This window comes from Podarcis pityusensis, assembly GCF_964106645.2.
Source record: "Podarcis pityusensis genome assembly, chromosome: 13".
Taxonomy (NCBI): Eukaryota; Metazoa; Chordata; class Lepidosauria; order Squamata; family Lacertidae; genus Podarcis; species Podarcis pityusensis.
Genome location: NC_138038.1, coordinates 51,389,395 through 51,459,728, shown reverse-complemented (window position 1 = coordinate 51,459,728; position 70,334 = coordinate 51,389,395). Strand labels below are relative to the sequence as shown.

Here is a 70,334-nt window from a genome sequence, read left to right as displayed (position 1 = left end):
TAAAAACCTTTGGGGAGAGGGGAGCATAACCTGTCTGTGCACTGCGTCAGTTAGATGCCTGCCTCTTGCGCTGCTATTAAAAGCCCAGGAACTCCCCCAAGGGGGAAAAGGTGGCAAGCAAAAGCCTTATGATGACATAAAGGTAAAGGGTAAAGGGACCCCTGACCATTAAGTCCAGTCGCAGACGACTCTGGGGTTGTGGCGCTAATCTCGCTTTACTGGCCGAGGGAGCTGGCGTCCAGCTTCTGGGTCATGTGGCCAGCATGACTAAGCCGCTTCTGGCGAACCAGAGCAGTGCACAGAAATGCCGTTTACCTTCCCGCCGGAGCGGTACCTATTTATCTACTTGCACTTTGATGTGCTTTTGAACTGCTAGGTTGACAGGAGCAGGGACTGAGCAACGGGAGCTCACCCCGTCGCGGGGATTCGAACCACCGACCTTCTGATCGGCAAGTCCTAGGCTCTGTGGTTTAGATCACAGCGCCACCCGCGTCCCTAATGATAGGGGTTTATAAATTTGGTCCACTTTGTAGGGCTATCTGTAAGGATTGCTGAGCGACGGTGCAAAGGCAGGCTGCTATTATTATTGTATTTATTTATTTCGTAAAACGATGGCGCCGCTTGACCGTGGAGAAATAGCCGCGAAGCTCTTTGGGAAAAGGATAAAGCGATAACAGAAGAATGATCGCAATCTTTTAAGACTTTCGAAAAGTTGCAACAGACTAAAACTCTAAACACCTGGGTGGGCTTGTATAGGACTTGATTGTGAAAAAACAACAACACAACAGCAACCTCATAGTCGTTTGCAAAAAGAACAAAACATTGCTATAAGGTTATAGCAGAACAGAAAGTCGGCGGTTCGAATCCTCGTGACGGGGTGAGCTCCCGTTGCTCGGTCCCTGCTCCTGCCAACCTAGCAGTTCAAAAGCACACCAGTGCTAGTAGATAAATAGGTACTGCTCCAGCGGGAAGGTAAACGGCGTTTACGTGTGCTCTGGTTTCTGTCATGGTGTTCCGTTGCGTCAGAAGCGGTTTAGTTATGCTGGCCGCATGACCCAGAAAGCTGTCTGTGGACAAACGCTGGCTCCCTCGGCCTGAAAGCAAGATGAGCGTCGCAACCCCATAATCGCCTTTGACTGGACTTGACCGTCCCGGGGTCCTTTCCTTTTTTTTTAACTTCTACAACCACAGAAGACAGTGTTACCATCCAACAATTTGACCTAACCCCCCCCCCTCCAAGGCACATTCCTCCGTTGTCTCCCAACCAAGTAAAAGCATTCAATGAGTTAAAACCAGTAAGCTAAAAATGCTAAAAATCAACTTTCTAAGTATCTAGGTAAAAAGGTAAAGGGACCCCTGACCATAAGGTCCAGTCATGGCTGACTCTGGGGTTGCGGTGCTCATCTCGCTTTATTGGCCGAGGGAGCTGGTGTACAGCTTCCGGGTCATGTGGCCAGCAGGACTAAGCCGCTTCTGGCGAACCAGAGCAGTGCACAGAAATGCCGTTTACCTTCCCGCTGGAGTGGTACCTACTTATCTACTTGCACTTTGACGTGCTTTCGAACTGCTAGGTGGGCAGGAGCAGGGACTGAGCAACGGGAGCTCACCCCGTCGCAGGGATTCGAACCGCCGACCTTCTGATCGGCAAGTCCTAGGCTCTGTGGTTTAACCCACAGTGCCATCTGGGTAGGTTTGTGCAAATGAAAATGTTCTTGACAGGCTCTGAAAAGGGTATGGTGAAGGCGCCTTTCAAGGGGCAGGGAGTTCCAAAGTCCTGCCGCGCTGGGAGTTTGAGTTCTTACGAACACAGCAGTGGTGCAATAATTAACTGTGAAGGGTGAATATTCTTGCTGTTGCAACTACTACGTTCGCATTGGAAAGGGAAATGATAAGAGGGACGTGATGGGGAAGACGGGAAGAGGCCTTAAGTTGCGTCAGGCCCTCTAGCAGTTCTCCAGAATGTTAGATTAGGGGACATGGCCAGCAGTTATTCTGTTGGTGAGCTATGACCCTACTGTTATAAGGGGAAGAAACCGCTCCCTTTCCCTTATGGGGTATTCCGGAGCCCGTATAGAGTCCTTAAGTGGGTTCCCTATCGGTAGGAGAAAATAGCAGAGGCCAACCAGAGTATATCGAGAAGCAAAGCGGCTAGTAAGCCTGATCTTTATTCAAGGAACTGTTGCAACAGGGTCCCTACTCACCACACGCAGGAAGGAGGAGAACCCTAAACAGTGGTGTGCATGTCCTTATATAGACACTTGAAATTGCCCACCCTGTAGCCCAAGACCACCCCCCAAAACATCATGCATACATCACAGAAGGAGGCAGTCTACAGCAGAAATCCTGTCTGCCAGAATACCTGATAATGGTCACTGATTGCATTACCTAGGCAGTCTGGCCGTTGTTTTGTGATGGTTAATACTTTGGTTCCTGAGTCCAGGTCACAAGCTCACCCTATTCATACACAAATGTGCCCTTCAGACAGGGTTTGCAAGCAAAAAGACAATGGGAAGGCTTTCCCCATTTGCCTCCCTTACTGCAAAGGATTATTTGAGGTCACTTTGGGAGAGTCCAAATGGCTCCAGGATTGCTCCCCTGTACTATTTCAGACTAATAATAATAATAATAAAATTTATTTATACCCCGCCCTCCCCAGCCAAGACCGGGCTCAGGGTGGCTGACACCAGATATTAAAAACAATTGACTGAAATACAACTTAATAACTTGATTCCAAGCCAAAGGCCATGTGGAACAACTCTGTCTTACAGGGCCTGTGGAAAGAAATCAGATCCTGCAGGGCCCTGGTCTCATGAGGCAGAGCGTTCCACCAGGCCGGGGCCAGTGTTGAAAAGGCCCTGGCTCTGGTTGAGGCTAATCTGACTTCCTATGGGCCCGGGACCTCTAGGGTGTTGCTATTTATGGACCTTAAGGTCCTCCGTGGGGCATACCGGGAAAGGCGGTCCCGTAGGTACAAGGTTCGTATATTTAGATATGTGTGCATTTATGAATATTTACTCTATATCTGAGACTTTAAAATTCTTATAATACTTCCTTCGGGCGCACGGCGCACTCTCCCAGCTTTTACAGACACCTGTGTGCAGGAACACAGTGCGGGTCACAGCTGGCTAGACGGGTGGGCAAGCTGGGTCTCCCCCTTCCTGTTTCTTGCTCTCGGCCCCACAGAGCGAGGAGAGGAAGGCTGGAGAGGAAGTTGGAGGGGAAGTGAAAGCGATATTTAAATAAAACAGCGGAGTATGCAAAGCCAGCTCCTTTATCCAGAGCCCCCTCCTGAGGATACGTGGCCATAGCTGTCAGCTTTTCCCTTTTCTTGCGAGGAATCCTATTCGGAATAAGGGAATTTCCCTTTAAAAAAGGGAAACGTTGACAGCTCTGTACATGGCTAAGCAGAGAGAGGGCCTTCCTGGCTACAGGGCCCTGGACGTTGTGTAGAGATTTTCGCCTGATGCCAAATTTGGTGTATTTTTGGCCCCAGCTACGATAGCATGGCAGTGTTCGCACTTTGGAACTCCCTGCTGTTTGAAATCAAGCGCTCTGTTCGGCGCCTGCTAAAAACATTCTCATCTAGACAAGCTTGCCCAGATGCTTAGAAGGCGGAGGTGATTTTAGTCTGTTTTAGCATTATGGCTTTTGTGTCCTTCAAAGCATGGTTGCAATCTTTTCGTAAACTGCTTCGACGTATGTGGTTATTTTTCCTTACAATCAAGCGGTGTGTACATTTTGCCCTGTATACCTGAAAGAGCGGGTGGCGGTGTGGGTTAAACCACAGAGCCTAGGACTTGCCGATCAGAAGGTCGGCGGTTCGAATCCCCGTAATGACGGGGTGAGCTCCCGTTGCTCGGTCCCTGCTCCTGCCAACCTAGCAGTTCAAAAGCACGTCAAAGTGCAAGTAGATAAAGAGGTACCACCCCAGCGGGAAGGTAAACGGCGTTTCCGTGCGCTGCTCTGGTTCCCCAGAAGCAGCTTAGTCATGCCGGCCACATGACCCGGAAGCTGTACGCTGGCTCCCTCGGCCAATAAAGTGAGATGAGTGCCGTAACCCCAGAGTCGGCCATGACTGGACCTAATGGTCAGGGGTCCCTTTACCTTTACCTTTTACCTGAAAGAGCACCTCTGCCTCCATCGTTCAGCCTGGACACTGAGGTCCAGCTCCGAGGGCCTTCTGGCGGTTCCCTCCCTGCGAGAAGGCAGCTTACATGGGAACCAGGCAGTGGGCCTTCTTGGTGGTGGCGCCCTCCCGTCAGATATCAAGGAGATAAACAGACCTTCTGTAGACATTTGAAGGCAGCCTTGTACGGAGAAGATTTTAATTTTTGATGCTTTATTGTGTTTTTAAAGTTTGCTAGAAGCTGCCCGGAATGGCTGTGGAAACCCAGTCAGATGGGCGGCATATAAATAGTAAAAATGTTTATTATTATTATTATTATTATTATTATTATTATTACCTGCCAGGAAAGCAGTCTGTCCTGCATTTGGCTCCCCTCCGACAGTCCAACAGTGGTGAGTTTTGGTCTCTTTCTTCCATGGAGCTGTGTGGCTTCATCATTCAGTCTTCCAACTGTTGTTAAGATCTGTGTGGAATGTGTGTCTTCCAGTTGTTCTGCCCCTGTGTACTGTTCTAAACAAAATCAATCTGCCCTTTTTCCCTTATGGGGTATCCAAGAGCCCGTATAGAGTCCTTACGTGGGTTCCCTATTGGTAGGAGAAAATAACAGAGGCCAGCCAGAGAATATTGAGAAGCAAAGCAGCTAGTAAGCCTGATCTTTATTGTTCTGTTGCAACAGGGTGCCCCCTTCACACGCAGGAAAGTAGGAGGACCTCGAACAATGATGCGCAAGGCCTTATATAGACATTTTAAATTGCCCGCCCTGGAGCTCCAGACCACCCCTCCATACATCATACGTACATCAGGTGCGCAGCCTGGGAGTCATTTTGGACTCACAGCTGTCCATGGAGGCGCAGGTTAACTCTGTGTCCAGGGCAGCTGTCTACCAGCTCCACCTGGTACGCAGGCTGAGACCCTACCTGCCCGCGAACTGTCTTGCCAGAGTGGTGCATGCTCTAGTTATCTCCCGCTTGGACTACTGCAACGTGCTCTACGTGGGGCTACCTTTGAAGGTGACCCGGAAACTGCAATTAATCCAGAATGCGGCAGCTAGACTGGTGACTGGGAGTGGCCGCCGGGACCACATAACACCAGTTCTGAGAGATCTGCATTGGCTCCCAGTACGTTTCCGAGCACGATTCAAAGTGTTGGTGCTGACCTTTAAAGCCCTAAACGGCCTCAGTCCTGTATACCTGAAGGAGCGTCTCCACCCCCGTCATCCAGCCCGGACACTGAGTCCAGCGCTGAGGACCTTCTGGCGGTTCCCTCATTGCGAGAAGTGAGGCTACAGGGAACCAGACAGAGGGCATTCTCGGTAGTGGCGCCCACCCTGTGGAACGCCCTCCCATCAGATGTCAAAGAGATAAATAATTACCTGACATTCAGAAGACATCTTAAGGTAGCCCTGTTCAGGGAAGTTTTTAATATGTAACGCTGTACTGTTTTTAACACTGATTGGGAGCCGCCCAGAGTGGCTGGGGAAACTCAGCCAGATGGGCAGGGTATAAATAATAAATTATTATTATTATTATTATTATTATTATTATTATTATTATCACAGAAAAGGCGGTCTACAGCAGAAATCTGAGTGCGTTGTTTATCTCGTCTGACAGATTACCTATTAATGCTCACTTGATTGGATGCCCTGGGGAGCCTGGCCAGTCTTTTGTAATGATAAATACTTAGTTCCTGAGCCAGGTCACAGGCTCACCCTATTCAAACACAGACAGACATACCCTTAAGACAGGATTTGTGAAGGAAAAGGCAATGGGGAGGCTTTTCCAGTTTGACCTTGCAGAGAAAACATTTGGTCAGTTTGGGAATCAAAAATGGTTTCAGGTTGGTCTTCCTGTGCTATGTACGTGCTTGGTTGGTACATTTATGAACATTTATTATATATCTAAGACTTTAAAATTCTTATCACAGTATAAAACTGTGCAGTCCTCTCCAATTCCTTCCTCTCTCGTTTTCTTTTAACGACACGAGACTGCAGAAATCCGCCATCATTAACTTTTAAAATCCCCCGAAAATGCATTCTCTATCGCCATCACCCTCACAGTTCAAAAACACTGATCCGTTGTTTATAATTATTTCCTGGCTCAGCTGCTGCAATTCTCCTTCCAGGTTTCTTATTTGTTGCAATCGTGATCGTTTTGTGCTTGTGCTCTGTTCCGCTTCCAAGACTCTTTGAGCCTGCAAAAGATTTGGGGTGGACTGGCTGCTTCATTTACGACCAACACATGCTGAAATTCCTTTAACTTTTCATGCCGTTTTTGTTTGAGCATCGTGCAAGAGTTGCTCTCTAAACGGCACTCACGTGGTATCCCAGAACAATTAATAAATTTGAATAATGGATGGATGGTCCTGCATAAATTCACCACAGATGCATGGAGAAACTGCAGAAGATAGCAGTGGCAAGAGATGAAGTTCTAGGTGGAACAGACAAAATAAAAACTGTCAAATCATTGGGTTTGGGCAGCAATAAAAGACCTCAAACGCTGATCTTCTAACAAAAAATATGTAATGTCTCCCTCAGATTAGCCTGCATACCCAAGGGCTGGAAGTAGCTAATATAACACCAAATAATAATAATAATAATAATAATAATAATAGATAATTTATTTATACCCTGCCCATCTGGCTGGGTTTCCCCAGCCACTCTGGGCAGATTCCAACAAAATATTAAAATACAATAGTCCTTCAGATATAAAAGCTTCCCTAAAAAAAGAGGGGCAAATTACAGGCGTGTTAGCGTAACATGGTGGAAAGTATTGTTAAATATCTTACCGATCAGCTGCTTCCTTTCAACACTCCCTTCCCTCTTGTTTGCCTTAGTGTCTGTTCCTTAGCTGGAGCAGTTTTTTGCTCCTCCTTTTCTTCCAATTTCTCTCCTTGTTGCTTTAGTCTTCCTGTCTCCTCTCCTTGCAAGTTCGCTGTCTTTACCTCCCCCCTCCCAGGCAGTCTCCTTTTTTGCTAGCATCCCTTATCTCGCTCCGGATCGCTTGCTGATCAGCGGCTTCCTTTCAACACCCCCTTCCCTCTTTCTAAAAAAAAAAAGCATGATCTGCTTTTTGCACCTGGGCAATTCGGCTCCAGGGACCACACATTCGCTCCATAAGACACACAGACATTTCCCCTTACTTTTTAGGAAGAAAAAAGTGTATCTTATGGAGCGAAAAATACGGTATTTTGTGTGGAGGGGGAAGCTTTCCCAATAGTCCTTTTCACTTGCAAAACCCTTCAGATCCTGTGTAAATAGATGAATGGGGTAGGTCTGTCGAGAAATACTTATTTACCTTTTCAAAAGAATGGCCAGGATAAAGCAATCGGCACGCATGATCAAGTATCTCTCAAATTTATTGTTGTAGACAGTGTCTTTTCTGTGACTCTAGTATGATGCTTCTTCTGTTATCTTTGGCTAAGGGGTTGGGGCAATTTCTGAAGCTTTTAAAGGTGGTTACACAGCTTTTGTTCTGTGTTAAGTTGTGGGCGAACATATCAGACGACAGAGCGATTCTTCAAACAGCTCTTGTTTATTCAAAGGCCAGAACAGAACAACGTAACTGTAGCAACTTTCTAAAACTATCCAATCACTGAACGTCACTTTCGATCCTTCATTTGCATACAAACTATCCAATCACTGAACGTCACTTTCGATCCTTCCTTTCCATAACTATCTACAGTATCCCCCTGCTGGCCCAGGGTAAGAACTTCAGTACATAACATTCTGGGTCCTCACCTCCTTGCAAAGAGGGGGGGACTCTGTTGCAACAGAAAACAAAAATATGCCTCATATTTTACTAGTTCCTGCCTCCAGCTATTCTTCTCTGATTACAGGGGATCTCCTTGATGGAGAGATGGGCTATAAAAACCAACCCCATTCCCCCCGCCACCTAATTTCAGAGGATGGGGCAAGGGAACGACCAGACAGGGGTAATGCCCCACTTGGAAAAGAAGGGGTGGCGCGCTTGTGTTAACTCAAAGATTTAGTTTATGGGGACAGCTTTACCCTTTGAATGTCTGCCTGGCTTGGGAATCGACCCAGGAGTCGTGCGTAAAGGAAAACAAAAGGTTGGCAACTCATTTGGGGGGGGGGGATGGACTGCCACGGGTGAGTTTTAAATGGGACGGCAGTGTAATAATCTTTTTCCTGTCGCCCGCATTTTAGAAGATGGATTTGCCACAGAAATATGGTGGGAGCCTTTCCTCCAGCAAGGCCGAGCCCTGGAGCTCAGCGGACGGGATGTGGTGGTGAGGCACATGGGGCTTTACTTCGTTTACAGCCAGGTAAGAGGGCAGGGCAGGATCCTGACCCTAGTTTGCCAGTGGTGGGGGCCACCCGGATTAGGTAGGGCTGGGAAGGAGGAGGCCTCATCACAACGCACAAATGCACCCTCTTCTACTGGGCTGTGGTACGTAGCTCAGTGACCGAACCATCATTTCAGGCCCCAGTGGCATTTCATAGAATCGTAGACTTGCAACATTGGAAAGGACCACGAGGGTTATCCAGTCCAACCCCCTGCCATGCAGGAATATTTTGCCCAATGTGGGATTCAAACCCACGACCTTGAGATTCAGAGTCTCAAACTCTAAGGACTGAGCTATCTACTGACTGAGCTGCAACCCTGGAGAGTCGCTGCCATCCAGTCAGTTTAGACCAGGAGCAGGGTTCGGATCCCTGCATAGCCATGAAACTTCCTGGGTGGTCTTGGGCCAGTTGCCAATTCTTTGTTGTTGTTGAGTCGTTTAGTCGTGTCCGCCTCTTCGTGACCCCCTGGACCAGAGCACGCCAGGCTCTCCTGTCTTCCACTGCCTCCCGCAGTTTGGTCAAACTCATGCTAGTAGCTTCGAGAACACTGTCCCACCATCTCATCCTCTGTCGTCCCCTTCTCCTTGTGCCCTCCATCTTTCCCAACATCTGGGTCTTTTCCAGGGAGTCTTCTCTTCTCATGAGGTGGCCAAAGTCTTGGAGCCTCAGCTTCAGGATCTGTCCTTCCAGTGAGCACTCAGGGCTGATTTCCTTCAGAATGGAGAGGTTTGATCTTCTTGCAGTCCATGGGACTCTCCAGAGTCTCCTCCAGCACCAGAATTCAAAAGCACCCATTCTTCGGCGATCAGCCTTCTTGGTGGTCCAGCTCTCACTTTCGTACATCACTACTGGGAAAACCATGGCTTTAACTATACGGACCTTTGTTGCCAGAGCTTTCCAAACTTTTCATGCTAGTGGCACACTTTTTAGACATGCATCATTTTGCAACATCGTAATTCAGTTTCACTAGCAAACCAGAGGTTAGACCAGGGGTCTGCAACCCACGGCTCCGGAGCCGCATGTGGCTCTTTTACACCTTTGCCACGGCTCCGGGGCAGATACTAGCGAGGGGAGGAGGCGCATTGTGCGCCCCGACACTCCCCACTGTGGCGGGCGCTGTACTGGCTGTGACGTCACATGGGGGCGGTGCGTGCGTTAGTCACGCACCGTCCCGACGTCACCTTCCCGCCCGCCCGCTACATTGTAAGGGGCATGTGCGCTGGTCACTGCATTGAAAGGAGGCATGTACGCTGGTCACTCTTTTGAAGGGGAGTGAAGAGCACACACCCAAAAAAAAGGTAACTTGTTAATTTAACGTTTATTTCTATGAGGAGGAGTAATTCTGAGGGGTCAAACAAAAAATAATATAAAAAAGTGACAAAAAAGTTATTTTTATAATGACGAGTTTTGTGGCTCCGAGTTTTTTTTTCTTCGGAAACGGGTCCAAGTGGCTCTTTTTGTCTTAAAGGTTGCAGACTCCTGGGTTAGACGAACCCCTTTCCAGCCCCGGGAGGAACGCAGGGAAAGTTGGTGCGACAGGTCCACACCCTGCAGCCGACACAATCGCGTGTTGTGACACACAGATTTGGAAAGCACTGTGTTAGCCCAACCTTCCTCGCAAGGTTGTTGTGAGGGGGAACTGGGGGGGGGAGGGAGAACCAGATACCCCACCTTGGAAGATAAAGGTGTTCTATAAATGAAATCAATAAGGAAATCGATAAAATTTGTCTTCTTCTTCTTCTTTGGCGATCACTCGTAGCCGAGTAAGATTGTCTTCCATAAACACGGTTTTCACAATGACATGATTTTCACCACTCGACAGCTTCAAGAAAAATGCAGAGAGCAAAACCAACCCCTGTGTATGGCGTTAATTGACCTGACGAAGGCTTTCGACACTGTATATCGTAATGCCCTTCTGTCCTTCTGAAAATTGGATAAAAATTGTACACATGTGTTGGGAAGACATTTTTAAAAAAATCATTTTTATTGATTTTCCAGTAAAAACAGCCAATCAACATATCCACATCATAATCCAATTAAAAACAAGAAACTAAAATTTAAAAAGACCAATTTGTAATTATTAATTTTTCTGGGCTCCTGATAGTCTGGACCTCTGAAGCATATCTCCAAATCTTAAGTCCTGCCTCTTCTCGTTGTTTTAGTATTTTCCGCCTTCTGGTCTTAACGCTTTAAAGTTCTCCTTCGCTGGCTATGCGATTCTCAATCGTGTCAAAAATCATATGTCGTTTGAAATTTAAAGTTTATTTACAGAAACATTGTAAAATTAAGGAATGTTAGAAGGATGTTGGAATGAAGTAATGTGGTTTTAGCAGAGATGTCGTAAAGGATTAAGAAAAAAAAACAGATTGTTAAATGGTGAAAAGAGGGAAAGTAAAGTTACATTATATTAAGATAAAATAGAGGACAAAAACTGGAAAAGATGGAAAGGACTTGCTGAAATAGCTAATTGAACTAGAATACAAAAAAGGGAGGTGTGAGGAGGTCAAGGAAATAAGTAAATGAAAGATAAGTTATGGGAAGATTCATTGTTTTTTTTTTTCTTTCTTTTTTCTTTTTTATTTTTTCTTTCTTTTTTTATTGTGATGAGATGTTCTGTTCTTGCTTAGGATGCTGTTTTTTTTTATTTTTGTAACTTTTCAAATCTTAATAAATATTACTTAAAGGCAAAAAAATAAAAATCATATGTCCTTTCATCCACCGAACACAGCTTTATTTGTAAATATATGTGTGTTGGGAAGAAATTTGGCCCAGCCTTTTAAGGCTGACGGCACCACACAGACACTGCGGGAAATATTTGTGTGTGGGGAGAGCGATGTTGGGCACCCTTCAGGAAGTGTCCGGATTACACCCCGCTGCCTTTTGCCCTTCTTCGCCGCTGGGCCAGAGAAACTGACCCCCACACCCCTTTTCTTCCCCCTAGGTGCTGTTCCATGACCCCACCTTTACTATGGGGCAGGTGCTGTGGCGGCAAGCTCCCGGGAAGCCCGGCCAAATCCTGTTCCGCTGCGTCCAGAGCATGCCCCCAAACCCAGAAAAGGCCTTCAACAGCTGCTATAGTGGAGGTGAGAGGAGAATCAGACCTGGCTGGCGGGAGGGAGAGATGCTATCCAGGACTCCTGGGTTCCCTTGAAAGGGGAGCGGGATTTGGGTTGGGGTGTTGGCGTCAAATGGTCTTGGGTTGCCACCTCTCTCCTGGGCAGAAATCCCCCCCCCCGGCATTTTCTGGGGCTTCACCTGTTGAACCACGGCAAGTCAGTCAGCTGTCAAAGACTGGGGACAGGGGGGCAACCTTTGTGTATTCCACAGGGCTTTATGGTACTCAAGAACATTGTTATAGGGGAAAAACTGCTCCCTTTCATTTATGGGGTATTTCGGAGCCCTCCTATTGGTAGGAGGAAATAACAGAGGCCAACCAGAGTACCGTATTTTTCGCTCTATAAGACGCACCAGACCACAAGACGCACCTAGTTTTTGGAGGAGGAAAACAAGAAAAAAATATTCTGAATCTCAGAAGCCAGAACAGCAAGATGGATCGCTACGCAGTGAAAGCAGCAATCCCTCTTGCTGTTCTGGCTTCTGATATAGCTGCGCAGCCTGCATTCACTCCATAAGACGCACACACATTTCCCCTTACTTTTTAGGAGGGAAAAAGTTAGTCTTACAGAGCAAAAAATACGGTATATTGGGAAGCAAAGTGGCTAGTAAGCCTGATCTTTTTTAACTGTTGCAAAGGGGTCCCCACTCACCACACGAAGGAGGGAGGAGGGACCCCGAACAATGGTGTGTAAGCACTTATATAGACTCTAGAAATTGCCCACCCTGTAGCCCAAGACCACCCCACAAAACATCATATATGCATCACAGAAGGAGGCGGTCTTCAGCAGAAATCCTGTCTGACAGGGTACCTGATAATGGGCCCTGATTGCTTTACCTGGGCAGCCTGGCCATTCTTTTGTGACGGTTAAAACTTTAGCTCCTGAATCCAGGTCACAGGCTCACCCTATTCATACACAAATATGCCCTTAAGACAGGATTTGTGAGCCAAAAAGACAATGGGAAGGCTTTCCCCATTTGCCTCCCTTACTGCAGAGGAATATTTGAGGTCGTTGGGAGAGTCAAAATGGCTTCAGGATTGCTCTCTGATACTATTTCAGACACATGGTTTATATACTTATGTATGTGTTTGCCTCGTACATTTATGAACATTTAATTTATATTTGAGACCTTAAAGGGGAGTGGGATTTGGTGAGGGCACATGGGGTGTTGGCGTTGAACGGTTTCAAGTTGCCCCCTCTCTCCTGGGCAGAAACCCCACCCGGCATCTTCTTGCTGGGCCGGAGCTTCACCTGTTGAACCTTGGCAAGTTAGCTGTCAAAGGCCAGACAGGGGATGGGGTGGGGGGTGGGATGCAGGGCCAACCTTTGTATATTCCACGGGAATTAATGACACTCAATAACACCTACTGCCCGCGGACTGCCTCGCCAGAGTGGCGCATGCTCTGGTTATCTCCCGCTTGGACTACTGCCATGCGCTCTACGTGGGGCTACCTTTGAAGGTGACCCGGAAACTACAACTAATCCAGAATGCGGCGGCTAGACTGCTGACTGGGAGCGGCTGCCGAGACCACATAACACCGGTCTTTAAAGACCTACATTGGCTCCCAGTACGTTTCTAAGCACAATTCAAAGTGTTGGTGCTGACATTTAAAGCCCTTAAGCGGCCCAGTTGACCTGAAGGAGCGTCACCACCCCCATCGTTCTGCCCGGACATTGAGGTCCAGCTCCGAGGGCCTTCTGGCGGTTCCCTCGCTGTGAGAAGCAAAGCTGCAGGGAACCAGGCAGAGGGCCTTCTTGGTGGTGGCCCCCACCCTGTGGAACGCCCTCCCATCAGATGTCAAAGAGATAAACAACTACCTGACATTTAGAAGACATCTGAAGGCAGCCCTGTTCAGGGAAGTTTTTAATGTGTGACATTTTAATGTATTTGTAATTTTTGTTGGAAGCCGCCCAGAGTGGCTGGGGAAACCCAGCCAGATGGGCGGGGTACAAATAATAAATTATTATTATTATTATTATTATTATTATCATCATCATCATTATCATCACTGAAACTGAAATACTCCAAAGCCCCTATTCCTACCAATCCTGCAAGACAATTTGCTAGCGTCAAATTCAGCAGGATGAGGCCCTGTCAGGATGAGGCCGCTGCCAGGGGAACGAGAGGCCTTAGAGAGGAAAGGGTTTCCGCCCCGCTGTGTCTCTGCCTGACCCTTCTCTTCCTCCTCCTCTTAGGGGTTTTCCACCTGCAACCTGGAGACCGGCTGAACCTCCGCATCCCTCGTTTCAACGCATCCTTTGACCTGACCGCCCACGGGACCTTCCTGGGGTTTCTCCGTCTATAGTGGTCTTTTCGGGGGGCCCCACCGTGAGAGACTTCGGGGCCAGAGTGTCAGTCAGCCAGAGTCAAAGACTTCTCCGTTCTGCTCCGAACTTTGAGGGTCTGATGGGGGAGACGCTCTGGGGACCAGGGGGATGAGCTGGTATTTGTCGTAGGAAGCGAGGTAAAGAGCTTAGGTCAAGCTGAGCTGCTTGATTACGTCTCTGACCCTCCTTTTTCCAAGATGGCAGAGCCTTTCCTGGCCCGCAGTGAGAGCACACAAGGCCCCCGGGATTATAAGAGCAACAGCATGTTCTTTCGTGGCCGGGAAGGGTTTGCCATCCAGTTGTCCGCCAAGGACAAAAATGGATTTTCCCAAGCTCTTATGGTCGCTACTTCGAGCTTGGGAGGATAAAATACCCAGTACAGTGGTACCTCGGGTTACATACGCTTCAAGTTACATACGCTTCAGGTTACAGACTCTGCTTACCCAGAAATAGTACCTCGGGTTAAGAACTTTGCTTCAGGATGAGAACAGAAATCGTGCTCTGGTGGCGCGGCGGCAGCAGGAGGCCCCATTAGCTAAAGTGGTGCTTCAGGTTATGAACAGTTTCAGGTTAAAAACGGACCTCCGGAACGAATTATGTACTTAACCAGAGGTACCACTGTATCTATTACGCAGCAGCATAAAGACTTTAACGCCTTGGCACCACTGGAACGCACTTTCTATAAACACCGTTTTCATTGGGACACCTTTTCAGACATTTGGACGGCGTATACTGTCTTGTAAACTAAGATGGATATGCAGTCATACCTCGGGTTACAGACGCTTCGGGTTGCGCGATTTCAGGTTGCACGCCGTGCCGAACCCGGAAGTACTGGAATGGGTTACTTCTGGGTTTTGGCGCTTGTGCAGAAGTGCCGAATGGCAACCTGCGCGTGTGCAGACGTGGCACTGCGGGTTGCGAACATGCTTCCCACACAGATCATGTTCGCACCCGAGCGTCCGCTGTACTGCAACGTTGGTGATTGTTCTGTTAAAAGTAAACTTACAGAGGGTTGCTTTCCCCCTCCCTGCCCCCCCTTTCCCCCGCCAAATAATTTTTTCAATTAAAGTATGATTTCAAAGCACATGCAAACGGCGTCCACCGCGTTTTGGACTACAATTCCCATCATCCTGAGCGAGTGCAGTCCAACTCCCTGGCTCTGATGGGTTTTGTAGTCCAAAACATGGCAGGCACCAGTTTGGTGAAGGCTGATTTAAGAACATAAGAGCCTGCTGGATCAGTCCAGTGCAGGACACTGAACATAGGAGCCGCTCTCCCTTCCTGTGGCTTCCAGCTGATACGGAAGGGGGGGGCATGTCTTCTTCACCCCTTCCGCCGGTCACCAGAGGGTCCGAGACGATGACCTCAAGGGCACCCAGCCCTACATGGACCCCTCAGCCCCCACACTGTTACACCAGCACCACATTTAACCCCAAGCCCCTTCCCTACGCCCATTCGCTACATTGTTTCCATTGGTAAACCGTGTGTACTAATGTTTTGTATCTCTTGAATGGGAACGTTCTACCCAATCAGAACCATGCGCTCGCCCCTGCAGAGGACTAAAATCTATAAAAATCCATAGAAAATCAACCGTAGCACCAATTTTCTTGCTTTTGGTGCCAATCTGCTTAATTTCCCTAGGACTCCGTGACACCTTCACTGTCCACCATAATCCCTCAAGCAAGGTGTCACATACACACAGGAAGACCCTAATCCCGTCAAATCACTCTGCCAAGCCTTTCCTCCGGGCAGTGCCCGGTGGCAGACTATGCATACCTGGACCGCTGTCCTTTCATCACAGGTACTCAGGATGTACTTATCTGCGCATATCTCCAGCTCTGCATATTCCCCCCTCCCTCCTGCATATGTTAATCCTGTGTAACCCAACCTCTCCTTAATGTATTCATGATGCAACCTGTGTAACCCAACCTCTTCTTAATGTATTCATGATGTAACCGTGATGTATTTTGCACTGTATCCTGGGACATGGAGGGAAGTTTTAAAAGTTCATGTCACCCCTTCCTCGGGGTTCAATCTCGCCTTGAACCTGTTGCGCAATAAACTTGGATCTTCTGCATCTTGCTCCTGTCTCCGGCTGAGCTCATTTTCCTCCGCAGGGACCCGCGGACTTAGTCCGATGAGCTGGGTGGCAGAGTAGCCTCGCACCCAGATTTTACCGTAACACAGCAATTGATATTCAGAAGCGACTGCAGAGAACATAGGCATGTTGGCTAGTCGCCAGCCATAGCTCTCTCCTCCTCCAGGAATTTGTCCCATCCTCTTTCAAAGCTGCAGCAGGGAGTTCCACAATTCTGCTACGCACTGCATTTAAGGCCAAAGCACTGTCCTTTTAAGGCCTACACTCGTTGGCCAAAATTGTGGAAACCCTTTTGGAGAAAGTGTATTTCCGACATTTGCTGGCTCATAACGCCACTTTCTTTTGGAGTAATACCATCAAATGATATATCAGTGGAAAGATAATTTAATGAAGAGTGTAATGCAACAAAGTTTGTTCAGTTATCTGTATTCTATCAAACGTTATAGCCAAATAACCAGAAAAAGGAGAGTTTAGAGAGCCAATCAGGTGTAATCTTGTTTGGGCAATCACGGCTCATAACACCACTTTTTTTGGAGCAATACCATAAAATTATATATCAACGGAAAGATAATTTAATGAAGAATGTAATGCAGTATCTTTTATGATAGATTATTTATTACAACCGGTTTGCTACTCTGTCCTCCCCCCTAGCAGTTCCTTGTATTTGGAACAGCAATGAGGAGTTGAAGATTTCCCAACACTTTGTTTTCTGTTTCGCAAGTACACTGGTAACCACAAACAGCTGCCAATTGCAAATAGGCAAAAACTTGGCAGTTTCAGCATTTTATTTTTTTTGGCTTTGTTTACTAAATACAACGCTAGATTAAGCCGCTCTCTAGGGCACCAGACAATTTTTGTGATTTGCATAGGAACATTTTATGGGGGGAATACAATTCAGAGTTTTCAAGAAAGCCCACATCACTGATCATGAGCTAGTGGTGCAGCCCTTACTCCTAGCACAGAAATAGAAAGGGCCGTAACAGGTGAGTTTTACCTGCCACACACCTTGGGGGGTCGGGAGGAAGGCAGGGATTGCGACTTTGCCTCTGCTTACTGTAATGCAATTGCCCTTGCAGAAAAATGCTGTCGAGTTGCTCCTTCTCCCCAGTTTGGAATATTCTTCTGCAGGAAACAACAGTCTTGTAAGCTGAGAAGGTGTCCGTGTAATTGTATTATTGTGAAATAGCATTTTATAAGGCCGTTTTTCGCCAGAATCCAATTTTGGAGGGAGCTGTTTCCAGTCTGTTGTGGTTTAAACTATTGTAATATTCTATTTTATTAAATCTTTTATTGTAGGCCTCCTTGGGAACATATTTGTGGGACGGGGGGCAACTTTTAAAATATAAGAAATGCTAGATGAAGCGGAGGGGTACGGTCTTGAACCCAGACTCTGTGGCTTTACAGCAGGAAGCTCTGAGTAACAGGGAACAGCACTTGGTGCAAGCTCAGATATGCTCTTGCTTTGTTGCTCCAGTGGAGGAAAGTCTATAATGATAATGATGATGATGATTTATTTATACCCTGTCCATCTGGCTGGGTTCCCCCAGCCACTCTGGGCGGCTTACAGCAAAATATTAAAATACTTTCGTTCTCTAAATGCTAAATGTCATCCAAAGAAATGGACAGGCTGTAGACTCAGGGCAAACAAAGGGAACATTATTCGAGGCACAATTGACTCAATGAATCCGTTGTCCTAAGATGCGGTTATGGCTTTCAGGGCAAATCAGCTTCAGGCAAAGGCTTCACAGTCATGGGTGGCTATTAGCTATGACAGATTAAGGCTCTTCATCGGGGTTAACGTTCCCACTTGGCAGAGACCTTGCTGACCCCAGAAAAGCATGAAGAGGATTGATCTGCAGAGGAGAACCCCACGCCCCTTCTGAATAGCGGAGGCTATTCTGCTTGTGGGTATGCAGCCTTAAAAAGAAAAGTCCAACCTGGTGGATCTGGCCCATCTAGTCCAGGATCCTGTCCCTGCAGGATACCCCAAAAGGGAAACCCGCAAGCAGTTGCTGGATTTCTGTATAGGCTAAGTAGGCTGAAGGGACGCAGGTGGCGCTGTGGGTTAAACCACAGAGTCTAGGACTTGCCGATCAGAAGGTCGGCGGTTCAAATCCCCGTGACGGGCTGAGCTCCCGTTGCTCGGTCCCTGCTCCTGCCCACCTAGCAGTTCGAAAGCACGTCAAAGTGCAAGTAGATAAATAGGTACTGCTCCGGCAAGAAGGTAAATGGCATTTCCGTGCGCTGCTCTGGTTCGCCAGAAGCGGCTTAGTTATGCTGGCCACATGACCCGGAAGCTGTACGCTTTCCAAAATGGTTGCAAACCAAGGTACCACTGTACAGTGAAAGTGACAAACTTAAGACAAACAAATTTTGATGAAGTTGTCCGATGTCCTTTAGAGGAGAAATTGGGAATTGCAGAATTTTAAATATCTGTTGTCATCCTTGGCTTCACTCAATTTTGTTTATAACTGTTAAGTTGTGGGTGAACGTATCAGACGACACAGCGATTCTCCAAACAGCTCTTGTTTATTCACAGGTCAGAACAGAACTGAACTGAAGGGTTCAGCCAGCCTGCTTATACAGAGCTCCAGTACAACGTAACTGTAACAACTTTCTGTAACTATCCAATCACTGAACGTCACTTTCGATCCCTTATTTGCATATGTGGATCTGAGTGAAAACTATCTACAGTATCCTCCTGCTGGCCAGGGTGAGAACTTCAGTACATAACAATAACACTCTTCCATTTTCTTCTAGTCGTGAGGGTGGGGGGTTGGGAGGGGCCTCTCAAGTGGAGTAGCCAAGGGCCTCTCTTCATCAAAATCCGGCCCTGCCCCGAGCACAAGAGCCCTCTGCCCTCCTGTGGTTGCCAGGAATTGGTGTTCAGATGCATTTGGTGTTCAGATAGTGCCAAAGCATAGCCATTGTGGCTGGAAACCGTTTTCCTCCACAAATTCCTCCACTGCTCTTTTAAAGCCACCCACGTTGGTGGCCATCGCTCCGTTCTCTCCTGAGGCGGGGAGTTCCGTAGTTCTAACCACGCGCTGCTCAAATAAGCACATCCTTCCGTTTATCTGCCCTGAACCTTCCAACATTCAGCTTCGCCGGCTGTATGCATGTTCTGGTGTTGCGAGAGACGGAGGAGAAACTTTTCTCTAAACACTCCCTCTGTGTCGGGTATAATTTTATGAACTACTTTCTAGAATAAAAGGAGCTCAGGGATTTTAAATATATATATATGGTTTTCCAAGTAGTGATGTATGGAAGTGAGAGCTGGACCATAAAGAAGGCTGATCGCGGAAGAATGGATGCTTTTGAATTCTGGTGCTGGAGGAGACTCTTGAGAGTCCCATGGACTGCAAGAAGACCAAACCTCTCCATTCTGAAGGAAATCAGCCCTGAATGCTCACTGCAAGGACAGATCCTGAAGCTGAGGCTCCAAGACTTTGGCCACCTCTTGAGAAGAGAAGACTCCCCAGAAAAGACCCTGATGTTGGTGTGATAGGGTTTTTATTTACAACATTGGGAAAGATGGAGGGCGCAAGGAGAAGGGGACGATGGAGGACGAGATGGTTGGACAGTGTTCTCGAAGCTACGAACATGAGTTTGACCAAATTGCGGGAGGCAGTGGAAGACAGGAGTGCCTGGCGTGCTCTGGTCCAGGGGGTCACGAAGAGGCGGACATGACTAAACAACAACAACAACAAATATATATATATATATATATATATATGTGTATGTGTGTGTGTGTGTGTGTGTGTGTCTTTTGTTTCTCAATTTGATCCTTTTTACCAGCTTATTTTAATGTGCTGCAAACCGCTTTGAGATTTTATTTTCTGGAAAATATAAAGCGGTATAGAAATGAATTGAACCGCAGAAACTTCACTAATTATTTGCACCCCATTTCTCGTTGCCAGCGCCAACCTGGTGCAATGTTTAGGGAAGCTTTTAATGTTTGATGTATTACGGTTTTTAAATATTTTGTTGGAAGCCGCCCAGAGTGGCTGAGGAAACCCAGCCAGATGGGTGGGGTATAAATAATAAATTATTGTTATTATTATTATTATTAATGTACTAAGCAGTATTTAAAGCAAAGGGCTGTAAACAAAACACAAAACCAATTTGAACACAAAATACCCCCAAAGCAGAAAGAAAATACAGCCCAATTTAAAAAATAACCCCTTTCCAGCAAAGGGGTGAGGAACCACAATGGCTGACCCCTGTTGGAGACAGAATACTGGGCTGCGCATGAATCTTTACCCTAGGTCTCCAAAGGAGGCGTCTGAAACAGGATCTCGCGGGACTTGAGGCTATAATATCGCGCGACTGGAGGCAGGCGTGAAGCGTTCGGCGAGATCGGACGTCGCGCTCTCGCGAGATCCGAGCAGAAACAAGCGGAGAGGTCGCGCAACCCGCCGCCGCGGGATAAGAACATAGAGTTACCAAAAGGGTAGAGTAGCGTGCGTCCCTTTTTTTAATCGGAGCTTCCGGGTTCCTTTCGACCCTGTTTTGATTTTGTGTGAAAAAAGAAACCTTGGAAGAAGAAACATACAAGAAGAGTTTGGAAAACAGGACTGGACGGGATTCAGACGTTTATTTGGGTCGTTCCAGAAGTAGAAGGGGGGAGGGCGCACCCCAACAAAATCATGATTGTGTCAAAGTTGTACTGCAAAGATCAACACAAATTTTGTGGGCATCAGTGAACAGAATAATTGGGAATAAGGTTTCAGATTTACGCCCTGCGAATTCCTTGCTTTGACAGGGCAAGGAGAACTGTATTTTTATGAAAGATATCCTGGCAACTTTCAGCACCCTTAGCAAACTAGAGTTTCCAGGATCCTTTAGGGGGAGCTGCGACTCTCAAAGTGGGGCAGGAGTGCTTCAAATGCACGGTGCAGATGGGACTGTAAAGGTAAAGGTAAAGGGACCCCTGACCATTAGGTCCAGTTGTGGCCGACTCTGGGGTTGCGGCATTCATCTCACTTTACTGGCCGAGGGAGCCGGCGTACAGCTTCCGGGTCATGTGGCCAGCAGAACTAAGCCACTTCTGGCGTACCAGAGCAGCGCACGGAAACGCCGTTTACCTTCCCGCCGGAGTGGTACCTATTTATCTACTTGCACTTTGACGTGCTTTCGAACTGCTAGGTTGGCAGGAGCAGGGACCGAGCAACGGGAGCTCACCCGTCGCGGGGATTCGAACCGCCAACTTCTGATCGGCAAGTCCTAGGCTCTGTGGTTTAACCCACAGCGCCACCCGCGTCCCCAGAAGGGACCTTAGAGCTCAGGAAATACATTTGGTTCCTCTAAGATGGCGGGGAGGAATGCCATTTGAAGTAACAGAGGGGACTTCCTTTCACATGTGGTGGGATTGTAAAATTATAAAGAAATATTGGGAAATGATTTACAGTGAAATGAAGATGATGTTTAAAATAGCCTTTGTTAAAAAAAACTCAGAAGCTTTCCTATTAGGTATTACAGGAACGGACATACCAATATCACGAAAGAACTTATTTATGTGTGCAACTACGGCCGCACGGACACTGTTAGCACAGCATTGGAAAGAAGAAGGCGTCCCATTCAAAGAAGATTGGTAAGTTAAATTAATGGAATATGCTGAAATGGCAAAACTGACAATGAAACTAAGAGGAAGAGCCGACCACGAATTTAAAGAATAATGGGAGATGTTTATTGCATATACGATACGATAATCTTTTATTGTCATTGTCCCATACAGAACAACGAAATTGAAAAAATCTACACCAAACATTCAAAAACCAACAAGCCTGCTATCCCAGCCTGGTTAACCCCCTAAAAACTCTGATACCCCATAATTAAATACAATATACTCCCATAGAGACTACCTTACACTGCGTTTAAAACCAAAATCGCATTTGGATAGAAACTTTTTCTCAGGCGGCTAGTCCTAGTCTTTATAACCCTGTCCCTTCTTCCAGAAGGCAGAAGCTGAAAGAGATCATTTCCGGGGTGCGCACTATCCTGCACTATCTCTGCAGCTTTCTTACGACACCTGGAAACGTAGATTTGATCCAAGGTGGGAAGAGGGCACCCAATTACACAGAAGCATTGTACCAGGTTAATACATTAGCACGGTGTTAGGACTAATTGTAATTTGGATATGAATGGACAACAGGTACGTAATTTATATGGTTTTTAAATCTAGCAATGAACATGCGGTATGTTGAGTAATAATGGAACCAAGGAAGGGACTAGGGGGAAGCCAGCTTGATCTGTTTTGGATTTGTATTGTTGTTGTTTTTATAAATGTTATTTTTGGAAAATCAATAAAATATTATCAAGAAAAGCAGGATTTGCGGGGACAGAAGAAAGCCTAAGGATCCAGGACTCCGGGGTTCCTGGGAGAGACAGACAGGGGTTCGGGGTATAGCGCAACCTTCATCCACCAGGCGCCCTCCAGATGCTTTGGACTACAACTCCCATTATCCTGAGTGTTATGTACTGAGTTGAATAGGATCCAAAATGCAGCAGTCTGATTGGTCCCAGAACAATAGGATTCAGAATGCAGCAGTCTGATTGGTCCCAGAACGATAGGATTCAGAATGCAGCAGTCTGATTGGTCCTAGAACAATAAGATCCAAAATGCAGCAGTCTGATTGGCCCTAGAACAATAGGATTCAGAATGCAGCAGTCTGATTGGTCCCAGAACAATAGGATCCAGAATGCAGCAGTCTGATAGGTCCCAGAACAATAGGATCCAAAATGCAGCAGTCTGATTGGTCCTAGAACAATAGGATCCAAAATGCAGCAGTCTGATTGGTCCTAGAACAATAGGATTCAGAATGCAGCAGTCTGATTGGTCCTAGAATGCAGCAGTATGATTGGTCTGCAGGAGCCACCCAATCCAGCTCCAGATGGAAGTGAATCCACAACCTGATTGGCCTACAGGAGAATTCCGGAATTAGCCAATCACGTGCAGCCCATTGTGTAAATGATGTATATAAAGCAGATACTTTGGGGGAACTTTCATTCCTCCACCCACCATGAGCTGAATAAAGAGCATGAAATCCACTCTCGACTCTGAGTATATTTCACTGAGCAAGCACAGCCAAGCTCCCGGGGTCTGATGGGAGTTGTAGTCCAAAATTCCCAGAGGGCGCCTGGCTTGGTGAAGGTCCGTCCAGCAGGAATGGGCCTAAACCTTTGCCAAAATGGCCTCTAGGGCTTGGAGCCAGGGGCATGAAAAGAAATCCTGAATAATTTTCTGGGCCAAACAACTACTGCCATTATATCTCGGCTGCTATTTCCTCGCTTGCTGCGCTAGCTTCTGGACATGCGCTCCTTCGATGTGGCAGAGGTGCCAGTGGTCCTGAATTGTGACGTTCACGGCTCCCAACTTGGCGTAGAAATCCATCGCCGGCTGGTTCCACCGGGCACAGATGAAGCGGAACTCAGAGCAGCCTTTCTCCAATGCGATCTGAGGGGGTGGGGGCGGAATTGGAGGCCGTTATTTATTAATTTTATTTCATAAAAATTTTCCATACCTCTTCATTGTGTGGGGGGGGGGCTGAAAGCAGTTTACAAAAAAAGGATAAAAGCAAGAAAATCAAGTGAAATCTGCAACTCAACTTTAAAAGACACGGCAGTTAAAATCCTAAAAGCAGATTAGCATCATCTCGGCCTTCTAAGCATCTGGGTGGGTGGGTCTAAACAGGAATAAAACTGCCCTTTATGAAAAGATCTTAGGCAACGTACAACCTTAAGAACATCTGCCTCAAAGAATTTTGGGTACCGTACTTACAATCCCTGGGAACCTTTACGATACGATAATCTTTTTTGTCATTGTCCCATACAGAACAACGAAATTGAAAAAATCTACGCCAGACATTCAAAAACCAACAAGCCTGCTATCCCAGCCTGTTTAACCCCCTAAAAACTCTGATACCCCATAATTAAATACAATACAGTGGTGCCTCGCAAGACGAAAAACTCACTAGACGTAAGAGTTTTCCGTTTTTTGAGTCGTTCCGCAAGACGAATTTCCCTATGGGCTTGCTTCGCAAGACGAAATGTCTTGCGAGTTCTTGCAAGTTTGTTTCCTTTTTCGTAAAGCCGCTAAGCCGTTAAGCCGTTAATAGCCGCTAAACCGCTAATAGCCGCTAAGCCGCTAATAGCCGTGCTTCGGAAGACGAAAAAACCGCAAGACGAAGAGACTCGCGGAACGGATTAATTTCGTCTTGCGAGGCACCACTGTATACTCCCACAGAGACTACCTTACACTGCGTTTAAAACCAAAATCGCATTTGGATAGAAACTCTTTCTCAGGCGGCTAGTCCTAGTCTTTATAACCCTGTACCTTCTTCCAGAAGGCAGAAGCTGAAAGAGATCATTTCTGGGTTGCGCACTATCCTGCTTTCTGCAGCTTTCTTATGGCACCTGGAAACATAGATTTGATCCAAGGTGGGAAGAGTGCACCCAGTTATTCTCTCCACAGTCTTTACAACCCTGGACAGCGTTGTTTTTTTCCCTGACCGTGCGGCTTCCAACACATAGACCATAAGTTAATACACTCTCAACAGTACAATGGTAAAATGCCATCAAACGACAGCGGCTAAATAATTCTTTCAGCAGAGAAATGAGCTTTTAATAATAATAATAATAATAATAATAATAATAATTTATTTATACCCCGGCCATCTGGCTGGGTTTCCCCAGCCACTCTGGGCGGCTTCCAATAAAACACTAAAATACAATAACCTATTAAACATTAAAAGCTTCCCTAAACAGGACTGCCTTCAGATGTCTTCTAAAATTTTGGTAGTTATTTTTCTCTTTGACATCTGGTGGGAGGGCGTTTCACAGGGCGGGCGCCACCACCGAGAAGGCCCTCTGCCTGGTTCCCTGTAACTTGGCTTCTCACAGGGAGGGAACCGCCAGAAGGCCTTTGGAGCTGGACCTCAGTGTCCGGGCTGGACGATGGGGGTGGAGACGCTCCTTCAGGTCTACTGGGCCTTTGAGGGCTTTAAAGGTCAACACCAACACTTTGAATTGTGCTCGGAAACGTACTGGGACGGTCTCAGCCTGACCTACTTTGCAGGGTTGTTGCAAGGATATGATGAAGAGGAGGGGGAGAACTATGTACACCACCTTGACCTCCTTGGACGAGGAGGTGTGGTATAAATGTAAGAAACGGATAAATAGTCCGTTCACACTCTGGCCTGGTTCAGTCAGGGGTGGCTAGCCAGGCTCCTTCACAACAACAACAACAACAACGGCACACACACAAACACACACACATCCGTTCAGCCTCACCTTTGCCACTTTATTCATTAAACTCGTGCCAATGCCTTTGCCTGGTTGGGAAAACGGGAGGAAATGAATGAACAAGTTAATCACACTTCATTTTTAGCTGTGGACATTCTGAACTAGTCTTTGAGCGTTTTCTCGGTTTAAAAAGATCTGCTTGTGCGATGGCCTGGGACTCGGGCTCGGACGCGGAGCCAGAGGCGTCTCAGTCCGCACCGGATCCTTTGCCTCAGGCATCATCTGAACCAAGTCTGGGGCCTGATTCTGAAGAGCCCCAGTCTGTCCAGGTTCCCCTGCAACAAGCACCACCTGGGCTGAGTCAGGGGCCTGAGCCTGCCCTGGCTCCAGATGCGGGGACGACCTCGTTGCCTCCAGCTGGGCCATCACTTACAGCTGCTCCGCTACCGGCTGGGTCAGGGGAGGCTGAGGCGGCCTCTGGGTCTAGGAACCCACCGACGTCTCCTGAGCTGCAGAGACTGAGGTCGGAGAGAAGGAGAGACCTGAGTACTCGCAGGAGGAGTGCTCGCCTTTGGGCGAGGCAGGGAGGCGAGTTGCTGGGGGAGCAGGACCGGCCGTTACCCCGGCAAAGATAAAAGGCTGCTGGACCCTGCTCCAGGTTGTGGAAGCAACATTGCTGTATGCTAGATCCTGCCTGAGATCCTGTGCCTGACCTTGCCTGGTTTCCTGCCTCGGCTCTGTCAGACTGACTCCTCGCAGAACCCTTGGATTTGGGACTGGGACTGGATTGCATTTCACGGGTTACCCCTGGGCCCAGCACAGCTTGGTTCAGTTAATATTGCCAAATTATATATATAGAGAGAGAGAGATAGGGAGAGAGAGAGAGAGAGAGAGAGAGAGAGAGAGAGGTAAAGGTAAAGGGACCCCTGACCATTAGGTCCAGTCGTGACCGACTCTGGGGTTGCGGCGCTCATCTTGCTTTACTGGTCGAGGTAGCCGGTGTACAGCTTCCGGGTCATGTGGCCAGCAGGACTAAGCCCCTTCTGGCGAACCAGAGCAGCGCACGGAAACGCCGTTTACCTTCCCGCTGGAGCGGTACCTATTTATCTACTTACACTTTGACGTGCTTTCGAACTGCTAGGTTGGCAGGAGCAGGGACCGAGCAACGGGAGCTCACCCCGTCACGGGGATTCGAACCGCCAACCTTCTGATTGGCAAGTCCTAGGCTCTGTGGTTTAACCCACAGCCTCTCTATATATATATAAACTCTGTACACACACAGAAGCACTGTACCCAGGTTAATACATTAGCAGGGTGTTAGGACTACAGTCATACCTCAGGGTAAATACACTTTGAGATGAATATTTTCGGGTTCCGCTCTGCGGTGACCCGGAAGTAACGGAGCGCGTTATTTCCAGGTTTCGCTGTGCACGCATGCGCAGACACTCAAAATGACATCACGCGCATGCGTGGAAGCGCCGGAACGCAACCTGCACACGCGCAGACGTGCGGACACAGGTTGCATTCGCTTCAGGACTTTTTTAAAAAAAGCTGTTGCAGTGTGAACCTTTTTTTAGTCTGAGGGCCAGATTCCCATGCACACAACCTTCTGGGGGCCACTTACCAGAGATGGGCAGGGCCAGAGGCGAAACTGGGTGAAAGAACTGTTGTGGGAATTTATGTATGAGGACCCTGTTGCAACAGCTTTAATAAAGATCAGGCTTACTAGCCGCTTTGCTTCTCAATATTCTCTGGTTGGCCTCTGCTATTTTCTCCTACCGATAGGGAACCCACTTAAGGACTCTATACAGGCTCTTGGATACCCCATAAGGGAAGAAGGGCAGATTTTGTTTACAACAGAACTGACTCTTATCAGCAGGCAACTATCCAGACACTTTATTGCAACTGCAACAACCACTTCCCCAACAGTCAGATCATAGCTGTCAACTTACAGATTTGAAAATAAGGGACCAGCAGCCTCGAAAATAAGGGATCAGCAGCCAAAATAAGGGATTTTCAGAGCACAGGTATGTTCAACTTCTGAGCCAAAGGCAGAAAGCCCAGCCAGCAGCCAAACGAAGCCTCGAGCGGTGGTTCCCACAGCGCAGCAACCCGGCAAAGGGGATGCAGCAAGGAAAACCACCGTCCCCTCTCCGCTGGGAAGCGCTGAGCAAAGGCGAGTCCCCAGGCAAGGCGGCCGATTTGATCGGCACAAGGCATGCAAGCTCCACCCCCCAGTCGTTCTTAGACTCCTTATTGGGTGAGCAACGCAGCCAAGCAACCCAGTTGGAGCCTCCCTCCTCCCTGGCCGGCAGGGAGGGAGGGAGAGGAGCTGCTTCCTTTGAAACCCGGGAAATTTAAGGGACATCATCAATAAGGGACGGCAGCGGGACACGGCGCTGGGATAAGGGACTTTCCCGCCAAATAAGGGACGGTTGACAGCTATGAGTCAGACCCATTCAGCAAACCCATAAAATGGACCCAAAAAAGGCTATGAAGTTTTTCCCGCTTATCTGCCCTCCGATCCTTCACTATTCCTCATCCTAGTTTACTGATTATGGTCTGTGCGCTCAGTGAGAAGAGAGAGGAGTGCACTCTGCACATGTTCAGAGGCACCCAACTTCCCGAGTACCTCGGAATTCTGGCACAACGTAGAGATCTTCGCCGAAGAGGATTCTGCCGTACCACGTGCAGTAGGACAGGTAATGGAACTGGTACCCGACTATTGTGCGACCTGGAGAGCAGGGAGGAGGAGCAAAATTAAAAAGCATATTAAGAGGGAATGGGCTGGGCGATAATTCCCAACACCAGCAGAAGCCCAAATTCAGCATCAGTTCACCTCCAGTTTTATGATTACCATATTTTTCCGTCTATAAGACACCCCCTGTTTTTTGGGGGACCCTGATTTAAGAAAATGGGATGGCCCTGTGTATAAGACGCCCCCAAATTTTGGACATTATTTTTTAGGGGGAAAACATAGTCTTATACAGTGGACGCTCGGGTTGCGAACGTGATCCGATGCACGTTCGCAACCCGCAGCGCCCACAACCTGCAGTGGCGCATCTGTGCAAGTGCGGGTTGCGATTTGGCATTTCTGCGCATGTGCGAGCGCCGAAACCCAGAAGTAACCCATTCCGGTACTTCCGGATTTCGGTGGTCTGCAACCTGATAAAACGCAACCTGAAGCGTCTGTAACCCGAGGTATGACTGTATACGGAAAAATACAGTAGTTTTTGTTTTTATTTTTATTTATTAATTAAATTTGTATATCACCCTTCATCTGTAGATCTCAGGGCATCAAAATACAAGATAAAAACACAAAATACATACATACATAAGAAAAACAAGAACAAACCAAACCAATAATCTAAACCTCCCACAAGCCTATTTAAAAGGATATTATGGGATGTTAACCAGCCCAAGGCCAGGTTGACTTAAAAACAAGATCAAAATACAACATTAAAATGCAGCCTCATTTCAGTAGAAACTCAAATCAAAAACTTTTTGGGGATGAAAACGTCAAATCATCAACAATGGCCCTCTCTTCCTCCACGAATTTGCCTAATTCTCTTTTAAAGACATCCGGCTTAGCGGCCGTCTCCACCTCCCTTCACCCTGCAGCGTATCTCGTAATAAATCGACAACCCCGACAATCGTTCCTCATCTTGATAATCATCCCGGTTTTGTATTTCTGTCCCTTACCTGCTGAGCTATATATATATATAGCCAGTTTCCTTGGCTTTCCCCGCCCACTAGGCAACGCTGCTCCACTTTCCCGCCCATGCCAAAAAGAAGTTTAGCATTTTCCCTTGCAAGGCTCAGTCCGCCTCTTTTGCTTACCGTCTTTGCTCTTCTGTTCCGGGGGCAGCTCAGCTACGAGGCACCCAAAGGTGGAATCTTTCTCAAACCCATCTTTTCTGAGAACTAGGAAGAAAGGGACAGATTTATTTAAAACACTGTTATGATTCATTGGGCTATAGATATTGGTCATAATATACAAAAAAAGTATGGAATGAGGGAATAAAATTTACTGCATGTAGTGCATTGAAAGAAAACATTATGAAAATGATGGTGGTATATAGAAGGATAGATAGTAAAGAAAAGGAAGGAACTTTTATCACATGTGGTGGGAATGTAAAAAAGTGAAAAGCTTCTGGGAAATGATATATAATGAGATGAAACAGATGTTGAAATATACATTTATTAAGAAATGGAGGATGAAGTTGATGGACTATGCAGAATTAGATAAATTAACAGGAAGGATTCGAAACCTGCGGGATCAGAGATTCTTAGAAGACTGGAGTAAATATATGAACTTTTTGAAAAGTAATTGTGATGAACAGACTACGCTAGTAGGACTGCAAGAAGTTTTGTAAGGTGGACTATTTGAAATACTGCAAGAATGACTATGAAAAGAATTATTAGTTAAGGACAATTAAATGTAATACAGAAATTAAGAAATGCAGAATAAGTGATAAAGAACGGAAAATCACCAGAGGTGTTGATGGAAGTCTAAAATATTGTATAAGATGAGAAGATATGTTGTATGACTGTTGGAACTGATATGTTTAAAAATGAATAAAAATAAAATAAAATAAAATGATGGTGGTATATACGTATAGAACACCAGCAAAATTAGCCAAAATGTATAAAATAGATAATAAATGTTGGAAATGTAAAGAAAAAGAAGGTACCTTTTATCATATGTGGTAGGAATGTAAGAAAGTGAAGGACTTCTGGGAAATGATTTATAATGAGAAGGAAAAAATGTTGAAATATACATTTGTTTAAAAAACCCCAGAAGGCCTTCTATTGGGTATTGTGGGTACAGAAATTCATAAGAATGATGAAAAAACCTGTTTTTATATGCGATAACTGCAGCAAGGACACTACTGTATTAGCCCAAAGATGGAAACAAGAAGAAATACCAACTAAAGAAGAATGGCAAGAGAAATTGATGAACTATGCCAAGATGGCGAGACTAACAGGGAAAACTCAGAACAAGCAGTACCAAACTTTCCTAAAGGGATGGAAGAAGTTTTCGACATATCTGGAAAGCAATTGTAATCAATTGACATCGCTTGTTGGGTTAAAAGAAGTTTTGTAAGGAGTAATTTATACATTATTGTGAAGAGAATTAAGAATAGATGTATTGGAAATTTGAGTTTATAGCAATAACTATAGTAACAAAATGCATAATTTGTTGTTGTTGAGTCATTTAGTCGTGTCCGCCTCTTCGTGACCCCCTGGACCAGAGCACGCCAGGCCCTCCTGCTTCCACTGCCTCCCGCAGTTTGGTCAGACTCATGCTGGTAGCTTCGAGAACACTGTCCCACCATCTCGTCCTCCGTCGTCCCCTTCTCCTTGTGCCCTCCATCTTTCCCAACATCAGGGTCTTTTCCAGGGAGTCTTCTCTTCTCATGAGGTGGCCAAAGTCTTGGAGCCTCAGCTTCACGTTCTGTCCTTCCAGTGAGCACTCAGGGCTGATTTCCTTCCGAATGGGTAGGTTTGATCTTCATGCAGTCCATGGGACTCTCAAAAGTCTCCTCCAGCAGCATAGTTCAAAAGCATCCATTCTTCGGTGATCAGTCTTCTTTATGGTCCAGCTCTCACTTCCATACATCACTACTGGGAAAATCATAGCTTTAACTTTTACCTCGGTCTAAGAACAGAATCTGAACGGTGGAAGGGCACCAGCGGTGGGAGGCCTCATTAGGGAAAGTGTGCCTTGGTTTAAGAATGGTTTCGGTTTAAGAACGGACTTTCAGAACGGATTAAGTTCATAAACTGAGGTACCACTGTAGACAGACAGACAGACAATAGATAGATCAATAGATCGATAGATTGATGTTTGTTATGGAGATGGGGGTGAACCAAATCCCAGTTTGTGAGAGCCATTTTGCTTTCTACTAGTGTAGAATCCGAAGGTCTTGCAAAAGGCAGAATTCAGAAACCGGGGGGAAGGCTGAGAATACTCTTATCCTACAGGCATCCCATTTATAGAGCATTTATCTTGATTTGTTGACAGGTAGGTTAGACGGCGGTTCATCAAAGCGAATCTTATCTCATACAGTGGTACCTCGGGCTAAGTACTTAATTCGTTCTGGAGGTCCGTTCTTAACCTGAAACTGTTCTTAACCTGAAGCACCACTTTAGCTAATGGGGCCTCCTGCTGCTGCTGCGCCGCCAGAGCATGATTTCTGTTCTTATCCTGAAGCAAAGTTCTTAACCCGAGGTAATATTTCTGGGTTAGTGGAGTCTGTAATCTGAAGCGTATGTAACCTGAAGTGTCTGTAACCCGAGATACCACTGTACTTTCCCATTGCATTTTCCCATCACTTTCCTTATTGCAAAAAAAACCACCCCTCTGATCTTTCGGGGGAATCCCCACCCCAAAACAGGTGACAGTCTGGAAGCACCCAGGGCTGCTGTCAAGGAGGGTGTGGGGAGAGATGCCATCCCTCAAGGTTACAGGGCAGTGTGCCAGCTGCAATCCATTTAAATACGAAATGCTGCCATCATCAGTTCCCATCATTCCTGACCACTGGTCCTCCTGTTAGCTAGGAATGAAGGGAGTTGTAGTCCAAAAGCGGCTGGAGAACCAAGTTTGGAAAACCCTGGGCTAAATAATGACTCACTGCTGAAAACCCGAGTGGTTTCTTTTGGCAGAAAATGGAACCCGAGAACTCAGCGGAGCGATGTATTACTTGGTATCTTTGTAAGCTTTATTTTCAACTCTTTTAAGACTGTCCTGCAGTAAAGCTTTGAAACTCAAAATCAAAACAAACAGAAACAAACCCACGAAACGCTGCCATTGCTGCAGAATTTTCCTTACGTTCTGGGGTGGTTGTCAGCTGGTCCAAAGCTTTGTGGAAAGCTGCAGATTCCTGGAAGAAGCAAAATGTTGTGCATGAGTCGTGCAAGGCCCTTGGATTACAATGCCAGCCGCATCGTAGGGACATAGGAAACTGACTTCTACCGACTCTGACCATTGGTGCATCCAGCCCAGCATTGCCTACACTGAATGGCAACAGCATCTCTCCAGGATTTCAGACCCAAGGAGCCATGCCTGCCCATCCGAGTGTGGCATAGTGGTCACTGCATCGGCCTAGGACCCGGGAGAGCAGGGTTGAAATCCTCCACTCAGCCAGTCGCTGTCTCCTTAGCCTAGCCCAGGTATAGGCAAACTCCGGCCCGCCAGAGGTTTTGGGACTACAACTCCCATCAGCCCTAGCTAACAGGACCAGTGGTCAGGGATGATGGGAGTTGTAGTCCCAAAACATCTGGAGGGCTGAGTTTGCCTGTGCCTGGCCTAGCCTACCTCACAGGGTTCTTGTGAGCATGAAATGGGGGCGGGGAGAGAGCTATCTACAATGCCTTGAGATCCTGGGATGATCAAAGCGGTCAGTAAATGGGATACATGAATAAATAACAAATGTTCACCACCTTGAGCGGGTGGAATGCAAAGTTAATAAACGAATGGTTTGTTTATTGATACGGAAAGGGGGGGCATGTCTTCTTCACCTTCTTCTTCGCTACAATATATCCATTTATTTCCAATTGTCAATGTCAAAAGGGACTAGAATCTATAAAATTCATAGAAAATCAACGTGCCAATTTGCTCAATTTCTCTAGGACTCCATGACACCTCCCCTGTCCTCCATAATCTCTCAACCAAGGTGTCAAGACCCTAATCCTGTCAAATCACTCTGCCAAGCCTTTCATCAGGGGAATGCCAGGTGACAGAATATGCATACATGGACCACTGACTTCTCATCACCGGTACTCAGGAAGTGCTTATCTGCGCATATCTCCAGCTCTGCATATTCCCCCCTCCCTCCTCCATATGTTAATCCGGTGTAACCCAACCTCTCCTTAATGTATTCATGATGTAATCTGTGATGTATTTTGCACTGTATTCTGGGACATGGAGGGAAGTTTCAAAAGTTCATGTCACCCCTTCCTCGGGGTTCAATCTCGCCTTGAACCTGTTGCGCAATAAACTTGGATCTTCTGCAGTTTGCTCCTGTCTCCGGCTGAGCTCATTTTCTTCCGCAGGGACCCGCGGACCTAGTCCGACGAGCTGGGTGGCTCCAGGGGTTGCTGGAAGGAGGCGTACAAGGCCTTATCCAACCCTCTCAGGGACTCCGCTCCAGATTTTAGTAGGGTTTACTCCAGAGCCTTTTCTTCTGTGTGATGGCCTGAGGCTCAGGCTCGGAGCCAGAGGAGTCTCAGTCCCCACCGGATCCTTTGCCCCAGGCGGCAGCTGAACCTAGTCTGGGTTCTGATCCTGAAGAGCCCCGGTCTGCACAGGTCCCCCTGCAACAAACCCCAGCTGGGCCGAGTCAGGGGCCTGATCCTGCCCTGGCTCCAGATGCGGGGATGACCTTGTTGCCTCCAGCTGGGCCATCACTTACAGCTGCTCCACTACCGGTTGGGTCAGGAGGGGCTAAGGCGGCCCCTGGGTCTAGTAACCCACCGACGTCTCCTGAGCTGCAGAGACTGAGGTCGGAGAGAAGGAGAGACCTGAGTACTCGCAGGAGGAGTGCTTGCCTTTGGGCGAGGCAGGGAGGCGAGTCGCTGGGGGAGCAGGACCGGCTGTTACCCCGACAAAGATAAAAGGCTGCTGGACCCTGCCCCAGGTTGTGGAAGCAACATTGCTGTATGCTAGATCCTGCCTGAGATCCTGTACCTGTCCTTGCCTGGTTTCCTGCCTCAGCCCTGTCAGACTGACTCCTCGCAGAACCCTTGGATTTGGGACTGGGAATGGATTGCATTTCACGGGTTACCCCTGGGCCCAGCACATCCTGAAGATGTCCGGCAAGGCAGAGGAGGTTGAGGATCAGTTTTCCTTCCCCAAGATGGGCTCCCTTCCCAGGTGGACGAGCCCCATTTGCCCCTCGTTCCCTCTTGACCATTAGACCCACTCCTGGTCTCGTCTGCTCCATCTTCTAGAGTCTGTCCTCACAGGCAGAGGATGTCCCTAACTCCCCGAGGCTTTGAGACCCACTGGCTCCCCTCGCCTGGTTCAGCCGGCCGGTTGAAGCCGTTCCCGGTGTGTGGCCGCTGTCGCACGCTGACAGCTTCTCGGAGCCGCAGGTGAGAGCAGAGCGCAGGATGGGGTCCAGAGGTGGACAAACCACCCCAGAAGGAGCATGACGTGTCCCTCAACAGAGGTACTGTATTTTTTTCTCTATAAGACTCACTTTTTCCCTCCTAAAAAGTAAGGGGAAATGTGTGGGCGTCTTATGGAGCAAATGCCGGCTGTGCAACTATCCCAGAAGCCAGACCAGCAAGAGGGATTGCTGCTTTCACTGCGCAGCGATCCCTCTTGCTTTTCTGGCTTCTGAGATTCAGAATATTTTGTTTCTTGTTTTCCTCCTCCAAAAACTAGGTGCGTCTTGTGGTCTGATGCGTCTTATAGAGCGAAAAATACGGTAATTTCTCTTTCCCGAATGCCCCGTACACCCCAACCATAAATGGGGTGGGGAGAAATCCAGCTCTGGGTCTAAGGCACTCCCTGTACCCAAATCTCCTGCTTTCTGGGTGCTCTCCTCGCCCTCCCACCCCCAAATCTCTTACCCTAATAAGTCGCATGATGGCCTTAAGGTCTCCTGCCACCCAGGGGCGTATAATGTAACTCATGCTGACTCCTCCGGGATCCTTGCTCTCTGCTCTCCTGTCCTGGACTCTGATCTACTGAAGGGATGATCTCTCTTTTTTCCTGCTTCGCAGGATTTGACAGTGGGAGGGGTCCCTCCCTCCCCCCCTCCCTCGGCTTTGGGTCACTAGGCCATCTCAATTTGCTGACGCTCAGCTGTTTTCTTGGGGAGCTGTGCCGGTTTGCAAACCCTGACCCATAAACAGGCGACAAGGTTCTTCCCCCCCTGGTGAAAATTAACTTCTTTTGGCATGAGCTTGCATCACTTTCACCTCCTCCTTGAAGCAGTCTTGACCCAAGCAGGGCTGGGCTATGGGCAAGCAACCCAGGAGGTCACTTAGGGTGAGGGTTTTGGTTGAAGGGTGGCCCCCTTTAGATGGGAGGGGGGCGTTGCATACCAGCCACGGGCAGGGACAGATGGGAAAATGGGCAGAGGTTACATTCCGGACATGCAAAAGGCAGAGATTTCTGGACATCCTGTTAACGGAAAAATCCGAGGGCTCCCTTGGACAAAAAACAAAGACACCAACCAGGATTACTTGGAGCAAAACAGCAGCCTGTAGGCTTGGCCTTTATTGATCTGTTGCAACAGGGTGCTCCCCTCACCTGAAGGAGAGGAGGGACCCAGAAAAATGGTGTGTAAGGCCTTATAAAGACTTTTGAAATTGCCACCCTGTAGATCAAGACCACCCCCAGAAACATCATACATACATCACAGAAGGGGTGTAGCTCAAAACCACCATCCCAGAGACATCATATCTATCACAGAAAAGGCGGTCTAAAACAGAAATTTGAATGTTGTTTTTCCTGTTTTCCAGATTATCTGATTGCCTTTCCTGATAGTCTGTCACCCATTAAAATGTTGATTACTCAATTCCTGAGACAATGGGAAGGCTCCCTCACCCCTTCCCTCCTTGCAGGGAAAACATTTGGTCAGTTTGGGAATCAAAATGGTTTCAGGTCGGTCTTCCTGTTCTGATCTATGTATGTGCTTGATTGGTACACTTATGAACATTGTTGTTGTTTAGTCGTTTCGTCGTGTCCGACTCTTCGTGGCCCCCTGGACCAGAGCACGCCAGGGATTCCTGTCTTCCACTGCCTCCCACAGTTTGGTCAAACTCATGCTGGTAGCTTTGAGAACACTCTCCCACAATCTCGTCCTCTGCCGTCCCCTTCTCCTTGCGCCCTCCATCTTTCCCAATATCAGGGTCTTTTCCAGGGAGTCTTCTCTTCTCATGAGGTGGCCAAAGTCTTGGAGCCTCAGCTTCACGATCTGTTCTTCCAGTGAGCACTCAGGGCTGATTTCCTTCAGAATGGAGAGGTTTGATCTTCTCGCAGTCCATGGGACTCTCAAGAGTCTCCTCCAGCACCAGAATTCAAAAGCATCCATTCTTCGGCGATCAGCCTTCTTGATGATCCAGCTCTCACTTCCATACTTCACTACTGGGAAAACCAGAGCTTTTACGATACGGACCTTTGTTGGCAAGGTGATGTCTCTGCTTTTTAAGATGCTGTCTAGGTTTGTCATTGCTTTTCTCCCAGGAAGCAGGCGTCTTTTAATTTCGTGGCTGCTGTCACCATCTGCAGTGATCATGGAGCCCAAAAAGTAAAATCTCTCACTGCCTCCATTTCTTCCCCTTCTATTTGCCAGGAGGTGATGGGCCCAGTGGCCATGATCTTCGTTTTTTTGATGTTGAGCTTCAGACCATATTTTGCGCTCTCCTCTTTCACCCTCATTAAAAGGTTCTTTAATTCCTCCTCACTTTCTGCCATCAAGGTTGTGTCATCTGCATTTCTGAGATTGTTGATATTTCTTCCGGCAATCTCAATTCCGGCTAGGGATTCATCCAGCCCAGCCTTTCGCATGATAAATTCTGCATATATATATATATATATATACCCTACACACACACACACACACACACACATATATATATATATATATATATATAATGAACATTACCATATATCTAAGACCTCAAAATTCCTATCACAACTGCAAGGTTGTTGTAAGCCACCCTGTTAGCCGCAGACTTCCTTTTTTCTTTTTCCATTTTGCATTGCCCTTGGCCAACACCGGCACCCTCCTCCTCCTGCCACCTTTTTTGTTCGGGACGGGGAGCGCGGACACGCGACTGCGCATTCACACGTCTCTGGCAAAACTCGCGGGTTCCATTCCCCCACCCCGCCCACCCCGTTGCAAACCCGGAACCTCCCCCTCCAAACACCGAGGCGCCGCGCGCCGCTCTAGCAGCTTTTCGTATCTCTATGGGTAGGGTGGGGGGGGCGGGGGGGGGAGCGTTTCGCGAGAGGGATCCCGAGCCTTCCAGCTCTCGCGAGACGGGAGTGGGCGGAGCCGGCGGGGTGTCATGGCCGCCTCCAGTGGCTGCCCATGAGTTGCTGTTGGGGAGCTGCTGGGAGGTAAAGGGGCGCTCCTGTTCTCTGGGCGGGGGGAGACTGGGAGGGGGGCGCTTTTTCTGTGCTTGCACCCCCACCCTCCAGCCCCTCCCCTTAAAATAGGTAATTTATTTACTTTTATTTATTGCGCCTGCACTTTGTATTTGGTTTTTTTTAAAATATAATTTTTATTAATTTTCCATTTTATAATATATAATCACATCATTATTCTCCACTTTCTGGCTCTCTAGAGCCTGTCGACTTCCTTCCCTCCCACCTCGTGGCTTCCAAAATTGACCTTTTTATCATATCATTTAATACGTTTTAATTAAACTCTTAATTAATTTTAATTAAACTCGCTACAAGGTACCTCAAGATTTAAATAAACGTGAAAAGGAAGATGATTTCTCATTACAAGGCTTCAGGCAACCTTACTGGTGATGTTAATGGCTTACAATGTTTTTTCAAATACTGGATAAATTATTCCAATCTTTTTGGAATACTTGATCGTGCTGGTTTTGGATTTTTTCCCGTCAGCTTCACCACTTCTGCAAAGTCCATCATTTTCGTCGTCTTCTCTTCTATTGCACCTGTACTTTGGAACTCCCTGCCTGTTGACATCTAGAGTTCGCTCTTCTCTTTTTAAAAAAGCCCAAAACATTCTCGTTTACACAAGGCTGCTTGGAAAGTTGGCGTGAATCTTGATCTGCTTTAATGTTTTCACTTTCTTATGTTTTAAAGTACGTCTGATCTTTCCTCCCCACAATTTTATTGCTCTTTTCGTGAAGCAATTTGAGGTTTGTTCATTTCACTTTCTCGGATTTTATCACTTTTTGTGAATGGCTTTGAGGTTTGTTTCTTTCATTACAATCGATACATCATTATTATTCATTTCCTTTCGACGCCACTTTCTGTTTTTATGTGTTTGGGGGGGAATCTCAAAGTGGTTTGCAAGCCTTTTATATATTAAATTTGTATACCGCCTCAGGGTGGGTCAGAGCATTAAAAATGCAAAATGAAAACACAAACCCCACATTAAAAAATCCATGTAAAACAACCCAGAATGAAACATCACAGAAGAAAGTCAAATATAAAGTATGTGTTCGAAGCAACATAATTAGCAGAAAACTGAAATATTATCTTGAAAGATTTCAAAATAAAACATGCAGCATAGTTAACAAAAAAGGTTATCATAAAAACATTACAAAGGAGGTCAAGTACAGAAGGCGCATTTAATGCAGCAGTGTTAACAAAAAAATATAAATATTTCAAAAGAAAACATTACTAAAGGAAGTCTAATATAAAATGCACATTTAAAACAGCATATGTAGCAGAAGGATGAAAAATTAATATTATGAATATTATGAAATGAATAATATTCCAGCTTTTCTGCTTGGAATATGGGGTTCTCCATGTCATTTAATCCCCAACAACAACCTTGGGGTAAGTTAGGAGGAGAGAGGCAGTGATTCAGTGAGCTGCTTCATGTATTCAAGTGGAGGAATTTGAACCCTGGTCTCTCTCCTAGGTCCTAGTTCAGCACTCTTAACAACTTGCCCACCACTGGCTTTCTTTGCACTTATTATTTTCAGCACTCTCAGTAGGCCTGGGGAGCAACAGGAGTACAGGGAGGCTGGTCTCTCCCACCCCCAAGTAGCTTAAACACTAAAACCTAGCACACGGTGACTTAAAAAAACCTGCGGGAAACTATTCTGTTCCTTCAGTCTTACTCCGGCAATTAAGAGTACATCTTCCACAATACAGTTATCTGATTCCTGATTTTGACGTTTTTTGTTTGGCTTTATGTGTAAATCTTGTAACCCGCTCTGGTATTTTTTCTATGAATAGAGGTGTATGCTAATTCACAGCTAATTCTCCCCTGGTCTCCTCGCTGGCCCAAATAGGACTAATTCAGCCAGCTAGCCCTGGTGATCATCTAATGTTTATTGGATGGATTTCCCCCCTAAATTGATTTTTGAATTCTGAATTTATTATTACGTTTTATACTGTATTTTATGCTGTTTTTTGTTGCATCAATTAAGTGTTTTAAATCTGTTGTTATCTGCCCTGAGCCCGGTTTTCTGAACCGGGAAGGGCGGGGTATAAATAAACAATTGTCCCGCTGCTGTCCCTTATTGATGATGTCCCTTAAATTTCCCGGGTTTCAAAGGAAGCAGCTCCTCTCCCTCCCTCCCTCCCTGCCGGCCAGGGAGGAGGGAGGCTCCAACTGCGTTGCTTGGCTGCGTTGCTCACCCAATAAGGAGTCTGAGAACGACTGGGTGGTGGAGCTTGCATGCCTTGTGCCAATCAAATCGGCCGCGTTGCCTGGGGACTCGCCTTTGCTCAGCGCTTCCCAGCGGAGAGGGGACAGTGGTTTTCCTTGCTGCATCCCCTTTGCCGGGTTGCTGCGCTGTGGGAACCACCGCTTGAGGCTTCGTTTGGCTGCTGGTTGACTAAAATCCCTTATTTTGGCTGCTGATCCCTTATTTTCAAATCTGTAAGTTGACAGCTATGGTCTGGGCATTCTTATTTATTTTGCAACTTTTTCCTTTCCGTGCAGAATCCTTCCTCCCTCTTGGCAACCTCCACCTCCTTACGCTGGGATGAATGAAGCGCCTGACGCTGCGGTACACTCAAGCTTTCCCTGGTGGTCTGGCTTACATAAACACTGTCCTCTTAGTAGTAGTAGCGGTGGTGCCTCTTAGGAGCAGCTCTCGAGGGACCGTCTGAGGTTTGTGTGATGGATGCCGAGCCGCCCCTTGACCATCAGGTTATGCTGGAGCTGGGGCAGCCAGACGACAGCAAGGTGGACCCCGGGGCCATCTCTGGACCTGCGGCAAAGGTGCCAAGGCTAAATGGGGGCCAGGAAGACGGGGGGGCTGCTGCGGAGGCAGTTCCTGGGCCCAAACCCCCGAAGGAAGAACCCGAGATTGGGGACACAGCGCATCACCTCAAGGAAGAAAAGGAGGAAGACGCGATTGATGGAGGAGAAATGTTGGCAGAGGAAGGAGAGTATTAGTGAGTGTCAGTTGTTGCCTTGCAGGCAGATGGGTGGAGGTCCAGCTCAGATGGGTCCTTTGCCCAGTTCAGAAAGGGGAAAGATGATTTTTTAAATTACTGATTTAATATTTGTGTTCCACTTTCCCAGCAACAAATGTTGAGCTCAAAGCGTCTCACAATAATCACAATAGCTTTATTTTTTTAATGCAGTGGCTCTGTGGGTTAAACCACAGAGCCTAGGACTTGCCGATCAGAAGGTCGGTGGTTCGAATCCCCGCGATGCGGTGAGCTCCTGTTGCTTGGTCCCTGCTCCTGCCAACCTAGCAGTTCAAAAGCACGTCAAAGTGCAAGTAGATAAATAGGTACCGCTCCGGCGGGAAGGTAAACAGCGTTTCCGTGCACTGCTCTGGTTCGCCAGAAGCGGCTTAGTCATGCTGGCCACATGACCCGGAAGCTGTACGCCGGCTCCCTCGGCCAGTAAAGCGAGATGAGCGCCGCAACCCCAGAGTCGGCCACGACTGGACCTAATGGTCAGGGGTCCCTTTACCTTTATACAGTCATACCTCATGTTACGTTTGCTTCAGATTGCGCGTTTTCAGGTTGCGTCCCGCAGCGACCCGGAAGTACTGGAAAGGGTTACTTCCGGGTTTCACCGCTTGCGCATGTGCACACGTGCAAAATGACGTCACACGCATGTGCAGAAGCGGCGAATCACGATGTGCAGACGCGGGTTGTGTTCTTTTCAGGTTGCAAACGGGTCTCCGGAACGGATCCCGTTCGCAACCAGAGGTACCACTGTACTATTAAAGACAGCATTGGCTAAAAGCACTTAAAGGCATGAGCTGCCAGTGTGGCTCATCTCACCAAAATTGCTTAGAAAGGAGCCTGCACATTTTGTTTCATAACTTTCTTTGTGGTAGGGTTGGAGTTTTACTTGAAAAAAGAAGTAAACTTAGCCTTTGCCTTCTTGCAGGCATGAGCCCTAGTGCATTTGCTCCTTTTGCACTGTTATAAATTTGGCCGTGCAAATAAAAGCAAGTTCAGTTGCATAATCCAAGATCACTTGTCTGCTCTTAAGAATTTGCACAGTTCAGGCTTGCAGGCTCTCACTCCTTAACATTACAAACAGGTTTGCTTAACTTCAGTTTATTTGTGCTCAGTTAGCCACACCAGTTGTGGTGTTTAACGCACAAGGCCAGAACAATAGCGGCTACTGGGAAACCACAGAAGCCAGTTTCACAGAGCTTTAAGTTACGCAGGTTTAGGAATTCCATCACCTTTACACATGCGTAGAAATTAAGCCTCACGGTAAGCAGAGTTGCAACGGCCTTGTCGGAAAAGCAAAAGTAGCGTCGTAGGTACAGCCTTGAGTGTAAACAAGGCCATAGATTCATCTATCAGTGCTAGAAAAATCCCTCACTCATCTTCACAGGCAGCTTGAAAGCCTTACACCATCCTTTCATTCACTGTTCTCTTCAGACTTACTCTTACTGCTTATTCCACTGTGTATATCGATACTTTGATCCACCACAAATTGCAGGGGGGCTGGATTTCAGAGTTCTCTTTCTGAGGGTGAGGCCCCAGCGTGTCTGAGCGAAGGGGGTGGTCTCCTGTATCCTTTATTATTATTATTATTATTGTTATTGTTATTGTTATTTATTAGAAATAGGGGTAGAGGTTTGAGATAGGGATTGGACTTAGGGTCAGGGATAGGGTTGTTGATGTTATTATTATTATTATTATTATTATTAGGGATTAGGGAGCCGCCCAGAGTGACAGGGGAAACCCTGCCAGATGGGTGGGGTATAAATAATAAATTATTATTATTATTATTGCAGTATTCCTATAGAAGCTCCTGCCCTTCCTTTCGGGCTGGATCCTGGGAGGGGAATGGGATGTTAACAAGCTTCGTAAGGGGGTGGTTGGGTGTTCCTGGCTTAGCGCAGCGTGACTTTCCTTTTCCTTCCCCTTCTAGCTTCCCGACCTACGATTTCTCGCAGGCCCCCAAACCTCTGACAGGCTCCTGGGTGGAGTACAGCCACGTACAGGAGAATTTCCTTAAAGGCTGCAAATGGTGAGTGGACTGGAATCGTAGAACTGTAGACTTGGAAGGGACCCCTAGGGTCATCTAGTCCAACCCCCTGAATCGCAGCTGAAGAACCCCTGACCGATGGCCGTCCAACCTCTGCTTAAAAACCTCCAAGTAAGGAGAGTCCACAACCTCCGGGGGGAGAGCGTTTTCACTGTTGAGCAGCTCTCATGGTCAGAAAGTTCTTCCTGGTGTTCAAGTCGGAATTTCCGTTTCTTGCCACCCAGTTCTTCTGATTTCCTGGCTTTTGTAAGGAGCAAAAACACGCACTGCTCCCTTCACTCTCTGCCTTCGTCACTGGCAAATGTTGAAGCTGAACTATAGTTGTCCAGAATAGTTGGATTTTGGGACACTCCCACCACATATGGAGGTATGTGCCTGTGGAGGTGCACCCTCTCCAGCATTTTGGTGAGGTTCCTGGGCGTATTAGCACTAGTTTTCTTGGTGTTAGGTACCACCTGTAGGTGATTTTCAGAGTGAGTTCTTTTCTTTTTGTTGATATGGATTTAAAGGGGGGTTTAGACCACATTCTGGTCCATTGAGTGGGGTTAATCTCATAACCTATGTCATCCTCCCATTGTATTTTGATTGTGTCTAGGGAGTTTGTGGGATTTTGTAGTACTATTTTGTATATTGTGGAAACCATCCCTTTACCATGTTGTTAGGAGGTTTTCGAAGGTTGTCAGGGGCCTAGCTGCTGCTGATTTTACTACTGGATTGTTTAAGAGGGCATGTAATTGGTGATGTGTTAATCAGGACATTTGGGTGTCTTCTAGTTTGTCTTGAATTTCTTGTGTTGACAAAGGTTTGTTATTTTTATAGAAGTCTATTGTAGAAGTCTAAGATGATATAGACGTGGGTGGCGCTGTGGGTTAACCTACAGAGCCTAAGGCTTGCCGATCAGAAGGTCGGCGGTTCGAATCCCTGCAACTGGGTGAGCTCCCGTTGCTCGGTCCCTGCTCCTGCCCACCTAGCAGTTCGAAAGCACGTCAAAGTGCAAGTAAATAAATAGGTACCGCTCCGGCGGGAAGGTGAACGGCGTTTCTGTGTGCTGTTCTGGTTCGCCAAAAGCGGCTTAGTCCTGCTGGCCACATGACCCGGAAGCCGTAAGCCGGCTCCCTTGGCCAGTAAAGTGAGATAAGCGCCGCAACCCCAGAGTCGGCTACGACTGGACCTAATGGTCAGGGGTCCCTTTACCCTTTACCTATTAGATGATATAAGCCTTTGGTTTGCCAGGTTTTCAGCTGGAGGTTTTGTGCTGCCTGATGGAATAATGGGTGGTACACCAGGGGAATTAGTGGGGATGGGGTTGGGGAAGCTGAACTATAGTTGAACTGTGGAACTCCCTTCCACAGGAGGCTGCGACGGGCTTTAAAAGGTCTGGACAAATTCATGGAGGGGGAGAGGGCTATGGATGGCTCCTAGTCAGGATGGCTGTGTTCTGTCTCCCCAGTCAGAGGCAGCGATGCTCCTAGTTTCTGGAAACCACAGGAGGAGAGAGTTGCTCTTGTGCTCAGATCTCGTTTGAATTTTTCCTGCAGGCATCCAGTCGCTCACTGTGAGAACAGGACATTGGACTAAATGGGCGATGGGCCTGATCCAGCAGTCTCTTCTTATGGTGTTTTCTTCAACCCTTTCACAGCTTATGAAAAGGCCCCTTCCTTCTAATAACTTGTTGTGTTGTTGGTCTTTGACTTCTCTTCTTGAGTAGAGTTTGAGAACTCTTTTTAAAAATAATTTTTATTAATTTTACAATTTAGAATATTCATTTAAACATCCTCAAAATATCAGTGATTTCCCCTCTTCACTTTCTGTGGTTCGTTTTGTATATCATAAATCCCTGCATGTTTTACATAAACTAAAGCATTTCTTAAGGAAATCAGCCCTGAGTGCTCACTGGAAGGACAGATCCTGAAGCTGAGGCTCCAAGACTTTGGCCACCTCATGAGAAGAGAAGACTCCCTGGAAAAGACCCTGATGTTGGGAAAGATGGAGGGCACAAGGAGAAGGGGACGATGGAGGACGAGATGGTGGGACAGTGTTTTCGAAGCTACAAACACGAGTCTGACCAAACTGCGGGAGGCAGTGGAAGACAGGAGGGCCTGGTGTGCTCTGGTCCAGGGGGCCACGAAGAGTTGGACACGACTAAACAACTAAACAACAAAACAACAACAAAGCATTCAGTATTCCATTATTACATCCATCAAAACTTATTTATATTGTTGATTTTATCTTAATGCTGCCAACGTTTTTCAAGTGTACACAATTTCTCCCCATAAATTCAACAAACATTTTCCAATCTTCTTTAAACATATGTTCTCCTTGATCTCTTATTCTATATGTTAGGTCCGCAAACACTGAATATTCCATCAGTTTAAGTTGCCGTTCTTCTTTGGTTGAGACCTCGCTTGTTTTCCATTTTGGGGCTAGCAAAACACAGGCCACAATAGTGGCATACATAAATAACATTTTTTGACGCCTGGGAATTTCCATCTGAATTATCCCCAACAAAAAGGACTCTGGTTTGTTTGTTTGTTTGTTTTTTGGAAAGGTACTTTTAAACGGTTTTTTCCATTCATTATGAATTATTTTCCAATACCCTTTTACAGGTCCACCACATATGAAAGAATGTTCCCGAGTTTGGAAACCCTTGATGGACAGCAATGGGCCGTTCCTTTGGAGGGGGGGCAGGGAAAGATGGGGATGGGGTAATCATATTTGGGGAGACGGGTTGTGTGTTATCTCTTTCCCCTTTTGCTGTATAACTTGGCTTCCCTGAGCCTCAAAACGATTGTTTGGGCCCCGTGGCCTATCATAGTCTGGACCATGGGTAGGCAAACTAAGGCCCGGGGGCCAGATCCGGCCCAATCGCCTTCTCAATCTGGCCCGCGAACGGTCCGGGAATCAGCGTGTTTTTACATGAGTAGAATGTGTGCTTTTATTTAAAATGCATCTCTGGGTTATTTGTGGGGCCTGCCTGATGTTTTTACATGAGTAGAATGTGTGCTTTTATTTAAAATGCACCTCTGGGTTATTTGTGGGGCCTGCCTGGTGTTTTGACATGAGTAGAATGTGTGCTTTTATTTAAAATGCATCTCTGGGTTATTTGTGGGGCCTGCCTGGTGTTTTGACATGAGCAGAATGTGTGCTTTTATTTAAAATGCATCTCTGGGTTATTTGTGGGGCCTGCCTGGTGTTTTGACATGAGCAGAATGTGTGCTTTTATTTAAAATGCACCTCTGGGTTATTTGTGGGGCATAGGAATTCGTTCATTTCCCCCACCAAAAAAATATAGTCCGGCCCCCCACAAGGTCTGAGGGACAGTGGACCGGCCCCCTGCTGAAAAAGTTTGCTGACCCCTGGTCTGGACAGACAAGGGAATAAGTTGCCACTCTGCTCAATAACAGTGTGCCCTCTCTCCCCAGGGCTCCTGACGGGACTTGCCTGCTCACCAACAGTGCTGACAACACCCTGCGGATCTACAACCTCCCTGCTGAGCTGTACGCGGAGGAATGGGGGACCATCTCTGAAATGGTTGGTAGTGGTATGAGCGGCGAGCGTGCGTCTTGCCTGCCTGCCAGCGCATGTTTGCGTGGGGAGGGGAAGAGGCAAATTCTCCTGTGGCAGGAATCAGGGGGCCTCTGGCCCTCCCAAAGTTGCTGGACTCCCCTTCCCATCATCCCAAACCATTGGCCATGCTGGGGGGCGGTGCGGTGGCGATGGGGAATTGCAGCCCCAGAAATACCTGGAGGAGCTGTAGGTGTCAGGAGCTCGTCCCTACACTCGAGTAGGACCCTGGCAGAGACACATGCTCGACTGGCATGTTCTCTCCCTCCTGGTCGATCGTTCGGGAGCTTCAAAAGCTTTCTTCAGCCCGAACATCACAGCGACCGGTGCCAACCGACAGCGGCACACTTAGGGATCCACAGAGTCTTTGTATTTTGCGTGAAAGACCTCAGCAACTCAGCATTTTGGCAAATCTAGTTTATTTACATATAAACACACACGGAGCACTGCAACATGGCTCCCTCTCTCTAGCAGCAGACAGCAAAGAGAAATAACTAATAATAATAATAATAATAATAATAATAATTTATTATTTATACCCCGGCCATCTGGCTGGGTTTCCCCAGCCACTCTGGGCGGCTTCCAACAAAACACTAAAGTACAGTAACCTATTAAACATTAAAAGCTTCCCTAAACAGGGCTGCCTTTAGATGTCTTCTAAAAGTTTGGTAGTTATTTTTCTCTTTGACATCTGGTGGGAGGGTGTTCCACAGGGCGGGCGCCACTACCAAGAAGGCCCTCTACCTGGTTCTCTGTAACTTGGCTTCTTGCAGCGAGGGAACCGCCAGAAGGCCCTTGGAGCTGGACCTCAGTGTCCGGGCAGAACAGTTCCACTTCACAGTAACACAAACATCCTGTTTCCGTCACTTCCCACTTTGTGGAGCCAAAACATATACCGTCATGTGAAAGACAAAAATCCCATGGCTGCAATAATGGATCAGGAATTCTAACAGTAGGTTCCCCGTTGGGGGTGAGCGGTGAGATTCCAGAGTTTGCTGGCGATGCTAAATGGTTCAGGGTCCTCAAAACGAGATGGGGTTGAGCTCCGAAAGGACCTCTCCAAAGTTAGCAAATGGCGTGATAAAGGGACATAGGCAGTTCAGCGAGAGCAGGTGCAAAGCGGTGCGTGCAGGGGCAGGAATATTCCTAACATCCATGGGTCTGAACTGGCATGGTTGGCCGGGAATGAGGCCTCGGGCAGGTAGCAGATCACTCAATGAAGACATAGACCCAGAACGCAGCAGCGTGCAAGCTGTGAAAATAAGGCAGATTCTGTGACCATGAGGGAAGGAACTGGAAACAAAATTGCTGATAGCGTAAAGCTGTTACACAAATTATTATTATTATTATGGGGAAGTGTGTGGAACAGGTCTTGGTATTTCGATTTCTGGGAATGGAGTTGAGAGATGCCCTAACCTGGGGAGAAAACAGTAAAGACCTGATGAAGAGAGCACAGCAGAGGCTATATTTTCTGATAATCCTCTGGAAAAACAATCTCTCAAAGGACCTTTTGATGGCATTTTACCATTGTACTGTGGAGAGTGTATTAACTTACGGTCTGTGTGTGTGGTTTTCTTTGTGGCTGATTAGCTGCTCTCCCTGTGCAAAGGTCAGAGGGGGCAGGGTTTCTATTGAGGCAGGTGATTAGCTGTGGGAGGAGCTTGCAGGGCAGTGGCGCGCGCAGTTTGATCCATCTTTTAGATTTAGGGGAGCTAGTCTCAAACGTTTGTTGGGGGAGACCTAGGGGTTTTTTGGGGGGGAGTTATTTGTCCTGTCTTCACACTTTTTATGATGGAGGACCGCTGTAGCCACCCCCAACGACACGTTCTCAAGATGGAGGGGGAGGGAACAGCTGCAGTCGCCTGCGGTTCCTGCGCAATGTTTGCCATCTTGCCAAAGGTTGCAGGCAGCTTTACCTGCAGCAATTGCATGTTGATTGCCCTCTTAAAAGACAAAGTCCAGCAACTGGAGGAACGTGTAGCTACGCTCCAAAGAATTAGGGAGCTGGAGCTCTTCTTGGAAGCAACAGAGCACACCGTCTCCACCAAGGAGGAGACAGGGGACTCCCCTGAGAAGGAGGCTAGTTCACCAACACAGGAGCCAGATATATGGAGAAACGTGACTCAAAGAAGTAGGAGGCCCAGGGTTCGCTCTGATTGTTTAGAAATACACAATCGCTTTGAGGTCCTCTTCCCCTAGCATGGAAGACGAAGAGCAGACTCCATTTGAGGATTTCTCCCTCATTACAGTCGATCAGGTATATGAAGACGAGCAGCAAAGTCAGTCCTCAGGGAATGTGCAGGCGACCTTAGAACGGACAGATCACGGAAGAACCCCGACCAAACCTAAGAGGAGGCGTGTAGTGGTGATAGGGGATTCTCTACTGAGGGGAACAGAAGCAGTGATCTGTGGGCCTGACAAGATGTCTCGGGAAGTGTACTGTCTCCCCGGGGCTAAGATCCAAGATGTAACTGAACGACTGCAAGGAATCATAAAACCCACTGACAAATACCCCTTCCTCTTGGTTCATGTGGGAACCAATGACACTGCAAGCAATAGCCTCCAGAAGATCAAAAGAGACTACAAGGCTCTGGGCAGGAAATTGAAGCAATTAAATGCTCAAATTGTCATCTCATCTGTCCTCCCAGTTGAACGACGTGGCCCAGGGAGAGAGGGAAAAATAGTGGAAGTGAACAGCTGGCTTCGCAAATGGTGTAAACAGGAACGGTTTGGATTCTTAGATCACGGACTGCAGTTTCTTGAAGATGGACTTCTGGCAAGCGATGGGCTGCACCTCACAACGGTTGGGAGAAACGTTTTTGCCAAAAATCTCAGAAACCTCATCAGGAGGGCTTTAAACTGACTAATGTGGGGGAGGGAGACAGTGCTCCTGAAGGTAGGAGTCTATCAATTGATGAAGATGATCATCCAAATGTCATAGACCAAATGGAGTAAACAGCACGCAGACCTAGTGGTGGGAGGAAAAAATCCTTAAATAAGAGACACGGGGGAATGATTAATGGACTTCAATGTCTGTACACTAATGCGCAAAGCATGGGAAATAAACAAGATGAGCTTGAGCTCTTGGTACAGCAAACTAAATATGACATAATAGGCATCACTGAAACCTGGTGGGATAAGTCCCACGATTGGAATGTAATAATGGAGGGATACAATCTATTTCAGAGAAACAGACCAGACAAGAAAGGAGGAGGAGTGGCGTTATATGTCAGGGATGTGTATACCTGTGAAGAGATCCAAGATTTAGAACCTCAAAGCCAAAGTGAGAGCATTTGGGTCAAAATTAAGGGAGAGAAGAATAACAGTGACCTCATTGTGGGAGTTTACTATAGATCCCCAAGCCAAACGGAGGACAACAACAACAACAACAAATTTATTAAATTTGTGAGGTCCATGCCTTTACACAAAATACCATAAAACATTATTAAAAGATAAACAAAAAGATTATAAAAGTAAGCTAAAATTCATGCCATGCTGTCCCAGCAAGGAAACTACCCAATAAACCCCACCATTCAGGGAAGAAGATACAACAACAGGTTAGGAGAGCAATGGGAGGGACCTCACCGTTTCATCCAGGAACCATACCCTAGTTTTCATAGCCTTCACCACAAAGACCGCTACCACGTGAGAAATCCGTGGATCAGCGTCCACCAGTAAAAACTTTACTTGGTCCTCAGAGTTGACTATTGATTTGGGAATAGTTTGTAACATCGCATCCCTGAAGGCCGAATAGATGGGACAATACAACATGTAATGTATGAGATCCTCTTTGGTTCTCATATAACAAGGACATATCCGCTGCTCTACTGGGATTTTTGCATATCTGCCTGACAGATAGGCCGTAGGAATGGTTTGAAAACGGGCCATAGTAAAGGCTCTCCGAAGAGTGGGATTGGTGATATTCGCCAAGTAATTGGCGCAGATTTTGACTGCTTTCAGTCGGGGAAACCAGTGGGAGGACCCTGGGATCTGTATTTTTGTGGTATCTAACAGAGCGTCTCTCTCCAGGATCCATTTCCGGACTTTGTCCGGGCTCCACCGTTTGAGGATATTAAACTCCGGTAGGGTGTATCTAACCAGGATCTCAGATAAGTTTTGGTGCCAAGTGGTGTTCTTTTGAAAAGATACAAAGGCTTGTTTGGCCAATAAGGTGTTTGAAGTGTTTGCAAGGTTGATGTAAAATCGTAGGAATCTTAAGTGGGCCCTGGCAGACACAGAGGGTAAACCAACCTCCACCCTCAAGAAAGCTGCTGGGGTTCCTTGAGGAAGGCCTAGAATCCTCTTGAGATAGTAGTTTTGCAAAATTTCAAGCCGTTCCAACAGCCTCTGGTTCCACCCCCAGAGTTCTATCCCATATAACATCTGGGGAATAGCTTTCCCAACAAAAGCTCTTAATGCCGGGATCACCAATTGTCCTCCCCTGGTATGGAAGAAACTAAGCAAAACACCAATTGTTCTTCGTGTTAGGATGGTTACAGCCTTAAAGTGGGCTAGCCAGCTAGATGTAGCCTGGAATGTAACACCCAGATATTTAAAAAAAGGGCACTGTTCAATCACATGTTCATCTAAAGACCATCTAAAGGTGTGGCGAGCTCTAGTGAACACCACAATTTTTGTTTTGTCATGGTTTATCTTTAGTGAATTATGGGAACAGTAGGCTGCGATCCCCTCCAGCATGCTGCGTAAGCCTCTTCGGGTGAGTGCCATTAAAACCATGTCATCGGCATATAGCAAAATATTCAGGCGTTTACCTTCAAGGGCTGGAGCCGATGACTTGTACTTTGCCATGTACTGAACAATGTCGTTTATATAAAAGTTAAAAAGAAATGGGGCTAGCAGGCATCCCTGTTTGACCCCTTTCCCCAATGGCAGTGGGTCCGTAAGAGTTCCTGATGACCCAGTTCTGATTTTGACTGTAATGTCTGTATGTAACTCTCTGAGAATTTTTAAAAGTCGTCTGTCAATGTCCGTTTCATATAATTTTTTCCATAGTCTATCTCTACAGATTGAGTCGAAGGCAGATGTCAAGTTAACGAAGGCCACAAAGAGTCTGCTCTTATACGCTTTTGCATATTTAGCTACCAGGGTCTGTAGTACCATGCAGTGACCTATCGTATTGTGGCCCTTTCTAAATCCTGCCTGTTCCTGGTTGAACAGGTTAGAATGGTCCGCCCAATCTACCAGCTTGTTTAATAAGTACCGGGTATAAAGTTTGTATGCGATGTCCAGAAGGCTTATAGGGCGGTAGTTTGCTGGATCTTGAATGTCTCCCTTCTTGTAGATAGGGACTACCACACTTAGTTTCCAGTTTGCTGGGATTTTACATGTGTTGTTTATTGCCGTAAAAAGTTTGGCCAAAAAGATGGCCCACCATTGGGCATTTGATTTAAAAACCTCAGGGGGGATCATGTCCTCACCAGGAGCTTTGCCATTTTTTAAAGATTTAATTAGCTGTAGGCACTCTGATTCCGTAACAGGATCCCAACTAGCTAGATGCTCATTCTTCAATGGGAGGAACGGACTCAAATTAGCAGTATTTGAGAGTGTGTATAGCTTGAGAAAGTGTTGATACCACACATCGGATGGAATACTGCTGTTTACAATTTTTCCTTTGGATGAGACTCCCTGTGCTACTATTGCCCAGAATTTTCTATCGTCTCGCGATTTAATCGCCTTATCAAGTGCCTCCCATTGTTCCTTCCTGTAAAGGGATTTCTTGAGTTTTAAGGTGTTTTTATAGTGAGAGCGCCATCTGTGGAAATTTACCATAGATGACAGAGTCCTCTCCTGGCCAAACGGAGGACATAGATGATGCCTTCCTGGAACAGATGGCCAAGCATGCAAAAGGAAGGGAGATAGTAGTAATGGGGGACTTCAATTACCCGGATATTTGTTGGATGTCAAATTCAGCCAAGAGCATAAGGTCAAACAGATTCCTCACTGGCCTTGCAGACAACTTCATTGTCCAGAAAGTGGGAGAAGCAACAAGAGGAACAGCCATTTTAGATCTGGTCCTAACCAATGTTGTTGACCTGGTTAGTGGGGTAGAAGTGGAAGGATCATTAGGCGCAAGTGATCATGCTCTTCTGAAGTTTACTATACAGCGGAAAGGAGCAGCCAAGCATACTAGGACTCAATTTCTTGACTTTAAGAAAGCCGACTTCATAAAACTTAGGGAAGTGCTGGGTGAGATCCCATGGACAGTAACACTAAAAGGAAAGGGAGTTCATGATGGCTGGGAGTTTGTTAAGAGGGAGATAGTAAAAGCACAACTTCAGGCAATACCAATGAGACGGAAACATGGAAGGTGCCTAAAGAAGCCAGGGTGGCTATCTAAAGAACTTTTAACTGAGTTAAGATTAAAAAAGGATGTGTACAAAAAATGGAAAAGGGGGGAAACCACCAAAGAGGAATTCAAACAAATAGCCAGCACGTGTAGACACAAAGTCAGAAAAGCTAAAGCACAGAATGAACTCAGGCTTGCTAGAGAGGTTAAAAGCAACAAAAAAGGCTTTTATGGGTATGTTCGTAGCAAAAGGAAGAACAAAGAAACAGTGGGGTCACTCAGAGGAGAAGATGGTGAAATGCAAACAGGGGACACAGAAAGGGCTGAACTCCTCAATGCCTTCTTTGCCTCAGTCTTCTCCGATAAAGAAAACAATGCCCGACCTGAAGAATTTGGAGCAAATGATTCAGCAGAGGAAACACAGCCCAGAATAACTAAGGAGATAGTACAAGAATACTTGGCTAGTTTAGATGTATTCAAGTCTCCAGGGCCAGATGAACTGCATCCAAGAGTATTAAAAGAACTGGCAGATGTGATCTCAGAATCTTTGAGAATTCCTGGAGAACAGGCGAAGTCCCGGCAGACTGGAGGAGGGCAAATGTTGTCCCTATTTTCAAAAAGGGGAAAAGAGAGGACCCAAATAATTACCGCCCAGTCAGTCTGACATCAATACCAGGGAAGATTCTGGAGCAGATCATTAAGCAAACAGTCTGTGAGCACCTAGAAAGGAATGCTGTGATCACCAATAGTCAGCATGGATTTCTGAAAAATAAGTCATGTCAGACTAACCTGATCTCGTTTTTTGACAGAATTACAAGCCTGGTAGATGAAGGAACGCAGTGGATGTAGCCTACCTTGATTTCAGCAAGGCATTTGACAAGGTGCCCCATGATATTCTTGTAAAGAAGCTGGTAAAATGCGGTCTTGACTATGCTACCACTCAGTGGATTTGTAACTGGCTGACTGACCGAACCCAAAGGTTCCTCTTCATCCTGGAGAAGAGTGACTAGTAGGGTGCCACAGGGTTCTGTCTTGGGCCCGGTCTTATTCAACATCTTTATCAACGACTTGGATGATGGACTCAAGGGCATTCTGATCAAATTTGCAGATGACACCAAACTGGGAGGAGTGGCTAACACCCCAGAGGACAGGATCACACTTCAAAACGACCTTGACAGATTAGAGAACTGGGCCAAAACAAACGATGAATTTTAGCAGGGAGAAATGTAAAGTATTGCACTTGGGCAAAAAAAGAGAGAGGCACAAATACAAGATGGGTGACACCTGGCTTGAGAGCAGTACATGTGAAAAGGATCTAGGAGTCTTGGTTGACCACAAACTTGACATGAGCCAACAGTGTGACGCGGCAGCTAAAAAAGCCAATGCAATTCTGGGCTGCATCAATAGGTGTATAGCATCTAGATCAAGGGAAGTAATAGTGCCACTGTATTCTGCTCTGGTCAGACCTCACCTGGAGTACAGTGGTGCCTTGCAAGACGAAATTAATCCGTTCTGCGAGTCTCTTCGTCTTGCGGGTTTTTCGTCTTGCGAAGCACGGCTGTTAGCAGCTTAGCGGCTTTAAGAAAAAGGAAACAAACTCGCAAGAACTCGCAAGACGTTTCGTCTTGCGAAGCAAGCCCATAGGAAAATTCGTCTTGCGGAACAACTCAAAAAACGCAAAACCCTTTCGTCTAGCGAGTTTTTCGTCTTGCGAGGCATTCGTCTTGCGGGGCACCACTGTAATGTGTCCAGTTCTGGGCACCACAGTTCAAGAAGGACACTGACAAACTGGAACGTGTCCAGAGGAGGGCAACCAAAATGGTCAAAGGCCTGGAAACGATGCCTTATGAGGAACGGCTAAGGGAGCTGGGCATGTTTAGCCTGGAGAAGAGGAGGTTAAGGGGTGATATGATAGCCATGTTCAAATATATAAAAGGATGTCACATAGAGGAGGGAGAAAGGTTGTTTTCTGCTGCTCCAGAGAAGCGGACATGGAGCAATGGATCCAAACTACAAGAAAGAAGATTCCACCTAAAGATTAGGAAGAACTTCCTGACAGTAAGAGCTGTTCGACAGTGGAATTTGCTGCCAAGGAGTGTGGTGGAGTCTCCTTCTTTGGAGGTCTTTAAGCAGAGGCTTGACAACCATATGTCAGGAGTGCTCTGATGGTGTTGCCTGCTTGGCAGGGGGTTAGACTCGATGGCCCTTGTGGTCTCTTCCAACTCTATGATTCTATGATTCTATGGTTTGGGACTTGCACGGTCAGGGGGAAAAACAATGCTGTCCAGGGTTGTAAAGACTGTGGAGAGAATAATTGGGTGCACTCTTCCCACCTTGGATCAAATCTACACTTCCAGGTGCCATAAGAAAGCTGCAGAGATAGCGCAGGATAGTGCGTACCCTGGAAATGATCTCTTTCAGCTTCTGCCTTCTGGAAGAAGGTACAGGGTTATAAAGACTAGGACTAGCCGCCTGAGAAATAGTTTCTATCCAAATGTGATTTTGCTTTTAAACACAGTGTAAGGTAGTCTCTGTGGGCGTATATTGTATTTAATTGTGGGGTATCAGAGTTTTTAGGGGGCTAACCGGGTTGGGATAGCTGGGATAGCAGGCTTCTTGGCTTTTGAATGTCTGATATAGATTTTTTCAATTTCGTTGTTCTACATGGGACAACGACAATAAAGATTATCGTATAGTATTATTATTATTATTATTATTATTGTTGTTATTATTATTATTATTAAGATTTATATACCACCCTTCATCTGAAGATCTCGGGGTGGTTCACAGGATAAAATCTCAGGATAAAAGCACAAGATAAATAGTTAAAACAAAACACTGTGTTTGGAACATGGTTCTGGTCGCCTTGCCTCAAAAAGGGATTTTGTGGAGCTGCAAAAGGTCTCACCAACCTTGCTCTTCCCTAGAGCGCAGAACAGAGGAGGATTCTGGGAAAGACCTTGCGTCGCTTTCCCAGGCGCGAATCTTCCTTTGTGGGGGATGTCAAAGGGGGGGGCAGCAAAGGCTGGATGGGGGCCAGTCTTCCAGACTAACGCAGGAAATATTCCTGCGAAGGTGGCAACTTTGGTCGCGATCTCTGCTCCAGACAGGGTGCTCATTTCTCTCTCTCTCTTTCTCTCTCTCTCTCTCTCCAGAGTCCCGTCTTGCGCATGGCCGAAGGAGACACCGTCTACGATTACTGCTGGTTCCCGCTGATGAACTCCTCCGACCCGCAGACTTGTTTGTAAATCCATCTTTCCCCTCTTTTCCCCCCTGCCTTCCTCTTCTTCCCCAGTTGCTGGTGGGAATAAAAAAGAAAGAAAACATTTTGCCAAGTAGCCGGAAGAGGCTCGAGCTTTGAACAGCCCCAGGAGAGGCGTCCGGAAAAGCCAATTGCCGAAATAATTGAACGCTGCCTTAATTAAATTAACTGAATTGAAATTAACCACCGCCTAATTAGAAAGGTGGGGCTTTGGAAAGGGAGCTGGAATCTGTACGTCCCCTGCCTTGCCCTTGTGGTTTGACAGGTGGGCGGGTAATAATTAGACAGTTTGCACTTATCAGTTACAATAAATAATTACTCATCTATAATCTATTAAAATAGCAGGAAATCACAATGCATAAAATACCGCAAATCATACAAAAGGATGTAAAAGGATTAAATTTAAGAAACAAACACACACAACTTATAAAATTATTTTCAAAACAAAAAAACTATCCTTGAATTCTCCTCTCAACTGCCTCTGCTGTTCTCAAAGTCACGGTCTGGGAATGGCTCCCAGGGTGGGGGGCGGGGGGCAGGCAAGGCAGGTGGAAGCCATTGCCTGCAGACAGTGGCCCACTCCTCGTCCTGTTCTTGCAGCTGCCAACCACATGCCCCAGTGGGAGACCTCTCTATTAGCTGCGGCCAGCAAAATTCTTGCAAGGATCTTAGCAAACCGTCTCTTAACAATATCTGAGTTGACCCTTCCTGAATCCCAAAATGGTTTTCGGCCTTCTAGGGGGACAGTGGACGTGATTTTCACCGCTCGACAGCTCCAAGAAACATGCAGAGAGCAAAACCAACCTCTGTATATGGCGCTTATTGATTTGACTAAGGCTTTCGACACTGTAATAATACTAATAATTTATTATTTGTTCCCCAGCCACTCTGGGTGACTTCCAACAAAGATTAAAAATACATTAAAATGTCACACATTAAAAACTTCCCTGAACAGGGCTGCCTTCAGATGTCTTCTAAATGTCAGGTAGTTGTTTATCTCTTTGACATCTGGTGGGAGGGCGTTCTACAGGGCGGGCGCCACCACCGAGAAGGCCCTCTGCCTGGTTCCCTGTAACTTGGCTTCTCGCAGTAAGGGAACCGCCAGAGGGCCCTCGGAGCTGGACCTCAGTGTCCGGGCTGAATGATGGGGGTGGAGACGCTCCTTCAGGTCTACTGGGCCTTTGAGGCCGTTTAGGGCTTTCAAGGTCAGCACCAACACTTTGAATTGTGCTCGGAAACGTACTGGGAGCCAATGTAGGTCTTTCAAGACTGGTGTTATGTGGTCTCAGCGGCCACCCCCAATCACCAGTCTAGCTGCCGCATTCTGGATTAGTTGTAGTTTCTCAGTCACCTTCCAAGGTAGCCCCACATAGAGCGCATTGCAGTAGTCCAAGCGGGAGATAGCTAGAGCATGCACCACTCTGGCGAGACAGTCTGCGGACAGGGAGGGTCTCATCCTGCGTACCAGATGGAGCTGGTAGACAGCTGCCCTGGACATAGAACTGACCTGTGCCTCCATGGACAGCGGTGAGTCCAAAATGACTCCCAGGCTGCGCACCTGGTCCTTCAGGGGCACAGTTGCCCCATTCAGGACCAGGGAGTCCTCCACACCAGCTCCCCCTGTCCCCCCAAAACAGTACTTCTGTCTTGTACTGTAGATCGTAATGCCCTGTGGACTGTCCTCCTGAAAATTGACTGCCCAAATAAATTTGTGAACGTCATTCGGCTCCCCGATGATAATACGGCAGCAGCCATCGCAGATAACAGTGGCTCTCAAAGCGAACCATTCACAGTGGGATCAGGTGTTAAACCTCCGAGCAGGACCCCCCCAGCGCAAGAGCACACTCCCCTCTCACTATTAATTCAGAAGCATCGCTCCCTCCAGTTGCAGACGCAGGGCACAGCCGCCATCACTAGCCCTCTCCTCCGCGAATTTGCCAGGGCTCATCCAGGGTTTGTCTTTGGCATTTATGCCCAAGTGCAAGGTGGCACTGGGAAGTGATCAAGCACCGCCCACCCTTTTGCCTGCCCCTTCCTTTCCGGCCCCCCGGCTGCCCCTCACTGGCCCTCCTTCTGCTTCTCTGCCCCTTGCAGTGTCGCCAGCAGCAGCCGGGACAACCCCATCCACATATGGGATGCTTTCTACGGAGACCTGCGCGCCACCTTTCGACCCTACAATCACCTGGTGAGCATGTGCCCTGGGGGTGGGTGTGTGTCGCCGGCTTTGCCCGGCAGACGTGGTGTGGGCAATAGCAACACCCTAGAGGTCCCGGGCCCTAAAGAAGTCAGATTAGCCTCAACCAGAGCCAGGGCCTTTTCAACACTGGCCCCGGCCTGGTGGAATGTTCTGTCTCATGAGACCAGGGCCCTGCAGGATCTGATTTCTTTCCACAGGGCCTGTAAGACAGAGTTGTTCCGCCTGGCCTTTGGCTTGGAATCAACTTGATCTCCTTCCCCTCTTTCCTTTTTCCTTTCTCCTTCTGTGATGGAACTCCTATTTGGGGACTTCCCTGGCTTTTTTCTGGCCCAAGTAGGACCAGTCTGAATAGTTGGCCTTGATGATGAGTTGATGTTTTTATCCCCAAAAAGGTTTTTGATTGAGTTCTACTGAAAGGAGGCTGCATTTTAATGTTGTATTTTAATCTTGTTTTTTAAGCTGTAGTCTAATCAATTGTTTTTATATTTGGTGTTAGCCGCCCTGAGCCCGCTCTTGGCTGGGGAGGGCGGAGTATAAATAAAAATTATTATTATTACTATTCTCCTGGAGTTGGTTCCCGCTGACCCTCCCATTTTCTCGCCAGGATGAGCTGACGGCTGCCCACTCCTTGTGCTTCACCCCGGACGGCTCGCAGCTCTTCTGCGGCTTCGACAAGATCGTGAGGGTGTTTGACACGTCGCGGCCCGGGCGCATGTGCGAAAACAGGCCCACCCTCGGTGAGTCGGCCTCAGATCCATCCGGGGAGTTTCTGGGCAAAGCAACATCTCCCCTTCTCGGGTACTTTGGGGCTGAGGGACCCGTTGGCGTGTCTCGATGGGGCCAGGAGCAAAATGGCGGAGGCAGGGATCTGGGCAGTGTGGTGTCCTGGTCGGAGTGTTTGGACTACGACCCATGAGACCAGAGTTCAAATTCCCCTCAACCCATAAAGATCAATGGGTGATGACTTTGGGAGCCAATCCCTGCTTCTCTCAGCCTTGCCTACCTCACTGGGCTGTCATTGGGATTAAATGAGGAGGGGGTGTACCATGAGCACCTTTGAAGAAAGAAGCTGGGATACTAATAAGTCCCGGTGCCAACAGCAGCCAGTCATAACCTTAGAAAGGTAAAGGTAAAGGGACCCCTGACCATTAGGACCAGTTGTGACTGACTCTGGGGTTGCGGCGCTCATCTCGCTTTATTGGCCGAGGGAGCCGGCGTACAGCTTCCGGGTCATGTGGCCAGCAGGACTAAGCCGCTTCTGGTGAACCAGAGCAGCGCACGGAAACACCGTTTACCTTCCTGCCAGAGCGGTACCTATTTATCTACTTGCACTTTGACGTGCTTTCGAACTGCTAGGTTGGCAGGAGCAGAGACCGAGCAACGGGAGCTCACCCCGTTGTGGGGATTTGAACCGCCGACCTTCTGATCGGCAAGTCCTAGGCTCTGTGGTTTAACCCACAGCACCACCCGTGTCCCCCGTAACGTTAGAAACCTTGGCTAAAATCAGATGTGTGTCTTTTTAAATGAGGTAATTGGCTGTTGCGCTGCTCTGGGAAGCCTAAGAGTTGTGTGTCGGTGTCGTTATAAGAAAAAAACTGCTCCATTTCCCTTATGGGGTACTTTGGAGCCCATACAGAGCCCTTAAGTGGGTTCCCTATCGGCTGGAGAAAATAACAGAGGCCAACCAGAGTATATTGAGAAGCAAAGCAGCTAGTAAGCCTGATCTTTATTGATCTATTGTAACAGGGTCCCCCACTCACCACATGCAGGAGGGAGGAGTGAACCCAGAACAAGCCTTTATATAGACTTTTGAAATTGCCCACCCTGTAGCCCAAGACCACCCCACAAAGCATTATACATACATCACAGAAGGAGGCGGTCTACAGCAGAAATCCTGTCTGCCAGGATACCTGATAATGGTCCCTGATTGCAGTGTTGATGCGCCTCCTCTGGAAAGTTGTCCCATAACCTTGGGGGCAGTTGCAGAAAAGGCCTTGCTGCGTCCTGCATCTGTCCCTGCTCTCCTGAGCACAAGAGCAGCCTGTTCACCTAGTCCCGGCATCCTGTTCTCGCAGTGCGACCAGCCTGTGGGAAACCCAGTGAACAGGATCCGAGCGCAAGAGCCCCTTCCTGCCCCAGCAACCAGGATCCAGAAGCATCTCTGCCTTCGACCATGAAGGCTAGCAGCCCTCGATAGCCCTCTTTGAATTTGTCCAGTCCTCTTTTGAAACCATCCAAGCCGGTGGCCACCGCTGTCTCCTGTGGGAGGGAGTTCCGCAGGTTAACGCTGCACAAAGAAGCCCTTTCTCTCCTCTAACCTCTCCCCTCTCCGGTCCCCCAGTGAAGAAGCAGGGCCAGAGTGGGATTATTTCCTGCATTGCCTTCAGCCCGACGCAGCCCATCTACGCCTGCACCTCGTACTCCAAGACGGTGGGCCTCTACTCCCAGGCGGAGGGCGACCCCCTCACCATGCTACACGGGCACCAGGGAGGCGTCACCCACGCCCTCTTCTCCCCGGACGGCTTCCACCTCTTCACCGGGGGGCGCAAGGTGAGAGCTTACCTGTGGGGTGGGGAAGCTGAGGGCTGGGCACAGGCGAGAGGGGCATTGTGGGCCGGGCCCTTAAGAACCCATTGAGTCCAGCATCCTGTTCTCACAGTGACTAATGGTAATAATAAATAATAATAATAATAATAATAATAATAATAATAATTTATTACTTGTAACCCTGTCCATCTGGCCGGGCCTCCCCAGCCACTCTGAGCTGCTCCCAACAGGATATTAAAAACACAATACAGTGGTACCTCGGGTTAAGAACGTAGGTAATTCGTTCTGGAGGTCTGTTCTTAACCTGCCGCGCGATTTCTGTTCTCATCCTGAAGCAAAGTTCTTAACCTGAGGTACTATTTCTGGGTTAGCGGAGTCTGTAACCTGAAGCGTCAGTAACCCGAGGTATCACTGTAAAACATCAAACATTAAAAACTTCCCTAAACAGGGCTGCCTTCAGATCTCTTCTAAAGATAAGATAGCTACTTATTTCCTTCACATCTGACGGGAGGGCATTCCACAGGGCAGGCGCCACCACCAAGAAGGCCCTCTGTCTGGTTCCCTGCAACCTCACTTTTTACAGGGAGGGAACCGCCATTAGGCCCTTGGAGCTGGACCTCAGTGTCCGGGCAGAACGATGGGGGTGGAGACGCTCCTTCAGGTCCACTGGGCCTTTGAGGCCGTTTAGGGCTTTCAAGGTCAGCACCAACACTTTGAATTGTGCTCGGAAACGTACTGGGAGCCAGTGTAGGTCTTTCAAGACCGTTGTTATGTGGTCTTGGCGACCGCTCCCAGTCACCAGTCTAGCTGCTGCAATTTTATTTATACCCCGCCCTCCCCAGCCAGAGCTGGGCTCAGGGCAGCTAACACCAGTAATATTACAATAAAAACATAATAGGAAAAAAAAACCCAATTTAAAATACAGGTTAAAATGCAATTTAAAATGCAGCCTCATTTTAAAAGTAGCCCATAAATCAGTCCTCTACTCTATGAATTTGCCTAATTCTCTTAAAGCCATCCGGGTTGGCTGTCCTGTGGGAGTGAGTTCCACAGTTCAACACCCACGCGAAATGCTTCATTCGCCCAGCCTTCAGTTATTTCTGGCAAGTGTGGACTTTATCCTCTCTTTCCTGGGAATACGTGGGGGAACAGGAGTGAGACTTCAGGTTCCCCCATCTCCCTCGAAGTCTGGGGAAGCATTCCCCAACCCGGTGCTCCCAAGCTGTTTTTGTTTATCGATCCCATCAGCCCCAACCAGCACAGACCAAAACCAGCTGGAGGGGGCGCCACCTTGGGGAAGGCCGGCCTGGGGGAAGCGGCCTGTGATGGGGGCTTGCTGTTGCCTTTATTTTCCAGGACACTGAGATCCTCTGCTGGGACCTTCGACAGCCAGGCGAGGTCCTGTTTTCTGTGTCCCGGACAGTTGCCACCAACCAGAGGCTCTATTTCGACTTAGATCCGTGAGTCCACCCTTCTCCCCCTACAAGATGATATCCTTTTCTTCGTTTATTTATTTTTGTTTAAATAATACAGGAAAACAACAACAACGAAAGAAAGGGGCTGTAAGACAGAGCTATTCCTTCTGGCTTTCAATTTGAACTTAGCCTGATCTTTTATTCCCCTTCCTTCCCTCCCCTTTCCCCTTTTTATGAAGATTACCCGCTCTGGGATCCCACAGCTAATTCTCCCCTGGTCTCCTCGCTGGCCCAAATAGGACCAATTCAGCCAGCTAGCCCTGGTGATCATCTAATGTTTATTGGATGGATTTCCCCCCTAAATTGATTTTTGAATTCTGAATTTATTGTTATTCACGTTTTGTACTGTATTTTATGCTGTTTCTGTTGTTGCATCGCTTAGGTATTTTAAATTTGTTGTTAGCCGCCCTGAGCCCAGTTTTCTGAACCGGGAAGGGTGGGATATAAATAAAAAAATCTATTATTATTATTTACTATTTTTCCTCCGCAGGAGTGGGAGATTTCTCCTGAGCGGCGACACAGAAGGACTGGTCAGCGTCTGGGACACGGCTCGGGCCCCCAGCAGCAGCAACAACCCGGCTCACCCCCTTCTGGAGCCCACCTTTCAGTTCCAGGCTCTGAGTGACTGCGTCAACGGGGTCAGGTACTTATTGGGGGGGGGGTTGAGGCCCTGCCCTTAATTCAGAGGCGGAAACGGGGTTTTAGGACCCCTGAGGGTTGGGATTATTGCAGATATTTGAAGATGGCCCTCATCTTTCCTCTCGGTTTCTTCTTCCCCAGGCTAATAATAATAATAATAATAATAATTTATTTATACCCCGCCCATCTGGCTGAGTTTCCCCAGCCACTCTGGGCGGCTCCCAATCAAGTGTTAAAAACAGTACAGCGTTACACATTAAAAACTTCCCTGAACAGGGCTGCCTTCAGATGTCTTCTGAATGTCAGGTAGTTGTTTATCTCTTTGACATCTGAAGGGAGGGCGTTCCACAGGGTGGGCGCCACTACCAAGAAGGCCCTCTGCCTGGTTCCCTGTAGCCTCACTTCTTGCAATGAGGGAACCGCCAGAAGGCCCTCGGAGCTGGACCTCAGTGTCTGGGCAGAACGATGGGGATGGAGACGCTCCTTCAGGTCTACTGGGCCTTTGAGGCCGTTTAGGGCTTTCAAGGTCAGCACCAACACTTTGAATCGTGCTTGGAAACATACTGGGAGCCAATGCAGATCTCTCAGAACCGGTGTTATGTGGTCCCGGCAGCCACTCCCAGTCACCAGTCTAGCTGCCGCATTCTGGATTAATTGCAGTTTCCGGGTCACCTTCAAAGGTAGCCCCACGTAGAGCGCGTTGCAGTAGTCCAAGCGGGGGATAACTAGAGCATGCGCCACTCTGGCGAGACAGTCCGCAGGCAGGTAGGGTCTCAGCCTGCGTACCAGGTGGAGCTGGTAGATAGCTGCCCTGGACACAGAATTGACCTGCACCTCCATGGACAGCTGTGAGTGCAAAATGACTCCCAGGCTGCGCACCTGGTCCTTCAGGGGCACAGTTCCCCCATTCAGGACCAGGGAGTCCTCCACCCCCACCTGCTCCCTGTCCCTCAAAAACAGTACTTCCTGCCCAAATCTGTCAGCCATTCCTCCTGAGGCCTGTTGATGGACTGGCACTGAGGGTGGGTGGGTGGGTGGCACTCCCCTCACCCTTACTTGCCCACCCGATGTCAGGGACCGGACTGAAGGGGAATGGTGGGGACCGCCCCCCCTTGCACTTCCTGAGAAGAGGGAGACGGTATAGATTTAGAACAGTGATTTGCAGAAACTCCAGCGGGTGCAGAATGCCGCGGCGAGGCTCCTTACGGGGTCCTTGCCGTGGGATCACATTCATCCAGTGCTTCCCCAACTGCACTGGCATCCGGTGGAGTGCAGGGTCAGGTTCAAGGTGCTGGTTTTGACCTTTAAAGCCCTATGCGGCCTAGGACCCATGTACCTACGGGACCGCTTCTCCTGGTACGCCCCGCGGAGGACCTTACGGTCTTCAAACAAAAACATCTTGGAGGTCCCAGGTCACAAGGTGGTTAGATTGGTCTCAACTAGGGCCAGGGACTTTTCAGTACTGGCCCCGACTTGGTGGAACGCTCTGTCCCAAGAGACTAGGGCCCTGAGGGACTTGACATCTTTCCGCAGGGCCTGCAAGACGGAGCTGTTCCGCCTGGCCTTTGGTTTGGACTCGGTCTGACCCTTATGTTTCCCTCCCCTTACGGTTTCAATCTTTGGGCTACTTTTAAAATGAGGCTGCATTTTAAGTTGTATTTTTAACCTGTATTTTAAATTGTTTCCCCCCCCCATTATGTTTTTATTGTAATTTTACCAGTGTTAGCCGCCCTGAGCCCGGCTCTGGCCAGGGAGGGCGGGGTATAAATAAAAATTTATTATTATTATTATTATATTATTATTATTATTCAGAGGCTGCAGAGGGGAGAAGCTGGGAAATATTGGGAGGGGAGCAGGAGGAAGAAGGAGAAGAATCACCAGGGGAGAGACAGCTGACAGACGGCGTCTTTAGAAAGCATTCCAGATCCCTCACTTCTCCCACAACCAGGCGGGCATTGAGAGTAGGAGAACAGAACCTTTATGCACATGTGGTAGGACTGTGTGAAGATAAGAGAATTTTGGCATATAATATACAATGAACTCAAAAAGATCTTTATAATAATAATAATAATAATAATAATAATAATAATAATAATATATTATTTGTAACCCGCCCATCTGGCTGGGTTTCCCCAGCCACTCTGGGCGGCTTCCAACAAAGATTAAAAATACATTAAAATGTCATACATTAAAAAGTTCCCTGAACAGGGCTGCCTTCAGATGTCTTCTGAATGTCAGGTAGTTGTTTATCTCTTTGAGATCTGGTGGGAGGGCGTTCCACATGGAGGGTGCCACCACCGAGAAGGCCCTCTGCCTGGTTCCCTGTAGCTTTGCTTCTCGCAGTGAGGGAATAAAATACCATGGTGAGAACTTCTTGTTTTCCCAGCCGCGAGGGAGGGGGACCTGGTTCCCTGAAGCCTGACCCCCCCGACTTTTTGCCTCCTCCTCTTAGCCTCCACCCCAGCCTGCCCCTTCTGGCCACGGCTTCTGGCCAGCGCAAATTCCCCGACCTGTGGGACAGCGAGGACGACGACCAGGAGAAAGGGCGAAGGCCGTCCGCTCGCCACCAAGACCACGGTGACAACTCTCTCCAGCTGTGGTGGTGCTCCCCGGGCACCGGGGCGGAGGAGAAGCCCCAGGCCCCCCCGTAGCCTCGGCCCCCTTCCTCGCGCCTGCCGGGGTTTGCGAGGCGGCCCAACGCCAACGCTTGATACTGCCACAGGACTGCGAGGGTGCGGGACCTCTGGCGTGCCACAGGTGCCCTCGGTCCACGAACGTCGCCGTGTTTATATGTTTCTACGTGTGGCGCTTTTGTACCAAAGAGAGAACGTGCGTCGTGCGAGGGGACGTTTGAAAACTGTGTGTTTTTTGACAGGACGGAGCTGGCTGTTGCCGTAGGGACTGGATTTTCTGCATGCTCTGAAGGAGAGATGTTGGGACAGGGCAGAATTGTCACTGTGCCTCTGTGGGTCGGAGGCACGAGGGTAAGGAATCTCTCCTGTCCCAAAAAAGCCAGCATTTTCCTACTCTCGCCCGGCTAGCGGAAGCACTAGCTCCACGCAGGGGAAAGATTTTGGGGCGCCTGTGTGTCGATCTGAGTCTTGTGCTTGGGAACTGTATGTATGTATGTACAGTGGTGCCTCGCAAGACGAAAAGAATCCGTTCCGCGAGTCTCTTCGTCTTGCGGGTTTTTTCGTCTTGCGAAGCAAGCCCATTAGCGGTTTAGCGGATTAGCGCTACAGTATTAGCGGGCTTAGCGGATCAGCTGATAAGCGGCTTAGCGATCAGCTGTTAAGCGGCTTAACGATCAGCTGATAAGCGGCTTAGCCGATCAGCTGATAAGCGGTTTAGCGGCTTGGGAAAAAGGGGGGGGGGGAGGGAAAAAACCCCGCAGGAACTCGCAAGACATTTTCGTCTTGCGAAGCAAGCCCATAGGAAATTCGTTTTGCGAAGCACCTCCAAAACGGAAAACCCTTTCGTCTAGCGGGTTTTCCGTCTTGCGAGGCATTCGTCTTGCGGGGCACCACTGTGTGTGTGTGTGTGTGTGTTTGCTGTTTTTTATATAAGGGGAGAAGAATTGGATTTTTTGGATTTTTCCATTGCCCCCCACTTTTCTGTGCTCTGTAAATAGTTTTCCACCCCTTGCCCAACGGGTGGGCCGTGGTGCTGACTCGCTTGGGGGAGGGCAGGGTTGTTGTGGTGGGTTTTGTGAACGTTCGTCACCAGTTGCTGTTTCCTGGCAAAAGAATATGTCCTCTCATTGGCAAGTAAGTGATGCAGGTGATTAATAAAAGTTTATGATGATTGTAGCTCTTGTTTTTTTTCTAAGTCTTTGCCTTTCTGGAGGGGGAGGGCGTTGGTGCGAATTCCGACACAGGATTACGAAAAGATGCAGAGAAGGTGCTGTTTCTGCGCATGCGTGCGGTGCGGTTTAGCGCTTTTGTGCATGCGCACGCGACGAAACCCAGAAAAACACTTCCGGGTTTGCCATGTACGTATCCCGAAGGATACGTAACCAGAGGTGAACGCAACTAGAGGTACCACTGTACTTTGAAAGGTCTAAGACTTTTCCTGCCTGTTCTGAAATTAGGATTTTTAATTATTTTTTAATCTTAAAAACAGAGAACCTTATTTCATGCAAACATCCGCTGTAAAAATGTACGTTAGTCCTGCAAGGTAAGTTAATGCAGAGAACTTGCGGTGTATTTTTAAATACAGGCTTTCAAGTTGCATGGGTTTCTGTTGGGGTGGGGAGAATTTGGGGCTTGTGATCATTGCAAATCTTGGCCCTCACTTTTACATGGAAAGAGGTCAAACAAGGGATGAAGTTTGAAGCTTGTTGTTGTTGAGTCGTTTCGTCGTGTCCGACTCTTCGTGGCCCCCTGGACCAGAGCACGCCAGGCCCTCCTGTCTTCCACTGCCTCCCGCAGTTTGGTCAAACTCATGCTGGTCGCTTCGAGAACACTGTCCCACCATCTCGTCCTCCGTCATCCCCTTCTCCTTGTGCCCTCCATCTTTCCCAACATCAGGGTCTTTTCCAGGGAGTCTTCTCTTCTCATAAGGTGGCCAAAGTCTTGGAGCCTCAGCTTCAGGATCTGTCCTTCCAGTGAGCACTCAGGGCTGATTTCCTTCCGAATGGAGAGGTTTGATCTTCTTGCAGTCCATGGGACTCTCCAGAGTCTCCTCCAGCACCAGAATTCAAAAGCATCCATTCTTCGGCAATCAGCCTTCTTGATGGTCCAGCTCTCACTTCCATACATCACTACTGGGAAAACCACGGCTTTAACTATACAGACCTTTGTTGGCAAGGTGATGTCTCTGCTTTTTAAGATGCTGTTTGAAGCTGCCCACATTTTAAAATGGCCATTGTGGATGAGATAAGGGGGGAGTTTTCTTGGTGCGCGAATAATTTCTAGTCCTTTATCTCAGATAAGCAGGAATCATTGTTTGAATTGCTTGTTTTATTGGCTATTATGGGAAGGGTGCTGCAAGACTCGCTAAGTACCATAAGGGGGCAGCCTCTCCCCACATATTTCTTGCTTCTGTAAATCTATTCTACTAGATTCCACAGTTGGGTATTGTGGTTGCATTTGAGGAATTTGAAGAAAAAATCCGTTTGTTCCCTTCCCGCCCCCCACCCGACATTATTTCTGAGCCGATCACCCAGTTCCCCCCTGTCTTTTTGCAGAATATATTAATGGGAGGTGAGGGGAGAAGGAAAGCAGTTCCATGCATTTGGGGCAGCCTAGAAGGTCTTGCCTCAGGAAGGTTTTCCAGAAATTTTGAAAGGCGAACAATCCTAGTAAGCTTATTATTCATTAAATTTGTTAGTCCCTTATGGGGGGAGTATTGGGTGGTTGTTTTTAGTTTGATCTTGTATTTTGAGGTTTTATATTTTGATTTTATTCTGTGAACTGCCCTGGGACCTGCGGGTATAGGGCGGCATATAAATTCAGTAAATAATAATAATAATAATGGGATGCGGGTGGCGCTGTGGGTTAAACCACAGAGCCTAGGACTTGCCAATCAGAAGGTCGGCGGTTCGAATCCCCGCGACGGGGTGAGTTCCCGTGGCTCAGTCCCTGCTCCTGTCCACCTAGCAGTTCGAAAGCATGTCAAAGTGCAAGTAGATAAATAGGTACCGCTCCAGCGGGAAGGTAAACAGCGTTTCCGTGCGCTGCTCTGGTTCGCCAGAAGCAGCTTAGTCCTGCTGGCCACATGACCCAGAAGCTGGACGCCGGCTCCCTCGGCCAGTAAAGCGAGATGAGCGCCGCAACCCCAGAGTCGGCCACGACTGGACCTAATGGTCAGGGGTCCCTTTACCTTTAATAATAATAATAAAAATACATTGCTCAGGGCAATGCAAAGTGACTTACAACCAAACATCAGACGAAATCCTCCACAGAGAGATGTTAAAACCAACAGGGGTGAAAAATGCATCAGAAACATCCCTCCCACTTCTGAAAGTTGGGGAAAACGTGGAGATAAGTGTCTGACTGGGGGATCATCCACCATTCCCTTTTACTCTGCATTACAAGGCACACAGCCATCTAAGTCTCCTCTCCAAGGCTTTTTCCAAGCAATCAGAGACTGCGCCTGCGTTCAGCCAACCTCTCTGCCCTTTTCATGCCTCTCCTTGTCGTGGGTAAAAAGATTAAGGACCCCTAGACAGTTACGTCCAGTCAAAGGTGACTATGGGGTTGCGGCGCTCATCTCGCTTTCAGGCCGAGGGAGCCGGCGTTTGTCTGCAGACAGCTTTCCGCATCATGTGGCCGGCAGGACTAAACCGCTTCTGGCACAACGGCACACTGTGACGGAAACCAGAGCGCACGGAAACGCCATTTACTTCCCGCCACAGCGGTACCTATTTATCTACTTGCATTGGTGTACTTTTGAACTGCTAGGTTGGCAGGAGCTGGGACGGAGCAACGGGAGCTCACTCCTTCGCGGGGATTCAAACCGCCGACCTTCTGAATGGCATGCCCTAGGCTCTGTGGTTTAACCCACAGCGCCACCCGAGGGAGGGAGGGAGGGAGACCCCCATGATTCTTCATCAGCCTCTCTCTGCCTCCCTCCTCTCCTGCTTTGTTCTTCTGCCTCTCGATTCTGGACTGCTCTCTGCCACAGATTCCTCCCGCTCACTAAGCCCTGTTGCCCCTCAGCTTCCGACACCTCTTCCCAGTCTTCTCTCTCTCTCTCTCTCTCTGACTGCTCGTCGTCCCACCACCATTCCCTGACCTCTGAGCCTTCTTTCCTTGGGGGTTCCCCCGCTGGTCCCCCCCCCAGCATCCCTGTGCGTTCAGCCAGTCCTTGACACACAGTCGATGGACCTGGGCATCGTCTGCGTGCCAAGCAGATGATCTGATCAAAGCCTCCTTCCCCAGAGCCAGAGCCGGGTGATCTTGCGCCCCTGGCAGAACCGTCCAGATTGCGCCCCTAGCCACAGACAAATCACCGTATTTCTCCGTGTATAACACGCCACCTATTTTGGGGGACTCCAAATTAAGAAAATGGGGGGAGATTGCCCAGAGTTACTGAGCTTTTTTGAGGGAGGGGGGTTGCCCGCCCAATTGCCGCAGCCAAAACCAATCAATGACAGCCCTTGCCAAAGCAATGACCGATAGCCGCTGACAATTTCCGGCTCGCGGCAACAACCAATCCAACGTACCCCCTCTGCACTATCCGTGTATAAGACGACCCCCAATTTTTAACGTCGTTTTTTTAATTAAAAAAACCTCATCTTATACATGGAAAAGTACGGTAGCTTTTATTCCCACCTCTCCTCCAACCCCCCCCCCCCACTCCACCCATTCAACTTCTCACACATTAATCAATATTTTTATTTATAGATGTATTTATGGACATATTTTTAAGCTGATTTTGCACGCACCCCTGGCGGGGGCCCACCTCACCACCCCCTAGCTACGGCTCTGCCTCTAAACCACCATTCTCTTTTCCAAATCACGACACACCTCCGAAGGATGAGTCTCTCAGGCTAGATTGGTGAGGCTGGTTTTACTGGGATCCTTGCTTTTGTCAATGAGTCGGACATGACGAATCCAGCAGCCCCTTTTTATCACATCTTGGTGGGCAATGCGGTTTTGTCTCTGCACGGATCCAGTTCTCAAACTGGCTGAGGGGACCCTTTCCAGGCGGGCAGGCAGGCAGATAGATAGATTTACAGTTTATTTTTCTGGCAATTTTTTCAAGGCCGCTCTCATCCATGGAAGAGCGGAGGAACGCATAAATAGCAAAGTAAAAACGTCGAAAAGCTTTGAGCCGTAGCTTAAAACCACCAAGCGTTCAAGAACTGGGACGAAACAGATAGGTGTGTCCCTTCGAATTTAGCAAACTGGGCTCCGTCAAGGTTTTCCAAAGCTGATGAGGAGCCACCACGAAAAAGGCCCCCTCCTCGGATGTCTAAAGTCTGACAGTGGAAGCCAGAGAAGATCTTCAGGTGATGATCATCACAGGTG

The 70,334-nt window shown here is 47.7% G+C and overlaps 3 protein-coding genes across 6 annotated transcripts in view; 2 read left to right on the top strand and 1 right to left on the bottom strand.

Moving 5' to 3' along the window:
- The window catches only part of TNFSF13 (TNF superfamily member 13), a 28,500-nt gene extending 12,542 nt beyond the window's left edge, over window positions 1-15,958 (top strand). For 2 of the 3 annotated variants that reach the window (XM_080979996.1, XM_080979998.1), the window contains exons 3-6: window positions 4,471-4,518; window positions 8,292-8,410; window positions 11,374-11,515; window positions 13,745-15,958. In XM_080979996.1, coding sequence (XP_080836122.1) covers window positions 4,471-4,518; window positions 8,292-8,410; window positions 11,374-11,515; window positions 13,745-13,854 — 419 coding nt within the window. In that variant the 3' untranslated portion in view covers window positions 13,855-15,958. The remainder of the gene's footprint in view (window positions 1-4,470; window positions 4,519-8,291; window positions 8,411-11,373; window positions 11,516-13,744) is intronic. The other variant, XM_080979997.1, reaches the window with a different exon arrangement.
- A 6,875-nt stretch (window positions 15,959-22,833) lies between these two features.
- Window positions 22,834-35,127, bottom strand: LOC308462372 (thialysine N-epsilon-acetyltransferase-like). Its single transcript, XM_080980055.1, has 6 exons — window positions 34,800-35,127; window positions 32,053-32,104; window positions 29,058-29,141; window positions 27,850-27,951; window positions 25,266-25,306; window positions 22,834-23,430 (listed from the first exon to the last, which is right to left on the bottom strand). The coding sequence occupies exons 1-6, from the start codon at window positions 34,860-34,862 to the stop codon at window positions 23,254-23,256; spliced, it is 519 nt and encodes a 172-aa protein (XP_080836181.1). The 5' UTR covers window positions 34,863-35,127; the 3' UTR covers window positions 22,834-23,253.
- A 2,073-nt stretch (window positions 35,128-37,200) lies between these two features.
- On the top strand, window positions 37,201-65,483 carry WRAP53 (WD repeat containing antisense to TP53). 2 transcript variants are annotated; one of them, XM_080979813.1, is made up of 11 exons: window positions 37,201-37,299; window positions 39,836-40,293; window positions 42,251-42,349; window positions 45,790-45,898; window positions 55,394-55,482; window positions 57,595-57,685; window positions 58,302-58,434; window positions 60,039-60,247; window positions 61,601-61,704; window positions 62,210-62,362; window positions 64,811-65,483. In XM_080979813.1, exons 2-11 carry the CDS (start codon window positions 40,016-40,018, stop codon window positions 65,007-65,009), a joined length of 1,464 nt encoding a protein of 487 aa, XP_080835939.1. In that variant the 5' UTR covers window positions 37,201-37,299; window positions 39,836-40,015; the 3' UTR covers window positions 65,010-65,483. The 2 variants fall into 2 exon arrangements, with proteins under 2 accessions (XP_080835939.1, XP_080835940.1); XM_080979814.1 differs by having other exon boundaries at window positions 37,245-37,398.
- Window positions 65,484-70,334: the final 4,851 nt, after the last annotated feature.

Bases quoted from the DNA above. Each gene is read 5' to 3' on its own strand.
- LOC308462372 (XM_080980055.1), bottom strand. From the start codon at position 34,862: ATGAGTTACATTATACGCCCCTGGGTGGCAGGAGACCTTAAGGCCATC. The intron at 27,952-29,057 runs GTAAGCAAAAGA...CCTGCTCTCCAG, and splicing joins GGAACAGAAGAGCAAAGACG to GTCGCACAATAGTCGGGTAC. The intron at 23,431-25,265 runs GTGAGGCTGAAC...CCACCCCCTCAG, and splicing joins TAATGAATAAAGTGGCAAAG to ATCGCATTGGAGAAAGGCTG.
- WRAP53 (XM_080979813.1), top strand. From the start codon at position 40,016: ATGGATGCCGAGCCGCCCCTTGACCATCAGGTTATGCTGGAGCTGGGG. The intron at 42,350-45,789 runs GTGAGTGGACTG...CTCTCTCCCCAG, and splicing joins TTCCTTAAAGGCTGCAAATG to GGCTCCTGACGGGACTTGCC. The intron at 61,705-62,209 runs GTGAGTCCACCC...TTTCCTCCGCAG, and splicing joins CTCTATTTCGACTTAGATCC to GAGTGGGAGATTTCTCCTGA.